Source organism: Cryptomeria japonica, chromosome 4 (genome assembly GCF_030272615.1).
Source record: "Cryptomeria japonica chromosome 4, Sugi_1.0, whole genome shotgun sequence".
NCBI classification, from domain to species: Eukaryota; Viridiplantae; Streptophyta; class Pinopsida; order Cupressales; family Cupressaceae; genus Cryptomeria; species Cryptomeria japonica.
In genome coordinates, this window is record NC_081408.1 from 767,619,472 (window position 1) to 767,691,560 (window position 72,089).

Below are 72,089 nucleotides of genomic sequence, written 5' to 3' on the forward strand. Positions count from 1 at the left end.
TTTGCATTCCATGCAACTAATGGTTTTTTTAGTAGGCAAAAAAATGCTACCAATTGAAAATGGCTCTGAGTCATCAAAAATGGAGAGAGGACATTGTAGAGGAGTCTCACACGACCCCATGGGTTCAAATGGATTGACCATATGTGTCCTGGATTGGAAGAAATAGTCCGTCAAAATTTGACAATTTTTTGGACTCGGGGCACTTGAGAGATCGCATCGGTACGGTATGACTCTCGACGTTCTAACGCTTTGGGATCTATGACAGGGGCATGCCTAGCGTAAACCTGTCCACCCAGATGTGCTCGTGATGTCGGTTTGTGCACACGACGAACCGAATCAATTCTATCAAATCTTGCAACTTTGCATTGCATGCAACTGACAGTTTTTGGAGGAGGCGAAAAAATGCTACCAATTGAAAATGGCTCTAAATCATAAAAAACTGAGAGAGGACATTGTAGAGGAGCCTCACGCGACCCCACGAGACCAAACGGATCGACCATATGTGTTCTGGATTTGAAGAAACAATATGTCAATTTTTGACATTTTTTTGGACTCAGGGCACTTGGGAGATCGCATTGGTACGGTATGACTCTCGACATTCCGGTGCTTTGGGATGCATGATAGGGGCATGCCTAGCGTAAACCTGCCCACTTGGATGTGCTCGTGATGTCGGTTTGTGCAAACGACGAACAAAATTTGACCATTGCAAATGTGAGGGTGCTCTCGCACCAAACACATTGTTGTTTATATTCATATTGTCGATTTTTGTTGTTTATATTCATATTGTTGATTACATATGCAAATATTCATTTAAATTTACAAAAGGGCAGTCACCAAATATAGAGAAGACAAAATAATGAACTGAATACAAGGAGTTTTGTAGGGTTAATTGAACATTTTAGAAATTTTATCAAATCATATTCCACGATTGCAATGTTTTATATCATATATTTTTGTTGTTTATATTCATATTGTTGATTACATATATAAATATTTATTTATAAAAGGACATTCCGTGGGTGATCCACCTCATGTGGACTATTATATTGTTTCTCCTACCTACCCACACCTATTTCCTACCTACCCTTGTTTCTTATTGAGCCACATGTCATGTTTGTGTGCTCACATATCCCTAGCCTTGCCTATATAAGCAGGCTTATCTACATTGTATGTAATTGAACAATTGATCATTTATCTATTGATGAGAATACAATTTATTCTTATCCTATATTTTGTCTCTCTATTGTACTTTTCATTGAGCTATTGATCTTAGAAAAATCTCACTTGGTATCAGAGCCATTGGGGCTTCATTGATTGGTTTTTGGAGACATCGTGGAAGGCTTCTATTTTCGGATCTGAGGGACTGCATTTTTTGGAGGCATCTTAGAGCATTTTCGACCTCACCATTGCATCCGGGAGGCCATTTCCATAAAAATCGAGTATAAATTCGACCTGTTTTGGCGAAAATCGATTTTTGGGTGTGAAGGAAATTTTCTGCTCAATTTGGGCAATACAGTACAGAATTTTTGGATTTTTTTTCAAAAAAAAAAATTCTGAAAATTATTTTCCAATTTGAAATTTTTTTTTAAAAAAATTAAAAAATAAAAATTTGGAAATTATTTTTGGGATCCGTACCTTCTGCCCAGTCAGCAGCGCACAGTCAATGCCACATCAGCAGTCCAATTGGCTGCCAAATCACCCTGCCACATCAGCAGCACCACGTCAGCAGTCCAGTTGGCTGCCAAATCACCTTGCCATGTCAGCAACCTAGTTGGCTGCCACATCACCTACCAAATTACTTGCACAGTCAGCACCACGTCAGTGCCCAATCAGCCGTGAAGTTTGGGCGATGGTCATACGGCTGTCAAATTTAACCACGCAGTCTGCTGACATCATCATTTTTTCAAAAATTTTGCAGGCCCCTCTCATTGAGCTTTTTTATTTTGTAGTTCAACTTCAAATGGCCATATCTTGCTCATTTTTGCTCCTTTTTTGGTGAATTTTTTTTTGAAATGGGCTAGAATTTTGTGTACTTTCATGTGGTGGAATTATTTTCTAATTTTGATGGATAGTTTTTTTAGAATTCTCAATTTTTGGTGACTGTACCTGTCTAATCCTCGTTTCTGCAACTTCTAGGTCTCCATTCGGGCTCATACGAACTCCTTTTCAGGTGCCTTTTTTTTTCTTAAAGTGCATTATTTTTCTCTACTCTCAAAATATGCTATCATTTTGCAGCGATTGTGGGTAGAAATTGTATTTTCATCATATGGTCTTATTTGGCCAATTTGGCATTTGTATTGCATAGTTCTATCTTTCTGATATTTTGCTTTGAAGTTCTCAGCCTATTGGGGCAGTTGTAAAACAAAATCAGAATTCCACCTTGCCATTGTTTGCAAGTGGCCTATTGTACACGCACTACATATAAAGTGTCAAAATCATCATTTTTTGGGGGGGTACTTTGATTGAGTGAATTTGGGGGGGTGTCTCTTATGCTTTTTTGCTCTTGTGTTCCTTCCTTTTTGCTGCTATGGGTTCTTCTAAGTTTCCTCTCTTAACTCCTCATAATTATGCTACTTGGAAAATTGATGCATGGAGTAAACTTATGGAAAAGGACTAACTCATTACATTGATGGAACTATTGTTTCTCCTGTTGATCCAATTGGTCACTTGGATTGGCTCACTAAAAATATCATGGCAATTGGTACCTTAAGAAAGTATGTATCAAAGGATCTCATTTTTCATATTGAGAAGTGCACTCTAATCAAGGATGCTTGGCAAAAGTTTCAAGACTTATATGGTCAAGTTGTTGAGATTAGGGGATATCAAATTGATAGTGATCTCACCATGTTGGATCCCAAGAAATTTGATACTATACAAGATTATGTCACTAAGGCAAATGAGTTGAGGGCACATCTCAAAGATTGTGGCATTGATAAGAAGGATACGTAATTGATATTCAACTTGATAGGCAAGCTTCCATGAGAATATGCAACATTTGTTTCTAGTTTCCAAACCCATAGGATGACAATGGGTTCAAGCTACACAATGCCTACATTTGATGCTTTCAATGAAATGTTGATGATGGAACAAACTAAGTTGATAAGCATGGGCATTCTTAAGGCTTCTAAGTCTAAAGCATTAGTGGTAAATCAAGGGAACAAAGGAAATCAAGGAAAGGACAACTCAAACAAGAAGAAATGGCAATCAAAGCCTAAGGACAAAGCACCATCTTCTCTACAACAAGGAGATTCATCCTCTTCCAAGAGGGATAACTCACCAAAGAGGGAGAGACCTACTTGTGCCTATTGTAAAAAGTTTGGTCATGAGGAGCGTCGTTGCCATTCTAAGAAGATTGATGAGCTCACACATATCATCAAAAAGCATAGCATTGATTTGCCTAATGTCTACAAGAAGGATGATTCATCAACTTCCACTTCCTCACATTCAAAAGGAAAAGGGCAAGCATTCATGGCTTCTACAAGTGGGAAGACTCACTCTTTTGGGACAAGAAAATGAAAAGTTCTATGTGCTACTATCAGTCATGATTCAGAGAGATGGCTTCTAGATTCAGGGGCTTCTCATCATATGGCATCTTCGCAGTCTATGTTCTCTACATTTGAACCTTGCACCTTACCGCAGATTTTGATGGGCAATCATACATACATGGATATGATTCGGAAAGGATCTATTGGCATTGGGGATAACTCCTTCAATGATATGTTGTGTGTACCCCACTTGACAAACAATCTCCTTTCTATCTATCAAATCACACATGGCGCAACTAAGAGAGTTGTGGAGTTCACACTTGAGTCAGTTTTCATTAGAGACTTGGAGACTATAGCTATCATTGTGACTAGGGTGGTTGATCATGCATCTCGGTTATACTCTTTTTCAGATTTTGTTGATGATGATGATTTCACATTTCATGATTCTACACATGATGATCACACTTCTTGTGATGGTTCAGTTTTTGAGGAGAACTTTGGACACTTGAACATGGGGATTCTCACATGTGACCCCATTCTCGAGCCTTGTATTTCAACTCCTCATATTGATATCACATCACCTATTGCACCTGATGATGTAGATAGTGCGACAGTTTTGCCTTCATGTGATTCAGTGCAACAGGATATTCATTGTCTTCCAGCTTCATATTCATGGGATGGTTACTTAACAGACATTGCAGGTTTGTTTATTGAATCCTACATTGCAGATTTGGGAGACATCATTGATGACATTCATCTTCTCTTTGATGAAGGTGATCCTTCTTCGATTGTTGCGATAGAACACTATGACCCTCTTGTTCATTCTCTACATGATCATTCTTTCGAGGTTGACATGATTGTGGATACTTATGTACAACAGTTGGAGGTCTCTTTATTTTTTGAGGAGACATGTGAGTCTTTGGGACATGTTCTACATTCATCTCCACTAGATCTTGGAGTGCCTTTTTTAGCAGTGTGGCGCAGTTCACCACCTTTGGAGGGGGTATCTTTCAGCATCGACATGGGGACACTTGAACAGTTTTCAGAGATTCCTTTCATCATGAGTTTTCTTCATACATCTTCCCTTCATGATTGGGGAGACTTCATGGATACACCTTTGGTTTTGTTTCTTCCTAAGGGGAGGAATGTTGTTCATCGTTCATGGAGCAGTTTCTTCATGCATCGAGCTTCTATCATTGGTGCAAAATCCACATTAAGGGGGGGCTTCCTAGCTTCTCTTCTTCTCTCATATGGGGGGGATTTTTTCCTCACATAGGGTTTTTTCCTTCACATACTTCTATGAGAGTTCTTTGTATCTAGTTTTTCATCTCTCTTTTGGGGGAGGGTTTTTTCCCATTGGGTTTTTCTCTCTCTTCCCCGCCTTGTGAGAGATTTCATTGCATTGGTTTTCATGCATTTGCATTTGTACATGGGTACCTAACATGGCCTCGTAGCTGGGACCCATCTTGCATTGCTTAGTTGCATTGTAGACTTAAGTGCATTCCCCTAAGTTGCACTTAAGGGGGGTGTTGGTGTAAATAATTATTCGTCATGGATATTATTACACTTTACTTAAGTTTACTTAGGAAATGTATTTCATAGTAGTTTGGGTATGAGACACTTGGGTGTTTGTGCCACATTGGGATAGTGTGTGTAGGAGAAATTCCACCTTTTATGGTGTTGATCTTGTTGTTACACTCCACATTCAATGGGTGATCCACCTCATGTGGACTATTATATTGTTTCTCCTACCTACCCACACCTATTTCCTACCTACCCTTGTTTCTTATTGAGCCACATGTCATGTTTGTGTGCTCACATATCCCTAGCCTTGCCTATATAAGCAGGCTCATCTACATTGTATGTAATTGAACGATTGATCATTTATCTATTGATGAGAATACAGTTTATTCTTATCCTATATTTTGTCTCTCTATTGTACTTTTCATTGAGCTCTTGATCTTGGAAAAATCTCACAATATTTATATATATAAAAAAAGGCATGTCTGTCAAGTCAATACAAGTATTACAAAAATGTGGCATATGCCCTATCCAAATCGATATACAATAAAAATGTAGAATATATCTACATGTATTTGTCATTCTATGACCAAAACTAACACTATATGATCCTAAACTTGTGGTGGATCATCAAAATCAATCCTCTTCGATGCAGTACACGACTCTGTAGATGGCTGCAAAATCACAATTCTAAAGCCAAGTTAGAATTCTTTTGTAGAAAATAGTTCACAATTAACAACATAACTATGCATTTAAATTTAATTCCTTTGCAATTGAAATGTAGATTACCTCATCGGCTAATCTAGGAGCTAATGTCTTTGCTCTCCTCTCCTTGTCACTCTTAGGAGTTTTCTTGAAGATATACTTAAATGGATCCACGTTATGGTCACAAAAAGACTATTCGAGAAAAATTCGAAGTTAGTACATCACGTAAAAACCATGAGTTAGTTCGGTCACAAAAAGACCCTACTAAATATATCATTTTTCAGTATGGAGAATGTCTTATGAATGAAGGAAAAGTTTTAAATCTCATTAAAAATATATCATTTTTAACATTATCTGACAACTGGCTCATCTAGTATTTTACAATTTCATGTTCTCTCTCATCTTTTGTACTAATATAAAGAACATAAATAAAGTTTTTAGGCTTAGAAGGTTAAATGGGCTTTCGAAAGGGAAATGCCTAAACTAGCTCAGATTAATCAAAACCCATTACATTTTAAAGCTTCACTTAGCTTACAAGTATGTTGAGTAAACAGGATTTACAATGTAGTTGAATATTTTCTATCTATCTCGATATAATTTTCTGTTGTTTTACCCTTTCCTTGCTTGTTTAAAATATAAATGAGTTATATTTGTAACAGTTTCTCTCTTTTTATTTCCCTAAAAATTACAGGTCTGTGCTCAAGACTAGACCATTATCTCAAAGTGAGTCTTGTCTTGAATATTTCTTCAAATCTCTAATATTTATAGACAGTGCAAAAGTCTTGGTTTAATTTGAATATATACTACTTTGCAGATATGAGGACCGAGAGAAAATAAACTCGATCGAACTAGCTATTTGTCCAATTTCACTTCAATTCTCAATGCACAAAAACCCAATCCAACTATTACTATTGCATTTTTGTGTGTAGAGATCAATTATCAAGATGGTTCAAGAAAAATCTTGGTCTATTTTAAGAATTTGTCATGTAGAGATCAACTATCAGTCTCTAATATCTAATCATTGAAGGGAAAGATAGTTTTATATATTAGAAACTGAAATTGTAATGTATATATTTTTAGTGTTCTAGAGTGGTTTTACAAAGTATTTGCAATGTATATGAAATGATGAACAATTTCAAATTGCATCAACTCATTAAGTTATACTGCTTAAAAAAGACATTGTAAAGTTAATTGTTAGATTGGAGCCAAGTTACCTATCAAGTAAATTGTTAGATTGGAGACAATTAGATGGAAAGTCATTCTTCCATAGGCTTTGTACACGTGAAAGAATGCCACAAATCTATTAATATACAATTTTTTGTACAATTAAGGTTGTTCTTTCAAGAACATAAATCTTGAATAAGGAATGCATACATAAAATTTATACAAGTAAATGGTGATATTGAAGCCAAATTACCTATCAAGTAAATTATTAGATTGGAAGAAATTACATAGAAAGTCATTCTTCCATACACGCTGTACATTTTGCTCAAATGTCATAAATTAATTATTATACAAAAAATTTAAGATTAAGGTTGTTCTTTCATAAATATCTATTGAATGAGGAATGCATGCATAAAATAGTAGAGTGAATATGAGAAAATGTTATTATGTGGAAATAAACTAAAGAACAAACATGATTTTTTAGAATCTATTTTTGATTGTTTGAAGAATTTGCATTTGATAAATTTGTCAAATGTACCTCAACAACATATGAATTTTGTTATATTTTTGTAAATAACACATCATTATAAAATGCAATGAAGAAAGTTGAATTATACTACTTTAATAGACAAAAAAAAATCTACCCATTTTTTAAATGATTAAACAACTCTTACATATTTTTAAATATAATATTATATCTTTCATGTCTTAATATCTAATATTCAATAATATCTATTAACAAAAGAATGTCATAACCAATTAAAAGTATCATTAAATACATTCAAAATATGTAATTGATGAAAGAAAAGAATAGTGAATAACTCACACAAAATTTGGTTTAGATTGACCATACTAACACCTCAAGTTTTCTTGCATTCACTTTACCAAAACCCATATCTAAAATGTCATTGACGTAAAATTTATAAACACAAAACAAAGTTTGCTTAGGAAAGAAAGCAACGTATTCAAAATCGGTTCAGATGGTAAACGAAATATAGCTTTAAAAATTTAGGAATGAACTTAAATAGGGTAAAAGGGATGGCCTCATCCACAATATTAAACTATTTACTATTTACATTTTGCTTGCCTTTTTTTTTCATAATTTAGCTATTTCATTACATTTGGAAGTAAGTCGTCTGAACATATTATGTATGTGGAAATAAAAATCTTTAAATATTGATTAAATATTAAAAATATAAATAATATTAAAAAAATTAAAATATTATTATATTTTTAATAATTTATAGTATTATATTAATTATATTTATAATCTTATATATATATATATGAAGGGGTAAAAACTTTATTAAGAATTAGAAAAGAGTATTACAATCACAACTAGGGGATCCAGCCCCAAAAACTCAAGAATCAAAACTATAAATCCAAGAACAAAACCAACTATCTTCCAGATTCCTATCCTCCTCAAGGAGTTGATCCAAATCCTGACATAACTCAGGGACATCTGCATCCAATCCTCAATCTTCCAGCCATCATCATGCTCGGAAGCCAATTTGGCCAAACAGTCAGCTACTCGATTCCACTCCCTCAGAATATGAACAAATGAAACCTCCTCCATTCAGCAACTAACCTGAAGAACTCGTTGAACAACCAAGGCTAACTGCCAATTAATATCAGACCTTATCTCAATCAACAAGTTAATCAAGATCTAAGAATTAGCCCTCACAAATAACCCTTCGCCATCCCAAGGCACAAGCCCTCTCTACATCATAAAGAATTGCCAAACCCTCCATGAGATTAACAATCTTCTCCCCCTCATGAACTGAGAAAATATATATCATCGAACCCTCTACATCCCCAGCAACCCCACCAATCCTAGCAGGTCTAGGGTTGCCTCTAGAAGAACCATCAGTGTTGATTCTCAAAACACCAACTGGAGGAGGTAGTCACCGACCCATCCTCAGCACTCTCCTGTACCCAATCTTGTATCTCTTGAAACCTCCATAAAATGACTAAATCCCTTGTAGACCAAGTCTTTCCATCAACTTTGCATCCCCTTTCCCCAAGGGGAAAACTAGTTCACTCTTAGGTGCAACTGTCTCTTGTATCATACCTAACATGCACATCCACACTTGCTGACCTATCAAATTCACACAATGAAATATCCTAGGATTTCACTCCAACCAAATTTTCCATAGAAGAAAAGTAGGTCCAACATACCAGACATCCTACAAAAAGGAGGTCATCGAGGGGGGCCTTCCCATACTATCCCAGAACTCCACCAAAGAGGAAGCATGAACAAAAGGTTGTCTCCAAACTTCCCACCACCAATGCCAAAGTTGCATAACAAAGGAGCACCTGATGGACAAGTGCAAGGAATCTTCCTCGTCTTTCATACATAGAACACAAATAGAAGGCCCTTGAAAACCATGTTTACGTATATTATCCCAAGTCAAGCACCTATTCCAAGCCAAAGTCTAGATAGAAATTACATTTTGGCCACGAGATCTTATTCCACACCCTCTTCCACCAATTAACCTCTGCCCTAGCTAGCTTTTGAGCCAATAACCCCTGATAACCAGAAGCAACAAAGTAGATCCTCTTATAATTATGGGTCCACGCCTGAATGTCTTCTTCCAGGAGAGAACTACAACACCTACTACACAGAATCTTGTGAAGCTCAACACTCTCCTCTTGCATTCCCATATCTAGCCACTTAGTGAGATCCTTCCAACAAGCCCTCACCAACTAGTCATAAAAGGAGAAGGACTTGAATTCACTCACCCTATCCCAACCAACTATAAGAAATCTTTAGCACAAAGGAATCAAGTGAGGAAACTGTAAGGTAAGAGGAGGGAAACCATCCCAAGAATCTGAACAAAAAAGGGCTTCAGTACCCCACCTACAGATCCAAAATAAACCATCCTTGATGAGGTTTTCACCCTTCTACAAAGTATTCTAAATCACTGAACCTTTCTCCACAAGAGGGTATCTAGGAATATCATAACGAGGAGCTCCAAGAAAATATTTAAGAGCAATTATTATAGCCCACAAATGATCTTGCTCCACACACCATCTCCAAAAAAGCTTAGCAGACACAACTTCTCTGAACAATGTTGATTGGCTGAGCCCCAACCCTCCATATTGCTTTGGACTGCACACATCTTCCCACATGACCAAGATCCACTTGGAGGACCCCAAGCATCCTCCCCATAAAAACTCTCTCTCCAAAGAATCCAACTCCTTAAGGAACCCCACAAGAGCCACCTAAAGCATACACCTATAAGTAGGGAGATTCTTTGCAACCGACTTTAGAAGATGAACTTGCCCAACAAAAGACAGCCATCTATGTGTCCAATGAGTGACTTTCATCCAAAACTTGTCAATAATACCCTACCAAGAACCCTTGGGAAGATGACCAATAGATATTCAAATACCCAAATAAGTAAAAGGAAGGGTCCCAACCTGACACCTCAAGATGTTAGCAATTCTTCTCTAGATGGGTACTAGAGTATTGAAGAAAAAAATGGAGGATTTATCCTCATTAATCAATTGTCCTGAAGCCACAAGATATATGTCCACCAAATACCTTAAAGAGTAGCCTCCCTAGCAGTAGCCATGCCCATAAAGGCAGTATCATCAACAAACTACAAATGAGATTGCAAAAGCAAATCTCCACCCCAGCACCTAAATGATGCCTAACTCAACATTTCTTTTCAACAAATGTCCAAGCCCCTCAGCAAGAAGTAGAAATAAGTATGGGTAGAGAGGATCCCCTTGGTGTATACCCCTAGAAGCCCCAAAAAAGATCATAGTGGTCTCCATTTATCAACACTAAGAAGGACACTAAAGTAAAACAACTCATGACCCATTGGATCCACTCCTCACAAAACCGAAAAGCAACCAAGATCTTATGCAGGAAGGACCATTTAACTCTGTCATAAGCTTTATCCATATCCAACTTTATGAACATCATCTTCTTGTGGGAGCTAGCCATGGAATGAATAGTTTCTGTAGCAATAACAACTCCATCTAGAATTTTTTGACCCTCAACAAATCCACTATGTTCCTTCAAGATTAGCCCCTTAAGCCACTTCTTCAACCTCTCAGCCATTAATTTCGAAATAATTTCATATTTCACATTGCAAAGGGAAATAGGTCGAAACTGAGTTAGCCTATTCGCCCCTTCACACTTGGGAATGAGAGAAATGAAAGTGGAATTAAAAGCTCTTAACATCTATTTTCTCTTCTCAGACTCCTAGACAACCGCCAAAAGATCCAACTTTATAATTTCCCAGAATTCTTGAAAAAAACTCTATCAAGAAACCATCAAACCAAGAGCTTTCCCTCTCTTAATCTGAAACACAATCTCCTCCACCTCATCAAGAGAAATCTCTCTCATTAGATACTCAATTCTAATTAAGTTCTGATTAAGTTCTGATTAATTTTTTATAATTTCCTAGAATTCTTGAAAAAAACTCTATCAAGAAACCATCAAACCAAGAGCTTTCCCTCTCTTAATCTGAAACACAATCCCCTCCAGCTCATCAAGAGAAATCTCTCTCATTAGATACTCAATTCTAATTTAATTCTAATTAATTTCTGATTATTTTTTTTGTGTGTGCATGTAGGTACATCTTGTAACTGCTTTTAACGATGGAGATCTAATTTATCTAGATCGCTTTTGAAACTACGAAGATCTAATTTATCTAGATCGCTTTTGAAACTACAAAGATCTAATTTATCTAGATCACTTTTGAAACTACTTTTAATACATCTTAGATTGGATCAAACTTATATAATACTTTAGATTTCAGAATATTGGGTTCTTTAATATATAGATTTAAGACACGCATACATGTTCTAATGTACATGCATGATGCCTTTGGATCACATAATATGACCCCTTGGGACACCTTGTGATCCTATGGGGTCATACATGTACATGGTCCTAGAAAGGGTTGAATGCATGAGTTAGAGTGCATGCACATGTGTGATAGGCCTTTAGGACCACATTATGTCCTAAGGGGTCATATGTGATCCTAAGGGGTCACGCATGTGTTCTAACAGATGCATGACCCCTTAGGACCATATATGAGCCCTTTTAACATCCTATACTTAGTGTATACAATATACCCCAACTACTAAGATGTTAAAAGGGCTCATATGTGGTCCTAAGGGGTCACACATGTTCTCTAACACATGTGTGACCCTTAGGACAACATATGACCCCTTAGAACACAATGTGGTCCTAGTAAAGGCATGTCACACACATGCACATGTTCTAACTCATGGTATAATATGGACATGGCTTAAAATGGGATGCAGGCCTAATTCGGACATGTGGCAAGAAAGGGGGTCAAACTAAATTATAGAACACATGTGGCTTAAAAGGGGAATGAATTTGAAAACAGGAGATGGCTTAAGGGGATATGCGCATGTGTTCTAGAATGTACATGTGTGACCCCTTAGGACCACATATGACCCAGGCTTAGAACACAATGTGGTCCTAAAGGCCCATCACACACATGCATGCATTCTCACTCATGGTATAATATGAACATGGCTTAAAAGGGGATGCAAGCCTAATTGGGACATGTGGAAAGAAAGGGGATCAAACTAAATTGTACGACATGTGGCTTAAAAGGGGAATGAATTTGAAAGTACATGTGTGACCCCTTAGGACCACATATGACCCCTTAGGGTAACTATGTGATCCTATGGGGTTATACACATATACATGGTCCTATAAGGGGTTGAACGCATGAGTTAGTTGACGTGTGCATGTGTGACAACCCTTTAGGACAACATTGTGTTCTAAGGGACCATCAATTATACCCCAACTACTAGGATGTTAAAAGGGCTCATATGTGGTCCTAAGGGGTCACGCATGTGTTCTAACACATGCGTGACCCCTTAGGATCACATATATGACCCCTTAGAACACAATGTGGTCCTAAAGGCCCATCACACATGCACGCATTCTAACTCATGTGTTCAACCCCTTAGAACCATGTACATGTATGACCCCATAGGATCGTGCATAGTGTCCTAAGGGGTCATGTATGTGGTCCTAAGGGGTCACACATGTACATTAGAATGTGCATGTGTGACCCCTTAGGACCACATACATGACCCCTTTGGACACTATTCTTGATCGTATGGGGTCATATATGGTCGTAAGGGGTTGAACACGTGTACGTGACCCTTTAGGGCCACATATTCAATGACCCCTTGGGATACTAGGATGTTAAAAGGGGCCATACGTGGTGGACTAAGGGGTCACGCATGTGTTAAAACACATGAGTGACCCCTTACGACCAAATATGATCCCTTAGGACGTGATGTGATCCTATGTGGTCATAGGGGGGTATGTTGTATACACTAGATGTTAAAAGGGGCCATATGTGGCCATAAGGGGTCATGACCCATTAGGACATGATGTGATCCTATGGGATCATATGTGGTCCTAAGCGGTTGTGCATCTGTTAGAACACATGCATGACCCCTTATGACTACATATGACCCCTTACAATCCATTGTGCTCCTATATGGTCATATATTAGGTCATATGGGTCAAATGGTCATGTATGTCATCCTATAAGTTTTGGTTTTTCAACATTTTCATTTTATTTTGAAAAAAGGTTTTAGTTTTACTTTTTCTACATTTTAGTTAAATTTCTATGTTTTGGTTTTTGCTTTGGTAAATTTTAACAATGTTTTAGTTTTGTTTTTGTTGTAATTTTTTGGTTTTGGTTTTCATTTTGATTTTGTATTAAATATTTTGGTTTTGATTTTTTGGGGGGTTTTGGTTTCGTTTCAAGGTTTTCAACATTTTTATTAAATTTATTCATCAACCATGAAAAAATAATTTTATAAAAAAAATAGTATTATTAAAACCTAGATTAACATTTTTAAAAAATCCCAATCTAATCAATTCATAAAAAAAAATCATTATCAATAATTAAAAAAATAAATTTCAAACTAAATTTAACTAATTTTGAAACTAATAAATAAATTTTTAAACTAAAAACATACTTTTCTAATGAAAAAATAATTAATATTAAACTAAAAATCAATTTTTTTAAACAAAAAATATAATTTTTAAACTAAAAATCTATTTTTTAAAACTAAAAATTTATTTTAAATATGAATTATTGAAAAAAAGGGGTGTTGAGCATACCTGGAAGACTTGCAAGAGGCTTGTTGGCACCTTCTAGGGAGGGCTCCACTCCTTCAATCAGGATCCCGTATGGCAATAATAACCCCACTACGTGTTTAAAAAAAATTATATATTTGAAACGGGATATCGTGTTGAAATGAAACGGGATCCCATTTCATTTCAACACGGATCCATGTTTCATTTCAACATGGGATCTCATTTGGGGTTCTAGGCTCAGGATCCCGTTTGGTTTTCAGCGCGGGATCCCATGCGTAGGCGGGATCCCAATTCGTCTCCTATTGACTCTGGTTGATTTCCACTTTTTACTAAGTCTAAAACTTCCATATTAAGTGGCCACAACTTCTTTCACTTACCCTAAGTAAAGATTCCAATAGAGTGAATGGCATGTGAATTGGAGTTCCCTAGGTCAAGTTATGAAAAGATTAGTGAACAATGGTAGATTAGGTTTTAGAGAAACATACCTATAAATAGTTAAATTTTCACCATTTTCTTGTCTTATTCACTTTTTCAATATCAAGTGTAGAGGGGTCCACATGAGTCAAGATGCCAAGTAGACAAGCACTTCAACCCACAAGGATGGAGGCCCTAAGGTGGGCTCTTGAGGAGGGTGGCCAAACACATGAGGTAGGACATCCAACTCTGATTTGTATTGAATTTTATTTTTTTTATTTTTTTTGCATGTAGTCCTAGTTTGACCTATGGCCCCCTGTAAAGCAGAAAATCGCAATCGAACCCTAGTTGCTCTCCCCTCTTCCAACTCCGAGGAGAGAGAAGGGAGATCGCTAGGGTTTATGGTTTTCACTTAGGGGAGACTTTACATTCAAAAGAGGGGTTGAAACCCACAAGATCCAATCCCACACAATGCAAGATTGGATGCTAAATGAGTTTCAAGGGTTAAGACAGCAAGGTTACCCTCTTTTGTAAAGAATGTGCATAGAATGATTAAGCTAGGAATGCATAGAAAGTGAGAAAGATTCGCTTATAAACTGAGATAGGGATATAGGATGAAGCTGCGGACCTGGAATTAGTAGTAAAATATCGATACGGCGTTGTCCTGCAAATTTGAGCAAAAGTTGACGGGACGATGGCACCCGGCGTGCACACGGTCCTCTGAAAAATCCGCGAAACGAAGGGGGATCTGTTCGTCTCTGCACAAGGATTCCAGATCTTCAATTTCAGCCGTGTACCTGCAACCTACACACAGAAAAGTGAAGACGATTGGGGGGTTAGGGATTAGGGGTTTGCCTTTAGGTCAAACCCCGGTTTTGGAATTAACCAAGAAATGAGAAATGTTGTAAATGTAAATGTCTATAATGTAAAACAAGTACTAATACCTTGTTGTAAGGATGTTTGTATCCTTATGTGCGAAGGTATAGATGTTGTTGTTTGTTGTATTGTTGTATGTTGTATGTAGCATGTAGTAAGTGATCTCCTCTTCAATGGTTGAATCCTTGTCTTGAATGCAACACTTAGCCTTGAATGGAGACTTAGAATGAATGCTTGAATGCTTGAATGCTTGAGTGTTTGAGTATCGTTTCCACGCTTTTTCCATCATATCGAATGAAAGAGAAAAATGTAGTTTATATACTTGCCAATTAGGGTTAAAAGACTGATTTTCCCGACCTTAGGCCGACCAGGAAAGTTTATTTTCCAAATTGCAAACAAAAAGACCCAAAGTCCCATAGGAGACCGGGCCCAAAATAGGGCCAGGGACCAGGGCACTGGGCGCCATGGTCCTGGGGGACCAGGGCACTGGGCGCTCTGGTCCCACCTCCCGGGACAGCAGGGTGCAAAGGAGGTTCAGGCCAGGGTGCTTGAAAAATGCAGTTTTTAGTGTCGTGGACAAGTTTCAGGGTCTCCATTCAGGTTGCGTGTTGCGTCGCCATCGTGAAGACTGAAATGCAGTTGAAATTGCAAGTGTCGCAATTTTAGGACGCTACATTTAGCCCCCACTTTAGCGGGAGTATGTATGCTCATACTTCCAGTAAAGTACAAGGAAACAACATTGAAAGACTTTCACCACGTCAAGGAGGCAAGACACACCAAGCCCCCAGTGGACTAGGGATCTTACGACTTCGATTGACAAAGTAAAAGGGAAGATCACGAGGGAGAACCATGACTGTCAGTAGTAAGGTTCCCTCACTATGAGTCATGCAAGAAAAATACCAAAAATTTTCAAGGCAAAGCTAAGTTCACCAAGAAATTTTCAAGTATCCTAAAGGGATAGACAGGGTGTATGCCCCCCTACGTTAAAGCAATCGCACATGCCTCAACGGGGGTGATTGTTTTAACGTAGTGATACACATAAGAAATGAGAAAGGAAAGGAGCACGTTATCACAAAGATTTAGCCCCCAAGTGTGAGATAAACCCAAGGATAATAGACACAAAACACAAAGCACGAGGTGACTTCTCTTTCCTCGGGGTCAGTATGCTGTATGATAGTTCATGTATATATCATATGTATGTATGCATAATTGTTCTTCATTCCCCAATCAAGGAAGGTCACCTTAGAAGAAGGGAACACATGTGTCTTTTGAGTCAACATGAGAGAGACCAAAAGAGATCTCAATGCTTTGCATCGTCCTCAAGTAGACAACACTAAGGACAACAAATAGAAGAATGAGAATAACATATAGAAGAAGTAACAAAAGAGAGGAGGAGAATCTGCTATGCTAATGTAACTAGTCTAGCACGTCATCTACCCCCCGATCTTGCTGATCAATGTTTCGGGAAGGCAGGGAACACGCTAGAGGAGGAACATCCAACACAGCAGATGGAGCTATCACAAGATCCAAACAAGGGTTATGTTCATGTTCCAAGCCACGTTGTTCTTGTCTAGGAGCTAGGATAAGTGCTTTAGAAAATTCGTTAGATAAATGGTTATCAATATCAACAAGTTCATATTCACTATCAGAAGCAAGAGGAGTAACATTTTCATCATGAATAACATTTTCATCTATAGCATCATCAAGATTTATAAAAATAGGATCTTTAACTCGCACAGGATCAAGATCATCATGCATCTTATGTTTAGGAGATTTAGGCTCAATTTCCGGCTGAGGAGAAAATGGAATAATGCTTGTTGAAGGTGTTTTTGGAGATTGCAAAGTTTGAGAAGCAGTTGCTTGAGCTCTAAGACGACGCTTTCGTCGGCGTTCACGTGCAGAATGATTTCGTCTAGTCTTAGTAGGAAGTGGAGAAGATTGAGGAGGAGGAATGTTCTCATCCTTATTACTTGGGTGTTTAGGTTGTGGTCTCTTAGGTTGGATAATAGGAGAAGAAGAAGGTCTCTTCTCTCTATAAAAGGAAGGAGGAGGAACTGCTCCATATAAAGGAGGAATTTTTGGTTTAGGAAGAAGACCAAGTCCATCATGACAAGGGGGTATAGGTCTACTTTTAGAAGGTTTATTCGGCATAGACATAGTCACATCCATAGGGATGGGTTGGGAATCTTCTTGAGGAAAGAAATTAGTTTTATCTTTCAAAGGAAGAACTTCCTTCTCAAGAATGATAGGAATATCAAGTTTGGGTGTTCTAGGTTCACTTAAAGATAGGATCATATCTGTTTTCCACTTTTGATAAGATTTGAAAAGATGATCACTTCGCGGAGGAAGAGATTGGAATTGTTTAGGCCAAAAGTAATCAATAGGAACGCTAGAAGTTCTTTCAGCTGGTTTAAAGAAACTATGATTGACAGTAACGACTTCACCATTATGGGGAAATTTCAAACACTTATGTATAGGAGAAGCAATAGCTTTCATGGAAGAGAGCCAAGGATAGCCAAGCTTCACACGAAATTGTTCAGATGAAGGGATAATAGAAAAGTTCACATCAAGAGATTTGTTACGGACCTCAATAGGTAATGTAATAGAACCAATTGCAGGAGAAGAAAATGCATCAAATAATTTCACAATCACATCTGTTTTGTCATAGATCACTTGATTCAATTGCAAAGTAAAAAGAAATTCTTCAGTAATAACATTAACCATGCACGAAGGATCAATAAGCACTCCACGGCAAGGTGTATTCTTGACTTTTGCAACTATGTATAAAGGACCATCAGGTGCCCTGATAGTTTCACTAGAATCAAATGTGATGGAAGGTTCTTTAGGGTTTTCTTGCTGCTCTACAAAGTTAATCACATTCGGAGTCATAGACACAAGACCATCATATGAGAGAGAGGAACCATTGGCCTCAATCGTATTAGAGGTATGAGAAGGTAATGGATCAGTAAAAATCTGAAGATTTTGGTTAGGAGGAGCTACAGATGTGTTGCCTTTATTATTCACTCCAGAAACAGAGATGGTATCATTATCAATCAAATCTTGAATTTTACCCTTTAAAGAAAAACATTTTTTAGTATCATGCCCAGGCTGACGATGAAAGTGACAAAAAGATTTGTTATCAAAATAAGGTGAAGTAATCTTTGCAGGATCAATTTGCCTTATAGGAGGAAGAGTAAGCACATTTTGTTCCAATAACTTATTCATAATACTATGCAATGATTCATTCAAAGGAGTATACTTTCTTTCTTTCTTGAAAAACTTAGAAATAGGAGGCACACCTGATGCTGCATTCACATTGTTATTGATGATGTTTTCATTGAATTTGATGGAATCTCTGTTCGGTTTAAACTTTCCAAATGGTTGTTGACTGCTATCACTCTTATCACTCGGAGCCATAGGATGTGATTGTTCCATTTGACTCACAGTCAGTTGATAATTGTGAAGAGTTGCACACAACTGTTGGAAAGAAGTAAACTCAGAAAACAGAAGTTTGTCTCGAATATCTTTTTGTAAATTAGAAATAAAGATTCTTTGAATATCATTGTCAGGCACTAGAAAAGAAATTTGAGCATACAAATGTTTATATCTACCAATGAAATCAGTCACTTTTTCTTTAACACCTTGTTTACAATGCATTAAATCAATCAAAGTAACTTTAGGACTTATATTGTTTTGAAATTGTTGAATGAAAGCATTTGCAATTTGTTCAAAAGAAGTAATAGAATAAGAAGGCAACGAGCAATACCATTGTAGGGCTTTATCTCTTAATGTTCTAGTAAACAATTTTGCAAGCAACCTTTGGTCATAAGCAAAATCGATACATATTGTTTGAAAAGTCTTAACATGTGTTAGAGGATCTCCTTTACCATTATAAAGTTCTAAATGCGGGATTTCAACATGTTTAGGGGGAATAGCTCGAACAATGTCAAGAGAAAGTGGGCTCGCAACATCAAATGTGGGCATACTAAACTTAGATTGATTCATAGAGGCAATTTGTTGCTGTAAAGAAGAGACAGTTTGTGCAAGATTGTTAATGGTCGCTTCAGTCGAAGAGTTCATATTAGATGTGTTAGATTGAGATGGAGGTGTTATGTTATTGAAAGAAGGTAGAGAGTAAGGTGGTGGGACCCTATGATAGTTAGTCATAGGAGATGATTGGACAGGAGGAACACTACAAGGAGGAATGGAATGGTTAAACGAATTGCCCCCTTGCGTCATGTTCATTTGTGAATATGTAATAGGAACACTCATTGAAGGAATGAATGAAGAAGTCAGATTGAATGAAGGAATAGGGTTAATTGAAGAGGGAGGATTGCCCCCATGACTGGTGATCATAGGAGGAATGTCTTGTATAGAAGTAGCCATTATGTTTGATGTAAAGGTAGGTATGCTAGCAATAGAAGTTGTCAAAGGAGCAGAATGGTTAACTTGAGTGGGAGGTTGCGTATAACCTAAAGTTTCAGCGCAACTCTTCATAGGCATCACATTCGAATCCACAATGTGTGCAATACCACGCAAAATATCAATTCCATTCTTATCACTTTGAAGCATGCGTTTTAGACCCTCAATTAAAGGAAGAGCTTGACTATCAGGGTATTCTTGAGACATCCATTGTCGAAAATCGTCAAATTGATTATCCAATTTCGAATGTTGTTCTACAGAAACCTCATGGAGAGCTTCTTCATCATTAGGAGGATTAGAGGAATTACCCATGTCCTCGTTAAAAAGGCTATTCAAATTAGGTTCCATCTCCTCGGTAATTAAACCTCGGAAAGACTTAATTCTACGGCTTCGTCTAACGGGAATAGTGTAAGTAGGGCTTATTGTTGTAAAACTCATGCACTAGAAAGAGAGAGAAGATTTTGAATTTAGAGGTAGCAATTTTCAGTAAAATCAGCCAATCTTCTAGATTTAAGCTGTTAAATGCAATCACAACAGTCTCCCGAAATTTTAGAAAAAAATGTCCGGGACCGTGGCGCTCGGAGTGCACACGGTCCTTGCAACTTTTTTCAAAATTTGCAGGGATGAAAGTTATGATGATTTTAAAGCTAATCTGAAAAAATTGAGTGATTTTACGATCTGTAGATAGGCCAAATTAAAGTTGCAATCTCAAAATTGAACCCTACCAAGATTGTCGAAAAATGCAAAATTTGAATTTTGAAAAAGAGAGGGAAACTGAAATTTTGAATTTTATGATTTTAGAAGGAATACCAAAAGCAATGCAAGTTTTGAAATTTAAAAATTGATTCAATTTCACGCAAAATTCAATTTTGAAAGCTGAAATCAAAGTTGTTGTAATTAAGCACTTAATTTCAAAAGTCACAAATTGCAAGAATTTGAATAAAGCACTGAAATTTCGAATGAATGCAAACACACTTTTCAGATTTAGGACAGTAAGAACACAATTTTGACACAAAATTTCAATTTCAACGATTTTTGAATGATTAGAAGCCTTAAACCAAGCAATCACAAGACCAACTTTGACTGTAATTTTGAAAGTGTTAGAATTGATAAAATCAGCCAAAATTCCGGATTTTAGCAGGAAAATACAGTAAGATCTTGCTCCCGAAATTTCGGAAAAAATGTCGGGGACGATGGCGCTCGGAGTGCACACGGTCCTCGCAACTTTTTTCCAAATTTTCAGGGATGAAAGATATTGTGATTTTATTGCAGAATCCAAAGTTACAGCTAATTTGGAAATGTTTTGATCAGTGAAATTGTCAGACAAAGGTTGAATCAAGAGGGTTTCAAAAATTAGGGTTTTGACACTTAACCACTTAATTTTCAAAATTGAAGCACAAATATGAATTGATAATTTGTAATAGAAGGGAAGATCTGAAACAAGCATTAACAATTAAACATTTCACAAGCTCAATTACTAAAAAGAAAATTTTAGGGTTTTATGCAATTAACCTCTAAAATTTGCAAAAGATCAAGCATGGAAATGTAATCAAGGAATCCAATTTTCAAATCTAACCATGAATAATCAGAAAGGATGTTCACGTCAGGTTCACCAAAATGTAAAGCGGAAAATCGCAATCGAACCCTAGTTGCTCTCCCCTCTTCCAACTCCGAGGAGAGAGAAGGGAGATCGCTAGGGTTGATGGTTTTCACTTAGGGGAGACTTTACATTCAAAAGAGGGGTTGAAACCCACAAGATCCAATCCCACACAATGCAAGATTGGATGCTAAATGAGTTTCAAGGGTTAAGACAGCAAGGCTACCCTCTTTTGTAAAGAATGTGCATAGAATGATTAAGCTAGGAATGCATAGAAAGTGAGAAAGATTTGCTTATAAACTGAGATAGGGATATAGGATGAAGCTGCGGACCTAGAATTAGTAGTAAAATGTCGATACGGTGCTGTCCTGCAAATTTGAGCAAAAGTTGACGGGACGATGGCGCCCGGCGTGCACACGGTCCTCCGAAAAATCCGCGAAACGAAGGGGGATCTGTTCGTCTCTGTACAAGGATTCCAGATCTTCAATTTCAGCCGCGTACCTGCAACCTACACACAGAAAAGCGAAGACGATTAGGGGGTTAGGGATTAGGGGTTTGCCTTTAGGTCAAACCCCGGTTTTGGAATTAACCAAGAAATGAGAAATGATGTAAATGTAAATGTCTGTAATGTAAAACAAGTACTAATACCTTGTTGTAAGGATGTTTGTATCCTTATGTGCGAAGGTATAGATGTTGTTGTTTGTTGTATTGTTGTATGTTATATGTAGCATGTAGTAAGTGATCTCCTCTTCAATGGTTGAATCCTTGTCTTGAATGCAACACTTAGCCTTGAATGGAGACTTAGAATGAATGCTTGAATGCTTGAATGCTTGAGTGTTTGAGTATCGTTTCCACGATTTTTCCATCATATCGAATGAAAGAGAAAAATGTATTTTATATACTTGCCAATTAGGGTTAAAAGACTGATTTTCTCGACCTTAGGCCGACCAGGAAAGTTTACTTTCCAAATTGCAAACAAAAAGACCCGAAGTCCCATACGAGACCGGGCCCAAAATAGGGCCAGGGACCAGGGCGCTGGGCACCATGGTCCTGGGGGACCAGGGTGCCCTAAAGGACCAAGGCGCTGGGCGCTCTGGTCCCACCTCCCGGGACAGCAGGGTGCAAAGGAGGTTCAGGCCAGGGTGCTTGAAAAATGCAGTTTTTAGTGTCGTGGACAAGTTTCGGGGTCTCCATTCAGGTTGCGTGTTACGTCACCATCGTGAAGACCGAAATGCAGTCGAAATTGTAAGTGTCACAATTTTAGGACGCTACACCCCCCTAGGTTGGGCACCATGGTCCCACCCAAGCACCATGGACCCATCTAGATGTCATGGTCTCACCTAGGCACCATGGACCCATATGGGTGTAATTGACACATATATGTTTGTTAAGTAATCATTTATAGAAAATATGTCAAATGAAGGTATGCTAGAAGTAGAATCAACATCAATTAGGTGAACATTAACAAGAATGAGATTTAAAAGAAAATACATAACATTCACATTGAAAGATGGTCAATAGGATTCTTTGGTGGGATTAGAAGGATTATATCCAAGTCTAAATGATGACTCACATGTTTAGTTATCCAAAGGAACTTCGATTCTATGTCAACCATTGCCTCTATATCCACTCTTAGCCAAGATATGGAAATTGGGACCATAAAGAGATGCCATTTTTAAAAGATGGCAAATGAAGGTATGCTAGAAGCCTAATCAACATCAATTAGGTGAGGATTAAAAAGAAAGAGATTTAAAAGAAAATACATAACATTCACATTGAAAGATGGTCAATGGGATTCTTTGGTGGGATTAGAAGGATTATATCCAAGTCCAAATGATGATTTGCATGTGTAGTTATCCAAAAGAACTTCGATTCTATGTCAACCATTTCCTCTATATCCACTCTTAGCCAATATATGGAAACTAAGACCAAAAATAGATGCCACTTTTGAAAGAGATGGTGGAGCCTCATACATCTCAATGCCATAAGAAGAATAACTAGAAGAACTAGAAAATTTAGTTGAAGTAGAAGCAACAATTTGGAAGATGTTGAATTTTTTGTAGAGAAGGAATAGAAAACTTTAAAGGAGATTGAGATGCGAATTTAGTTTGAAAATAACTTTGTAAGTTCTTATCAGTTGCTTCCAAAGTATACATCTCATTTTCTTAAATGAATTTAAGATTTTAATAGTGTTGAAGGGATCACTTGCATAGAATGAATCTGAGGTCTCCCTAGAATACGGTTATATGTGAGGGTATTGAGGATGACATGGATAGGTGTAGGTAAAATAGGACCTATCTTAGCATGCAAGGTTATTGTACCTAGTCATTGTCTACAAATACTATCAAAGACACATATAGAATGAGAATTAGGTTGAATGAGAGAAGAATTGACATTGATATTTTGCTCCAAGTCAATGCTACACACATTAAGGCCAGATCCATTATCTACTAGAGTTAATCTTATAGAAATGTATAATATCCCCCTATGGATATTGATTCAAGTTGCTCTAAATTTGTTGCACAAGAACTTCGTGAAAAATCCGCAAGAATTTAATCTTCAAAACATCCAATATTATGTAGACAAATTTCAATTTTAGAACTATAATTGTAGTTTAGAACAAACTTTGAAAATCATATGAACATTGCCATTAAATCTTCAATAGAAAAGACAATAGAAATTTATCCAATCTCAACCACAAAATTTATAGTCATATTGGAATTATAGGCAATATGAACTTGAAGCACAAAGTGAGACACCTAAGTGATATCTCCAACTGACAATGGGATTTCATCCACTGCCTCCAAGCTTGAGGGTTTGTATCCTCAAACCTACTGAAAAGCCCAAGCTTCCCAAAATTTTCCAAGAGAGAACAATAACCAAGCATACCAAAATGATCCTATCAATGTACTTAAATACCACATCCTTGTGACTCTTCACATATCCTCTGCCTGTCTCTTGGAATTCCTCTTTAAAAATAAAGTGACTTTATTTTATAATTTGATGTTGACATAAAGTCACTTAAATCTTCTTTAATAAATAATTAAATTAAAAGTTGTCTTTAAAGTTATTATGTTTTGATAACTTAAAAATTAATTATTTAATTGATTTCCCAAACAAATCTGAAAAATGTTTCAACATTCTTGTGATGTATCTACATGATACAATTGAACTCAACATCCCTGTCCAATTCTACTAACCATTGAACAATCCACAAAGAGAAAACCAAACTGCGTATGTTTCTTGGATCCCATGGCCAAGTTTTAAATCTATTGTCCTCGTTATCTAGAGAAGTCAACTCATTCTTAATTTCTCCTCTGTAACCCAGCATAACAACCATCTAAAAGAAATAAACTAATAATCCCGCAAGCTGCGAATCCTCCCTCCAAAGAAGTGGACATCTCATACCATGACAAAATTTGATTCTCTGTATACCACTCCGTCAATCTCTTCCCATTTGTCATCCTAAACATATACAACTCATTAATTTTCGAGTTGAATGAGAAATTATATATACTCCTCACAATACAATCAAGCTAATAAGTACTCCCTTTTTTGTGTAGAGATTAATGCGCACATCTACTTGACGTATACCTATCATGCTTATGCTGCTCTACTCTATCAAAACTAAAGTCTAGAAGCCTATTATCATATGAGAACCAGTTTGCAAGACTACTGTAACAAAAGGCATCAGCACTATTAAAATTGATAATCTTTTTTTTAACAACCTTAAGAATTCATTTTTTGACATCTACTAGTAACAACTTGTCCATCCTCACTTCCCAAATATGAAAATGACTATATTGAGCACTCACCCTCATGCTATCAACTACCAACTTCACTAAAAAAACTATTGAAGGGAAATAATTCATAATTACAGTTTCATTCATAGCAATTATTTCTTGAAACAAGTGGCGATTCCTACCAAGATTACTTACATAGAGCATATCAATCTCCTTATGTTCATCAAAACCAATCAGCATACTATTGTTTGAACTTACATAGTCTTCATTATCTTTGTCTTGTTTGAGAATCTTCTCATGCTCGACTTCTTCTAACATTGCAAGATCATTAATCATTTTTGTCCCATGACATAAACCACTATGAAATCTGCCCCTAGAATCTGTTATAACAACTAATTCGATGTGGCATATTGGAGCATCATAGAAGAATTGGTCACCAAAATTCATGAATTTTTCTTCATACTGGTCCTTTTGTTCTTCAATAACATAAAGTGTCTTATTTGAATAGAGAATGGTGCAAACATTATGCTTACTTTCATTCTCACAAAGGGTATTGATTCCTTCAACAATTTGTATGATCTCCTTGGTCTTAGAATTAAATCCATCTTCCTTGTGAATGGCTGCAATAGAAGTCTGATTTCCAGCCTTATATAATGAGTAATGAGCCATGCTCGGCTGTAGACAAATCTCGTCCACCTCTCTTTCCTTGTCTTCTCAAACTTGATAGCAAGATCCATGTCCATTAGCAGTTGCAAGTAATCTGATTTCATCTTTTCAAAAGCTTCTTTGATTGTGCCCAACTAAGTGCCAGTGACTCCACTTGTGACTCCCTTGCGTCTCTCCTCAATTTGAGTTTTCCAAGTAAGATTTTTGTATTTGTGATATTCATCTTCCCTTGTTAATACTTGCATAACTCTCTCCTCTATGAACAATAATTTGTCCTTCAAATCTTGCAATGCTAAAGGGTTTTGTTCAATTTCATCTAAGGTACATGAGCTATCACCCATTAAATTTTCTAATTGGTTATCAATAGTAAAAACATTATCAAACTCAATTGCCTCACTAGATGATAACATGCACTCTTCATAAAGCTCTACTGGGACAACTTTGTGATCGTGAGTGGATTTATCAAAGATATTTTTATCTTCACCTACTATATCAATAATGGCTTGCAAATCACCAATAAAGAGTTTTGAATACCCCTCACCTATAGATATTGGCTCTTCCTCCATAATATCAGCCTTAGTTGGATGGAAATAATTATCCCTTTTACTTTCATCATACACAGTAATAGGTGTATTCAAATCTGTAATTTATTTTGCTCCTTGTGAGTCATGATTCCATTCTCATCTGCATCTTTGTCCTCATCAGGTCACTTGGTTGTGATAGGTCGTTCTCCTTATTAACTCCACAATTATGATATGATGTCCAGGCCTCCTGACATGTGAAACAAATCTGCTCTCTTCTCATTTAGTTCTTACTCTTTTTTGGAGATCCTAAAATCTAAAAACCCAATGAACTTAGCTCCTCTTTAGACAATACTTCCTTGAATTTCTCAATTTTTCTATTCAACCAAACTTCTAAAGAGATCGTAGGTTGCAGTTGAAACATGCAACTCTCTTCTCCATATGCCTAACAAATCAAACCACAACTTCTTACAAACTTCATCATTCTCATCTAGGATTATGGATAAGATGTCGAACATATCTGACTTAACCTTCTCTCGATGACGTTTCCTGGTTACAACAATGAAACAATGAAATATTTGAATAATCAACTTATAAGATTCGAGATCCAACATTAGGTTGAATGACCTCGTCCTTGCTATAATTTGTAAAATTTTAGCCCTTACCAAAAGTAGGGGCTTTGACATTATATAACCCATGTAGACTCTCCACAATCAGTTGTAGAACCTCTTTCATTGTATCATCATCATAAGGTACTCAAAGTGTTATAACCCTCATGATCCTAGATAAGAAAGAAGTAACCACCAACTTAATTTCATCATCCAAATGCCTTAACCACCTATGTTATTTCAAGGTAGTAATTATAGGAGACGGAGCTAATTGCAATGCATTCCAAGGTAACTGCTCAACAAGGATCAAACAGTTTTCCACCCTTTTAAGCATGTTCATGACATCATCCTTAGATTGAAATTGATCACTGAGCTGAGTACTTGCTTCATAGAGTGATCTTGCCAAATGTTTAATATCTTCAGTTATCATGGTTCGAACTGAAAAACAAAACTCTGAATCTTCTTCCAATAGGCTAACAAAACTTTATCCCAGATGAGTACTACAATAAATAACACACTAATGTCCAACTCTGTTTGCTACTAAATACTGCACCAATCTGTCTTACTTCAATTCACAGACATTTTAACAAATAGTTGGCATAACGGTGAATATGAAAGTTTTCTGCAACTATTTTGAATGTTGTTGTGATTTCGGCATCTGTAATAGGCTCTCCGTATTTGCTACAATTTTCCCCCCATTCAATCTTGAGAGATTTTGTCAAACAGTTGTCCTACAAAAACCCTTTCTTCTGATTTCTTCCTTCTAATGTTCTTTGGTTTTGTTGATACATGGTACATTTCGAGTGTTTGGAGACCTTACATCTTAACATGGAGTACAATCAATAATTAATCATTGTTTCAATTTAAAATGCACCAACTGGATATCTATGAACAATTTCTATTGCAACTATTCCAAAATTTTCACAAATAGTCAAGAAAACGTGAGTTCTGGACTTGATTTTTGGAAGATAATAACATGAAGTATAATGACCAAATCAAAGAACCTGGAGATACCCCTGTGACTTGTTCAAATTACAGTGGTGACACTAGTGCAGTTACCAACAGCGAACAGATTTGTCTATGATCTCAGCATTGAATGGATCCAGTTCGCTAGACTCAACCCAAAACGTCTTCACTGGTTAGTCAAACAATAATGATTAGAACCACGCCCAACAATAAATATTCGTGCCCAGCTACCTAAATTGCCAGTTATAGATTTTGCTTTCAGGTTGGTAACACTTGTAGAGGAATCGCTATTCTCAGGCTAATATCAAATTATAAAGCCTACACATTCACTCCAGAGTTCGTGTGATCATCTCAAACTCCCCTGCCTATAATAATCTCCCTACCTGGATGAATATAGTCGTCTCAAACTCCAGAGCCGTTAACAGTTTCACCAAAAGGAGGCAAACTCTTTGTAAAACAATTTTCACACATTCAGAGGAAAAACAACTCAGTTAATTCTTGTTTGCGCCACTAAGCACTCCATGTAACCATAACCTTCTTTTCATGTCCTGTAGATGTCCCATCTAGGTGCCCGGCAGCTCAATGGTCATGTCCAGGAATTTAAGTTGTTTGCCTATTCAGATTCCCACTAAATCCTGTACAAGAAGCTTGAAGAGATAACGCCTTTCATGAAGAGACGCTGTAGCCTATGTCCGATTCCTTCTATTCTCGTACTAGTTGAAGCGACCAAAAGACAACCAGCGATTCTGACAGCTTCCACAAATTCGCCAAAATGTGATAGACCTGGTTATCCAAACAACTCTTCTCCTAAATAATCAATTCACTCAAACACAAATGACAACGCACAACACCTGGTATATCTTAGTCGACGTTGTACCTTAACCCAAACGCTGACTGTGATCTTTGCTAGTGTTTGTGGCCCACAACCTGCCACAAACCACATGTCCCATGCCTCATTGATAATGCAACGTACGGTGCTTAAACTGGGCAATATTCATCCCATGAATTTCTGTCGCACTTCTCAAAACTGCAATCTCTGTGCATTCGCCGAAGGGTCACGCTACTGCAAAATCACCGAGTGCTTCAGTTTTTTCTTATTCATCACAGGCTAGCATGAAAACCAACTCTGGTACCACTATAATATTTCTTATGGATATTAATTTAGATTACTCTAAATTTATTTCACAAGAATTTCATGAACAATCTGCAAGAATTTAATCTCCAAAACATCCAATATTATGTAGACAAATTTCTATTTTAAAACTTTAATTGTAGTTTAGAACAAACTCTAAAAATCATATGAATGTTGCCATTAAATCTTCAGTAGAAGAAACAACAGAAATATTCAATCTTAGCCACGTAATTTACAATCAGATTGGAATTACGGACAATATGAATTTGAAGCACAAAGTGAGACACCTAAGTGATATATCCAACTGACAATGAGATTTCATCCACAGCCTCCAAGCTCGAGGGTTTACGTCCTCAAACCTGCTGAAAAGCCCAAGCTTCCCAGAATTTTCCAAGAGAGAACAATAACAAAGCATAAACCAAGTATACCAAAATGAGCCTCTTCGTGTACTTAAATAGCACATCCTTGTGACTCTTCTTCTCTTATCCTTTGCCTATCTCGTATAATTCTTCTTTAATAATAAAGTGACTTTATTTTATAATTTGATGTTGACATAAAGTCACTTAAATATGCTTTAATAAATAATTAAATTAAGTTGTCTTTAAAGTTATTATGTTTTGACAATTTAAAACTTAATTATTTAATTGATTTGGACTAATATCCAAAAAAGAGACATTACACAATACCATTGATAAGAAGAATAATCATGAGAAGATCATATTGATTTTGAATATCTACATGAAGCAACTCATGTTGAGAGAAGACAATATCAACTTTAGTTGCACGCATACATTCCAATAGAGAAGTCACATCATGTTGCCAAAGAATACCCAGTCATTTACTTTCCATGCCATGTTAGAAACAAAGAAATAGGTCCATCACGGTGCCAAAGAACAACCAGTCAATCATTTCCATGGCATCTTCATCACTGATTCTCCATTAAATATCATATCTTTTGTTGTTGTACTATCTTCAATATCAATTTATGATTTATGAGCTCTTGCCTGTCGTGGACTTCCTATGTCAGAAGCTTCATAGATAATATCACTTCCATCATTTAGTTTAACTGTGACCAACCATCACTCCAAAACATTAAGAACCCTCATCATTTTTCCATATTTTTATGAAAATGATATTGGCTGCATGTTGCTTGTAAAATTCAAATCAATGCTACTCGAATCATCTATACCATGTTCCATGCCTCCATAAATGAGAGAAGACCATCAGAATAGAACTAAAAGTACTAACATTTGACATTTTGCTTCCTCTAATAGAATTGTCTTCACTAACATTGCTATCAATAGAGAGATTATGCTTATACCAATATTAAAATTTTGCCCCCACCATATTGGTGTTCAACCTACAAATTCTATTTATTTATAATGCGGAGCTTTTGCAAATGTTGACACTTCTCAACCAATGCACCAAGAACTGTTGAAATGAAGCTACGGGTTGAACTTAATTTTCAAAGTTTTCTTGCACAATGGTTTGATAGTATGTGACCTCCAACATAGTTAAGCAATATAAATCAATGATATTTAATGGCTTGCATGAAGCCTTATCAAAATTTTAAGCAACTCTATTGATCGTCAATATATTGTTGCAGACTGCTACAAGTTTCCACACTTCACTGCAAATCTAAACATGGAGAGAAAATGCCATCTCAAGGCTTTGAAAAAATTTTCCAATAGAACTCACATAATTGCATCCAACACCCACAAAACTTTGCTGCAAATAAGAAAACAAAAGGCAATCTATTTAAAAATCTAAATACAACTTCCACTGCTCTATTGATCTTGTTTTTAACTCTTTTGCTAATTTCAGTAAGTGATTGGTATCCACATATGGATAATGTTGAAGTAGCTTAAGATTCATTATAAAACCACCAGCCAACAAGCGACTTCTTATGAAAAATGGCATATCACAACACTTCAACATTATGATAAGATGTCGCTTGTTGGCTGGTGGTTATACAATGAATCTTTAAGCTACAAGTCTTCATCATGTCTCTTAAGGAGTGTGGTCGAATTTGCAATTGTAGAATGTATGTCCACGACACTGTTATCCAATTGTTGACAAAAGTGATCTCGAAAGTCATTTAGCAAGTCAACAAAGAAAAAATATGTGTCAACTTCTATATTCACTACATTGGACTCATCCAGATCTATTTTGAATACATAGAACAATGGAGCTACAACTTCATTCATCTCTTGTGTTGAAAATGTTAGCTAGTTTGGATACCTGATTATCGAATTTTAATGTTGTCAAATGACAATTAAAATTCATGTGTATTATCTCAATTAAATTTTTTATTGTGTTGGACCCAAATGTAATGTGGGAAGCAATTAATTATGTTATTGGGTTGGACCCAAATGTAACATGGAAAGGCAATTCAATGACTATTGGGCTGGACCCAAATATCTAATGTGGGAAATGTATAATGACAATACAACATTATTTAATTGTCATGCAAGCCAACTTGAGGATGATTGGCACAAAAAGGGTGATATATAAACCACTTCAAAATGAAGTCATTTACAAACAATCATTTATCAAATTCTATCTGCTCTCCTAGCAACAATTCCCTCTCATGTGAACTTGTATAAGGCGATTGTGCAAAAACTCTTCAAGGTTGAATGTGGCAAAGTTGTCAAAGTTCTTCATAAGGCTCTTGAGCAAATCTGATCTGGAGATCTGCTCCTCCTCCTTATCATCTGCTATTAATAAAGGGTTGCATTCATCACTGATATCTTGAACAACAATCTGAGATAAGTCATTGCCTTGTAAACTGTCTATATTTGAGATAATACATATCACATTTAAAGGCTAGGTTTTTCACCTCTAAGAGGGAGGCTTTCCTAGGCTATTGGTGTCTTGTGTCTTGTGTTTTATTGTTGTTATTGTTTATTCACAAGCTGATTATAATCTAATTGGTTAAATTAACATTTGATTGCTTAAAATTAACACCTTGCACATATCTAATTCTCAGGTTAAGTTTTGCAAAAATGAGCAATATATCTTTCAATAATTCCTGATTTGAAATTGCCGAATTAGAATCTCTAAAAAAATGCACATCTGGATGTGTACGTTTCACATCATGTTTTGTATACTAGAAGAACTGATTACAGATATTGCTTTGGATGTGTACATTTCACATCATTCTTTGTATCCTGGAAGAACTGATTACAGATACTGCTTTTCCCAAGACTCAGTGGATGTTCTTCATGGGTGATTTAAAGTCTTCTAAGAATTCCACTTCCATCCTTCTTGTTACTTTTCAAGGATTAACAAGAAGCTCCTCCATGGCATGATTTTCTCAAATTTAAGCGCTGAAGATCAAACCCTAAGACCATCAAATACTTTGCATGCATGCTTCATAATACAAATAGCTCGAAATGTGATATAAAAACTAGACAAACAAATAAGAAAAGTCAATAAATTTTGCCTTTTTGAAAAAGATAGCTCCTCGCTAGCCCTCAAGCTTATTTTGGCTTGATTATAATTTGTTGATGATTTAAATAATATAACATTAATACAAAATTTATCTAGGGCTGATAAATCATATAACCCAAATACCAAAAACTTTTCCATATAAGTGAACTGAAACTGGAGGCCATAAACACTGCAAAGATTTAACATTAATCACACTGAAGCCTGTAATTTAGTCTCTCACCAATCTGGAAGAATTAAATCTTACAACCCCATATGGGAGTTGGGCCTTTGGCTATCCGACCAAAAAATAAATTCATTTTTAATCAAGAACCTCTCAGATTGCCACAAATCTAGAAGTTGTTGCATTTGGGCTCAAAATATCATCTGGGTTGCTCTAGAATCTTGATATCTGAAACATTTTCCTAGATCATTTTTGACCATTTGATAGTCATAAATACATTGAAACTTAAAAGAAACTAGACAACCATACTACTATATGTCTTGAAAAACTTTCTATCAAACGGTTTTGGAAGAAAATCAGCAGGTTGCAAGATTTCAATCTTCAATGTCGAGGTCTTGGATAAATGCAACAGGGATCAAACCTAGACTCTATCATCGGAAAGTGAATAGGCACTAAAACTTGCCAAATTAAAGATACCAACAAATCATTCCAAAACCTTGACATTTACACCTCTTAATTATGAGAGACTGGTTCTTGTGTATCATTATTCATGAATGATGACTCAATGATTTTGATTTATATCATAATTTGGCTTGAAATGAAAAAATTGATGAGATCAAGGGGCTCTATAATGAATGGTTCGTAAGACACAACACTTCTGAACACCTTGCAAACTAAGGTCGGGTCCCATGGAGGGGGGCTTGCTTAAAAATAGAGCTAAGGCTGATGAGAATTTTTAGAAAAATTTTAAATATGGTGGTCCCATGAATGTTGTTGTGCAAACCAGCTTAAAATTTGAACTACTAAATTCAAGGAAGTTTGAGCACAAAAAAGATAAAATTAATTAAATAAATGTCATTTTCCCTCTTCATTTGATTTTGGTGAGAAATGGAATGTGCAAATTATTGACAAGTGGCAAACAAAGTTCCTAAGCTGGTGGGGCAATTTCTAGCACCACCCTTTTTTTATCTGCTTCCTAAAAAGTAGGGGCTCCTTTTTTGGGGGGAAAGATTCTAAATAATCCTGTAGAGGAAAAAAAATTGCTCATGGGACCATTTTTTCCTTCAAAATAGAGCCTAAGCCCCTCCCATGGGACCCCAGCTTAAGTGGGCTTAATCTTGGAGAAAATGGAGTAGTACTGGAATGAGCAACCTTTCAAGAAGGCCCAATATTTCACCTCTGTGAGTATCACCTAGATGCAATGAGTGCTAAGCGTACCATTCATTCTCATGAGAGATGGCTTATTGTGAGGCACTACTCATGAAACATAAGTCAATGAGTTTGACTCATAAATTACACAATTGAATCATAATTAGCAATATCATAATTTGACTTTCTATGAAAAATATCTCCTACTTATCAACTTATGAGCTTCAGTGACTCTATATAATAAATGATTCAAAAGGCACAACACTTGTGAAGGTTTTGCAAATGGAGTGGCAAGCTAAATGGGTTTAACCTTAGAGGAAACTGTTGGCATATGTGCAGAGTTTGATGACATGATGATATTGTATATTCTCATTGATGTCAATATGTTGAAGTATGAACCGGTATATTGAAGTAAGCAAACTAGCAAGAGAACCGGTATGATGATGTGAACCGGTATATGTGAAAAAGTGAACCGGTATGTTGGTTCAAGTGAAGCGGTATGTTGAAGTGTGAACCGGTATGATGGTATGAACCGGTATATTCAAAGTTTTGTATCGGGGTTTGATTTGATATGACTACCGGCTGGTAGTCTCAGCTTCAGGATTTATGGTTGATGCATTTCAAGTCTGTGTGATTCAACTGACGATATTCTATGATCAGTTAGCATGAAAATGAAGATCAGATCATGTTGCCACGTTAGCCTTGTGCGCGTGAAGGATTTCCTTGAGGATCTTGCATGAAGAAGATTGATCCTATCTACCTCGAGAATGTGCAAAGTCTCAATAAACGGTGGAGAGCGCATGATGGGTTATTTGCTTCCAGAAGCGGCAAAGAACGAACGATGGAGAACGTCTTGAGATTTGTTCAAGATTGTTTTATTCTATGCAATGTGTTTGAATGATCAGGATTGAACCGACTATATTGATAACCTAAATGTTTAGGGTTTAGGGTTTATGCTACCGACCTATCCGTTTCCTATAAGGTCAATGATGATTTACATTGTGAAGTTGTTGGCAAATGTTATGTGTGTATCTAAGTGAAGAGATACTTGATTCTTTCCAGACTGGTGCAATGAGTTGAGATCTGCAGAGTGTGATTGCAGATGTGAAGGAACTAAAGTGGATATGTCTTGGCATTGAGTGTTGTTATTAGATCAGTGTATTACCTGTTGACTTCAAACCATTTCAGCGGTTGAAAAATCCCTTTAACGGGTGGCTTTAACAAGCTTTTTATAAATCCTTTAACAGGGTGACTCAAAATCATTGAGTTCTCAAAATCCTCTTCCAAGGTAACCTTTAACCGGGTGATCCCTAGCAGGATCGGTTCCTAGCAGAACCTATTGTAAAGTCCTTAACCGGACTAGACTCCTAACATAGTGGACTTCAGAAGAGTTCAAGAACAACTTGTGGGTATTCATCCCCACCGTGGTTTTTCCCAGTTTGGTTTCCATGTGAAAAATCAGTGTGTTATGTGTGATGTTTTTTCATGTGATGTCTTAGTGTTTTCTGTTAAGTGGTAAACCATGTTGATCCAGTAGTCATTATATTTCTGATGATGTATTACTTGTCTAAGCATATGGGTGAAGTGGAAATGAGATATTAGGTTGTGTGAAGATCTAAGTGTTACCAGTTTATGTGTTTCACAGTCTTATTGTGTTTTACCGGTAGTGCCTTGATTTAGATAGGTGATGTTGTTTACCAATTAGTGCAGTCTTTGCAGTCAAAGTGGTTTAAGGAAGTTTTTGTCTATACTGATTCAACCCCCCCCCCCACCCCTCAGTATTTGTTGAGTATATATGGGTAAGTGCACAAAGATGGTGGTCAAAAAGGGGGTATAAGTGGACACTTTTTTTCTGAAATCGGGTGAACCTGAACTTGGAGGCAAAATTTGAAAGTCATCCACTCAAGATATGAAGATAATCAAAGAACAAATATTGTAGTACTCTGAATCTGGTTTCCAAACTACTGAAATTTTTCAAAATTGGATAAGATTAAGGGGGTCAAATCCTTCGCGCACGAAAAATTGACCCTGATTTCATCTAAAAAACATAACATAGTGTCTCACGTGCGCATCAAAAAAGTCATAGTTAGATTTAGTATTTTGACAAATCCTTTGGCAGAAAGATATTTAAGAGTGAGCACTAGAAGATGTGTAGTTTTTGTAATTTTTTGTTGAGTATGTTTTTTTTAATGATTTTTCCGATCGAGCACATCCTTAAAATTAGGTACATGTTCGTGCGTGAAGCATAAGTTGCACTAAACAAATCGAAAATACAATTTTTTTAAAAAAAAATTGTAAATAATCAAGTGCACTACAATAATATATAAATTTTTTTAAATTAGGATAAGTATATCAAAAGTTATTCAAAAAATGGTGCACCTATGTCTGTGAGAACTATGGAGACACTGGTAAAATAAATTCAATAATAATATGGTATTGTTGTTCAAATTGAAAAAGAATTATATGGTTAGAAAGCTCAGAAGATGGGTAAAAATATGGTGGAAATTTTAGAAATACCCACTTGTTGAAGTGTAAACCTAATGATGACAAAGTCGATAAACCAAGTTGATAAAATGAAACACGTCAAAAATGGGAGAAATGGAGGGAAATCAAACTTCCAAACCATAGCTTTGTCATCCAGGCCTATTTCCAAGCCTAAACAGTCAAAAGCGCGTATGGGGTACTTATGGTTTAAAAAGTGCGTATGGGTTACTTATAGTGTAAGCGGCACTTACGCGCTTGTTTCCCTATAAACAGTGCGTACATGCTAACTTTACTATAAACGGCATGTACGCGCTATTGTATAATATGATATTCTATATATAACATGTGTATATACATATAATATATGTAATATATAATATGTGTATAATATGATATTGTATATATAATATGTTTATATACATATAATATATGTATATATATAATATGTGTAATATGATATTGTATATATAATATGTTTATATACATATAATATGTATATATATAATATATTAAACATATATATACACATGTAAGTGTATTGTCTCCCCCTCTCAAATGCATACAAGGTGCCTCTCTCTCTCTCTCTCTCTCTCTCTCTCTCTCTCTCTCTCTCTCTCCATACCCCATCCCTCTTTCTCTTCTTCTCTCCCTCCCTCCCTCCATACCCCACTACAACTGTGTCTGCACTTCTATAGAAGTAAGTGAATTTATTTCTTGTCTGCAACTTCCTCTTTGATTTTTATCATGTATGCTCTCTTAAGAAAATTGACTGATGGATTTGTGTGTGTATATTGAATAGGAGGAATAGGGTTTGAAATTGAACCACGGGTGTATTACTGTGACAAACAAGGAAACCTGTAGCAATATTCTTCTCAAATGTGTTTTTAATGAGCAGAGTAGATGTGGAAAATAATGTCAACAAAGCAACATGATGAGTCAAAGTACCTACAATATGTTTTTCAGAAGGAAACAACAGGTAGGAAGAGAAAGAGGGAGAGTAACACAAATGATGTCATGTAGAATGATAGTGGTGAGTATGCGAGAGTTCCCATGTTGTTACACAATGCCTGTCACCTAAAGAAATTAAAGTTTGTTGTATGCATGGCAGTGGTAGTATATGATGATCATCACTTGTTAAATAGCTTGGAACGATACATTCCCATGAAAGAAATCAAGTATGTAATTCTTATAGTCACAATCAAGATCGGTCTTATAACCTTGCAAATTGAATAGCATCATATGTTTTAGAACTTAGGCAGAGTTCTTAGGGTTAGGTCAAGCTCTTACACTTGTTTTTAGCGAAGCCTTGTTGTTTGTTCGCTTGGAGTCTCAATGATTGATGGATTTGTGTGTGTATATTGAATAAGAGGAATAGGGTTTGAAATTGAACCATGGGTGTATTACCGTGACAAACAAGGAAACCTGTAGCAATATTCTTCTCGAATGTGTTTTTAATGAGCAGATCAGATGTGGGAAATAGTGTCAACAAAGCAACATGATGAGTCAGAGTACCTGCAATATGTTTTTCAGAAGGAAACAATAGGTAGGAAGAGAAAGAGGGAGAGTAACACAGATGATGTCCTGTAGAATGATAGTGGTGGGTATGCAAGAGTTCCCATGTTGTTACACAACACCTGTCACCTAAAGAAATAAAAGTTTGTTGTATGCACGACAGTGGTAGTATATGAAGATCATCACTTGTCAAACAGCTTGGAATGATACATATAATCCAGTTTCAGAGCTTTATTTATTACAGGCTTCTATTTTGTACTTTGAATTGTTCAAACTATATAGGTTGCCAATATAGGAAATAAGGGACTATGGTGCACGGGCACTTAGCAATTTTTGTTGAGTTTGTTTCCAGGATTGTGGAATCATGTTTTTATTTTTGTAATAAGTCCAAGAGGCCATTGAGTGTGTGCTCAAATGATTGTAAGGGCCCTAAGAGTCTTTGTTTGGCCATTGTTGGCATATGAACTCTTAAGGGTGCCAGGTAGAGCACTTAATAGGATAAGTTTTTTTTGGTTAATGTAGGTTAGCTAATGTTGTTTTGAGTTTGTTAAGGTCATATGAGTCATTTGAAAGTAAACAATTTTGGGTTTGAGAAAATTTGCTCACCTATGCAACAAATTGCAAAATTTGCAAAAGTTGCAAAAGTTGCAAAAGGTGCAAAAGTTGCAAAAGTTGCAAAAGGTGCAAAACTTGTAAAAGTTGCTCACAACAACTTTGCAACATTTTCAGACACCAATGGTTAGTTGGTTGACACAATTAATAAAGGATATTTCCTGCACATATTATTAATGCAATTTTTTCTTTCCTTTAATTCTCAAAATATGAAAAACTAACTGTCATCTTTTTTGGGAAAACAAACATTCAATCCAACAATCGTCAGGTCACAAAGAAACTATCGGACTAATGGCTTAATGTTTCCAAACTGATAAGAAGTTTATAACTACCACCCATTGACACTAAGGTCATAACACAACCAAGGCCCAAATTACACATAAACTGCATTGACCATGAATACGTTGCATTCAATGTAAGAGGCACAATGCCTGTTTTGTTCAAGCAAACAAGAAGTAAACCAAAATCAAAGAACAAATGCTAAAAATAGAAGAGAGGGATGGAGATGCCCTTGCATCAGACTCCCTAGGAAGAAAGAAAATCATGAGCTACTACTCATGAAGTATTCCATAAAATGACCCAACTTAAGCATGTCAAACTCAATCAGCTAAGAGGCATCCTCAAGAGAATGATCTTTCCATTTGACCAAGTAGAAAAAGTATTCATGCTGGCAGGTTTTCTTTAACAGTTGTTTATCCAAAATACAATCTATACTTTACGAAGGGAAAGAATTTATTTGTAGTTCCTGAGGGACTAATTTGTTTGCATCTATCATACCTTCATTCACACTCCCTTTATAGGGATATAAATCTACTATATTGAAGATGGGAGAGATGCCCAAATCTGAAGACAAAGCTATCTCATAATCATTGGTAAAAATAATTCCTAGTATTCAACAAGGACCAACCTTCTTCATGTGAAGTTTATTGTACATCCCAGTAGGAAACCTCTCCTTTTGAACATGATCCAAGACAAGGTCTCCAACCTGAAAAATGAATTTCTCTCTATTTCTTGTCAATATGTTATTTATACCACTAATTTCTTATTTCAATGTTCATATTCATTGCTTCCTGTAGATCATGGATGGCTATAGAAAAATCTTCACCATTTGTAGTGTGTTTCTCCATCCCACCATGATCTCTAAGTTCAAACATATCCTATAGGTGCATTATATATAAAATATATAATGAACCAAACCTTGTACTTTTGTTTGGAGAATCACTATAAGTGAACTCTGTTTGTTCTAATACTAGATCCTAACTACCAGGTGTTTTCCCATCAAGACGCCTTAGCATATTACCAAGACTCTTGTTTACAACCCCAGTTTGACAATCCATTTGTGGATTCTAAGTAGAACTGAAACACAAATTAGTTTCCAACCTCTTCCAATGTGTCCTCCAAAAATGTCCCACAAACTTTGAATTGTGATCGAATACTATACTTGTTCTATCCAAAAACAAATGGTATGCACAACTTGTTATCCTTGAACAACAAGCCCTCCTATGGCATATAATCTATCTATGGTCCTCTATCTCTACTGATAGGACTAATGTAATCTTTGAATGCTTCCTTCAAATTGGCATCATCTTCCCACAACTCCTTCAATCTTTCAAAACCAACTATATTCGTTTGTATTTCTTGCAACAATAAATTCTTCCTTCTTAATGCATCATCAACCCTATTTATTTTCCCAATTTTATGGTTCAATACAAAGTTAAATTTTTTAAGATATTCTATCCATTTAGCATGCCTTTGATTTAACTTATGCTGAATATTTATGAATTGTAAAGCATGATTATCAGTATACACCACAAATCATATAGGAAACAAGTAATGTCTCCATTTCTTCAATGATTGTACCAAGGCATAAAAGTCAATATCACAAGATGAATACTTTGTCTTAGCCTCATTCAACTTTTCCCTAAGTAAGCCACTGGTTTCCATTCTTTACTGAGAACAACCCCAATAGCTAAACCACTAGAATCACACTCAACTTGAAACACTTTATCAAAATCAGGTAAAACAAGGATAGGCTTCTCAATAACCTTTTTTTTAAGAAATATAAAACTTTCTTTAGCACTTTTATTCCATCCAAATGGTCTTTTACTTCTCCTAATAGTTTCAATAATTGGAGCAACAACATGACTAAAATTCCTTATAAATTTATGATAAAAAATAGCAAGAACATGAAAAATCCTTACCTCCATTGCACTTCTTGGTGTAGGAAAATCAAGAATGGCCTAGACCTTTTCTTCACCAATTTTTAAGCCATCTTTGGATACCTTAAATCCCAAGTAGATTAGTTCAGTCTCCAAAAAACATACAATTCTTGATGTTGATCTGCAATTTCTCCTCATGCAATCTCCTTATTACCATCCTCAAATGCTCCGGTCTATGTTCCTCCTTTAATCTACTAAAAACCAAAATATGATCATCCAAATATACGATCACAAACTTCCCAAGGAAAAATTTCAATACCTTATTCAACAGTCTCATAAAAGTAGTAGGTGTATTAGAGAGTCCAAATGACATGACCAACCACTCGTAAAGACCATCATTAGTCTTAAATGTTGTCTTCCACTCATCTCCAGATCTGATCCTAATATAATGGTAACCACTTTTAAAATCCATTTTGGAAATTTACATAGAGCCACTCAAACAATCCATTGTATCCTCAATTTGAGGAATAAGAATTCTATATCTAATTTTTATCTTACTAATAGCCCTAAAATTTGTGCGCATTCACCACTCAGCTTCCTTTTTTGGTACTAAAATGGTAGGAACAACACAAGGGCTAAGACTTTCCCTTATCAAACCTTTCTGAAGTAGCTCTTCAACTTTCCTTCTAATCTCCTCATTCTCCTTAGGTGTTAACTTATATTGAGCCTTATTTGGAAGGATAGCCTCGGGAATCAGATCCATGTGATGACTTATGCTTCTAATAGGTGGCAATGCATCCAGCAACTCTATTGCAACAATGTCTTTGTACTTCTCCAAAATGGACCTTGTATTTCTTGAGGTAATTCTTCCAATCTTGTTGAAGTAAGGACAAGCTTGGGCTTAAGTACCAAAGCACGAGTAAACTCTTTTTCCTTCATGGCCTAAATGAATTCATTTCCACTCACCAACATAACTTTCCTACTACTACAACCACTACTGTCTCCTTCTTTCTCTTGGAGAGGCATTAAGATATGTTTAACTCCATCCTTCTCTATGGTATAAGTGTTCTCACTTCTTTCATGCACCGCTTTCCTATCAAATTACGATGATCTTCTGAGAAATACATGGCACACATCAATGGCCATTATATCACATAATACACTATATTTATAACCACCAATCTGAAAATGAACACAAGCCTACTGACTTATCGGCAATTGATGCCCTTTCTACAACCATGACACCTTTTACTAGCTATGCCCATATTGGTTGCTCTTGAAGCATTTCCCATTGAACTCTCTTCCTTTACCTTATGAACCTCATCTTCCATATGATCTTCCTTTATTTTGATATCGTCCTCTATCATTACTAGCTACTCTACTACAATGGTGGGTGTTACCAACAATAATATTTAAGTCGCGTCGCCTTAACTAGCAAGGAAAGGAAAGGGCGAAAAAGGCAAGTAACAAAAAACCAATTTTGGGATTACTCGTCATTAAGAGACAAGTCCTTCAAAATAATGGCATGAGCCTACATCAAGATTTCATGCAAGTGGATTCAAATTTTGAAATCATTAGCATACGCACCCATCCCCGCCAACTTGTTTGTCGCACAGTTGCCTTCCTGTCTCACATGGCAAAACCTGATGTCTCCTCATGAAGTAAGGAGAGAATTAGACTTGGCAATGAGATGGTTGGATTTCCAATCCAATTTTGTTGCCCCTTTGAGCATCATGATGGTGTTTCTAGAGTCACCTTCAACAATGATGTGTTTAAGTCCCTTATTCCTAGCTGTGATCAACCAATGGTAAATAGTTGTCACTTCAGCCATGCTTGAAGTTTGAATTCTATAATCTTCCACATAGTCAAGGATGAGGCTACCACATGAGTCTCAAATCACTCCACCCCCTCCCACTTGACCGGGTTGCCCCTAGATGACCCATCAAAATTCAGCTTCAACCAAACAATAGCGGGAAGGTCCATGATCTAATCCAAAAGTTAATGTACTAAACATACATAATTAAATTCTAATAAAATATTTATTTAATTAAAATTAAAATTAAAACTCCAAATCCCCTTAAAAACCTTTAATCAAAATTAATTATTTTTAATAAATAAAACTCAAAATATTACATCTAATTGCCGAGCATGATTAATACTAATGTAGTTTTTGAATAATGCCTTTTCATTGTCCACTTCATAAATCAATGTGCCAAACACTATTCGAGAAAAATTCGAAGTTAGTACATCACGTAAAAACCATGAGTTAGTTCGGTCACAAAAAGACCCTACTAAATATATCATTTTTCAGTATGGAGAATGTCTTATGAATGAAGGAAAAGTTTTAAATCTCATTAAAAATATATCATTTTTAACATTATCTGACAACTGGCTCATCTGGTATTTTACAATTTCATGTACTCTCTCATCTTTTGTACTAATATAAAGAGCATAAATAAAGTTTTTAGGCTTAGAAGGTTAAATGGGCTCTCGAAAGGGAAATGCCTAAACTAGCTCAGCTTAATCAAAACCCATTACATTTTAAAGCTTCACTTAGCTTACGAGTATGTTCAGTAAACAGGGTTTACAATGTAGTTGAATATTTTCTCTCTGTCTCGATATAATTTTCTGTTGTTTTACCCTTTCCTTGCTTGTTTAAAATATAAATGAGTTATATTTGTAACAGTTTCTCTCTTTTTATTTCCCTAAAAATTAGAGGTCTGCGCTCAAGACTAGACCATTATCTCAAAGTGAGTCTTGTCTTGAATATTTCTCTTAGCTTGAATATTTCTTCAAATCTCTAATATTTATAGACAGTGCAAAAGTCTTGGTTTAATTTGAATATATACTACTTTGCAGATATGAGGACCGAGAGAAAATCAACTCGATCGAACTGGCTATTTGTCCAATTTCACTTCAATTCTCAATGCACAAAAACCCAATCATATGAATTTTGTTATATTTTTGTAAATAACACATCATTATAAAATGCAATGAAGAAAGTTGAATTATACTACTTTAATAGACATAAAAAAAAATCTACCCATTTTTTAAATGATTAAACAACTCTTACATATTTTTAAATATAATATTATATCTTTCATGTCTTAATATCTAATATTCAATAATATCTATTAACAAAAGAATGTCATAACCAATTAAAAGTATCATTAAATACATTCAAAATATGTAATTGATGAAAGAAAAGAATAGTGAATAACTCACACAAAATTTGGTTTAGATTGACCATACTAACACCTCAAGTTTTCTTGCATTCACTTTACCAAAACCCATATCTAAAATGTCATTGACGTAAAATTTATAAACACAAAACAAAGTTTGCTTAGGAAAGAAAGCAACGTATTCAAAATCGGTTCAGATGGTAAATGAAATATAGCTTTAAAAATTTAGGAATGAACTTAAATAGGGTAAAAGGGATGGCCTCATCCACAATATTAAACTATTTACTATTTACATTTTGCTTGCCTTTTTTTTTCATAATTTAGCTATTTCATTACATTTAGAAGTCGTCTGAACATAATAATGTGGAAATAAAAATCTTTAAATATTGATTAAATATTAAAAAAATTAAAATATTATTATATTTTTAATAATTTATAGTATTATATTAATTATATTTATAATCTTATATATATATGAAGGGGTAAAAACTTTATTAAGAATTAGAAAAGAGTACTACAATCACAACTAGGGGACCCAGCCCCAAAAACTTAAGAATCAAAACTATAAATCCAAGAACAAAACCAACTATCTTCCAGATTCCTATCCTCCTCAAGGAGTTGATCCAAATCCTGACGTAACTCAAGGACATCTGCATCCAATCCTCAATCTTCCAGCCATCATCATGCTCGGAAGCCAATTTGGCCAAACAGTCAGCTACTTGATTCCACTCCCTCAGAATATGAACAAATGAAACCTCCTCCATTTAGCAACTAACCTGAAGAACTCGCTGAACAACCAAGGCTAACTGCCAATTAATATCAGACCTTATCTTAATCAACAAGTTAATCAAGATCTAAGAATTAGCCTCACAAATAACCCTTCGCCATCCCAAGGCACAAGCCCTCTCTACATCATAAAGAATTGCCAAACCCTCCATGAGATTAACAATCTTCTCCCCCTCATGAACTGAGAAAATATATATCATCAAACCCTCTACATCCCCAGCAGCCCCACCAATCCTAGCAGGTCTAGGGTTGCCTCTAGAAGAACCATCAGTGTTGATTCTCAAAACACCAGCTGGAGGAGGTAGTCACCGACCCATCCTCTGCACTCTCCTGTACCCAATCTTGTATCTCTTGAAACCTCCATAAAATGACTAAATCCCTTGTAGACCAAGTCTTTCCATCAACTGTGCATCCCCTTTCCCCAAGGGGAAAACCACTTCACTCTTAGGTGCAACCATCTCTTGTATCATACCTAACATGCACATCCACTCTTGCTGACCTATCAAATTCACACCATAAAATATCCTAGGATTTCGCTCCAACCAAATTTGCCATAGAAGAAAAGTAGGTCCAACATACCAGACATCCTACAAAAAGGAGGTCATCAAGGGGGGCCTTCCCATACTATCCCAGAACTCCACCAAAGAGGAAGCATGAACACAAGGTTGTCTCCAAACTTCCCACCACCAATGCCAAAGTTGCATAACAAAGGAGCACCTGATGGACAAGTGCAAGGAATCTTCCTCGTCTTTCCTACATAGAACACAAATAGAAGGCCCTTGAAAACCATGTTTACGTATATTATCCCAAGTCAAGCAACTATTCCAAGCCAAAGTCTAGACAGAAATTAGATTTTGACCACAAGATCTTATTCCACACCCTCTTCCACCAATTAACCTCTGCCCTAGCTAGCTTTTGAGCCAATAACCCCTGATAACCAGAAGCAACAAAGTAGATCCTCTTAGAATTATGGGTCCATGCCTGAATGTCTTCTTCCGGGAGAGAACTACAATGCCTACTACACAAAATCTTGTGAAGCTCAACACTCTCCTCTTGCATTCCCATATCTAGCCACTTAGCGAGATCCTTCCAACAAGCCCTCACCAAATAGTCATAAAAGGAGAAGGACTTGAATTCACTCACCCTATCCCAACCAGCTACAAGAAATCTTTAGCGCAAAGGAATCAAGTGAGGAAACTGTGAGGTAAGAGGAGGGAAACCATCCCAAGAATCTGACCAAAAAAGGGCTTCAGTACCCCACCTACAGATCCAAATAAACCATCCTTGATGAGGTTTTCACGCTTCTACAAAGTATTCCAAATCACCAAACCTTTCCCCACAAGAGGGTATCTAGGAATATCATAATGAGGAGCTCCAGGAAAATATTTATGAGCAATTATTCTAGCCCACAAATGATCTTGCTCCACACACCATCTCCAGAAAAGCTTAGCAAACACAACTTCTCTGAACAATGTTGATTGACTGAGCCCCAACCCTCCATATTGCTTTGGACTGCACACATCTTCCCACATTACCAAGATCCACTTGGAGGACCCCAATCATCCTCCCCATAAAAACTCTCTCTCCAAAGAATCCAACTCCTTAAGGAACCCCACCAGAGCCACCTAAAGCATACACCTATAAGTAGGGAGATTCTTCGCAATCGGCTTTAGAAGATGAACCCGCCCAGCAAAAGATAGCCATCTATGTGTCCAATGAGTGAATTTCATCCAGAACTTGTCAATAATACCCTGCCAAGAACCCTTGGGAAGACGACCAACAGATATTCAAATACCCAAATAAGTAAAAGGAATGGTCCCAACCTGAAACCTCAATATATTAGCAATTCTTCTCTAGATGGGTACTAGAGTATTGAAGAAAAAAATGGAGCATTTATCCTCATTAATCAATTGTCTTGAAGCCACAAGATATATGTCCACCAACTACCTTAAAGAAGTAGCCTCCCTAGCAGTAGCCATGCCCATCAAGGCAGTATCATCAACAAACTACAAATGAGACTGCAAAAGCAAATCTCCACCCCAGCACCTGAATGATGCCTAACTCAACATTTCTTTTCAACAAATGTCCAAGCCCCTCAACAAGAAGTAGAAATAAGTATGGGCAGAGAGGATCCCCTTAGCGTATACTCCTAGAAGCCCCAAAAAAGATCATAGTGGTCTCCATTTATCAACACTGAGAAGGACACTAAAGTAAAACAACTCATGACCCATTGGATCCACTCCTCACAAAACCAAAAAGCAACCAAGATCTTACGCAGGAAGGACCATTTAACTCTGTCATAAGCTTTATCCATATCCAACTTTATGAACATCATCTTCTTGTGGGAGCTAGCCATGGAATGAATAGTCTCTGTAGCAATAACAACTCCATCCAGAATTTTTTGACCCTCAACAAATCCACTATGTTCCTTTGAGATTAACCCCTTAAGCCACTTCTTCAACCTCTCAGCCATTAATTTTGAAATAATTTCATATGTCACATTGCAAAGGGAAATAGGTTGAAACCAAGTTAGCCTATTCGCCCTTTCACACTTGGGAATGAGAGCAATGAAAGTGGAATTAAAAGCTCTTAACATCTATTTTCTCTTCTCAAACTCCTGGACAACCGCCAAAAGATCCAACTTTATAATTTCCCAGAATTCTTGAAAAAAACTCTATCAAGAAACCATCAAACCAGGAGCTTTCCCTCTCTTAATCTGAAACACAATCCCCTCCAGCTCATCAAGAGAAATCTCTCTCATTAGATACTCAATTCTTATTAAGTTCTGATTAAGTTCTGATTAATTTTTTATAATTTCCCAAAATTCTTGAAAAAAACTCTATCAAGAAACCATCAAACCAAGAGCTTTCCCTCTCTTAATCTGAAACACAATCCCCTCTAGCTCATCAAGAGAAATCTCTCTCATTAGATACTCAATTCTAATTTAATTCTAATTAAGTTTTGATTTTTTTTTTTTTGTGTGCATGTAGGTACATCTTGTAACTGCTTTTAATGGTGGAGATCTAATTTATCTAGATCGCTTTTGAAACTACGGAGATCTAATTTATCTAGATTGCTTTTGAAACTATGAAGATCTAATTTATCTAGATCGCTTTTGAAACTGCTTTTAATACATCTTAGATTGGATCAAACTTATATAATACTTTAGATTTCAGAATATTGGGTTCTTTAATATATAGATTTAAGACATGCATACATGTTCTAATGTACATGCATGATGCCTTAGGATCACATAATATGACCCCTTGGGACACCTTGTGATCCTATGGGGTCATAAATGTACATGGTCCTAGAAGGGGTTGAATGCATGAGTTAGAGTGCATGCACATGTGTGACAGGCCTTTAGGACCACATTGTGTCCTAAGGGGTCACACATGTGTTCTAACACATGCATGACCCCTTAGGACCATATATGAGCCCTTTTAACATCCTATACTTAGTGTATACAATATACCCTAACTACTAAGATGTTAAAAGGGCTCATATGTGGTCCTAAGGGGTCACACATGTGTTCTAACACATGTGTGACCCCTTAGGACAACATATGACCCCTTAGAACACAATGTGGTCCTAGTAAAGGCACGTCACACACATGCACATGTTCTAACTCTTGGTATAATATGGACATGGCTTAAAATGGGATGCAGGCCTAATTCGGACATGTGGCAAGAAAGGGGGTCAAACTAAATTATAGGACACATGTGGCTTAAAAGGGGAATGAATTTGAAAATAGGAGATGGCTTAAGGGGATATGCGCATGTGTTCTAGAATGTACATGTGTGACCCCTTAGGACCACATATGATCCAGGCTTAGAACACAATGTGGTCCTAAAGGCCCATCACACACATGCATGTATTCTCACTCATGGTATAATATGGACATGGCTTAAAAGGGGATGCAAGCCTAATTGGGACATGTGGAAAGAAAGGGGATCAAACTAAATTGTAGGACATGTGGCTTAAAAGGGGAATGAATTTGAAAGTACATGTGTGACCCCTTAGGACCACATATGACCCCTTAGGGTAACTATGTGATCCTATGGGGTTATACACATATACATGGTCCTATAAGGGGTTGAACGCATGAGTTAGTTCACGTGTGCATGTGTGACAACCCTTTAGGACAACATTGTGTTCTAAGGGACCATCAATTATTCCCCAACTACTAGGATGGTAAAAGGGCTCATATGTGGTCCTAAGGGGTCACGCATGTGTTCTAACAAATGCGTGACCCCTTAGGATCACATATATGACCCCTTAGAACACAATGTGGTCCTAAAGGCCCATCATAGATGCACGCATTCTAACTCATGTGTTCAACCCCTTAGAACCATGTACATGTATGACCCCATAGGATCGTGCATAGTGTCCTAAGGGGTCATGTATGTGGTCCTAAGGGGTCACACATGTACTTTATAATGTGCATGTGAAACCCCTTAGGACCACATACATGACCCCTTTGGACACTATTCTTGATCGTATGGGGTCATATATGGTCGTAAGGGGTTGAACACGTGTTACAACACATATGTACATGACCCTTTAGGGCCACATATTCAATGAGCCCTTGGGATACTAGGATGTTAAAAGGGCCATATGTGGTGGACTAAGGGGTCACGCATGTGTTAAAACACGAGTGACCCCTTATGACCAAATATGATCCCTTAGGATATGATGTGATCCTATGTGGTCATAGGGGGTATGTTGTATACACTAGATGTTAAAAGGGGCCATATGTGGTCATAAGGGGTCACGTGCATACATGTTAAAAAGCACATGCATGACCCCTTAGGACCAAATATGACCCATTAGGACATGATGTAATCCTATGGGATCATATGTGGTCCTAAGCGGTCGTGCATTTGTTAGAACACATGTGTGACCCCTTATGACTACATATGACCCCTTACAATCCATTGTGCTCCTATATGGTCATATATTAGTTCATATGGGTCAAATGGTCATGTATGTCATCCTATAAGTTTTGGTTTTTCAACATTTTCATTTTATTTTGAAAAAAGGTTTTAGTTTTACTTTTTCTACATTTTAGTTAAATTTCTATGTTTTGGTTTTTGCTTTGGTAAATTTTAACAATGTTTTAGTTTCGTTTTTGTTGTAATTTTTTGGTTTTGGTTTTCATTTTGATTTTGTATTAAATATTTTGGTTTTGATTTTTTGGGGGGTTTTGGTTTCGTTTCAAGGTTTTCAACATTTTTATTAAATTTATTCATCAACCATGAAAAAATAATTTTATTAAAAAAATAGTATTATTAAAACCTAGATTAACATTTTTAAAAAATCCCAATCTAATCAATTCATAAAAACAAATCATTATCAATAATTTAAAAAATAAATTTCAAACTAAATTTAACTAATTTTGAAACTAATAAACAAATTTTTAAACTAAAAACATTCTTTTCTAATGAAAAAATAATTAATATTAAACTAAAAATCTATTTTTTTAACAAAAAAATTTAATTTTTAAACTAAAAATTTAATTTAAATATGAATTATTGAAAAAAAGGGGTGTTGAGCGTACCTGGAAGACTTGCAAGAGGCTTGCTGGCACCTTCTAGGGAGGGCTCCACTCCTTCAATCGGGATCCCATATGGCAAAAATAACCCCACTACGTGTTTAAAAAAAATTATATATTTGAAATGGGATATCGTGTTGAAATGAAACGGGATCCCATTTCATTTCAACATGGATCCATGTTTCATTTCAACATGGGATCTCGTTTGGGGTTCTAGGCTCAGGATCCCGTTTGGTTTTCAGCTTGGGATCCCATGCGTAGGCGAGATCCCAATTCGTCTCCTATTGACTCTGGTTGATTTCCACTTTTTACTAAGTCTAAAACTTCCATATTAAGTGGCCACAACTTCTTTCACTTACCCTAAATAAAGATTCCAATACAGTAAATGGCATGTGAATTAGAGTTCCCTAGGTCAAGTTATGAAAAGATTAGTGAACAATGGTAGATTAGGGTTTTAGAGAAACATACCTATAAATAGTTAAATGTCCACCATTTTCTTGTCTTATTCACTTTTTCAATATCAAGTGTAGAGGGGTCCACATGAGTCAAGATGCCAAGTAGACAAGCACTTCAACCCACAAGGATGGAGGCCCTAAGGCGGGCTCTTAAGGAGGGTGGCCAAACACATGAGGTACGACATCCAACTCTGATTTGTATTGAATTTTATTTTATTTATTTTTTTTGCATGTAGTCCTAGTTTGACCTATGGCCCCCCTAGGTTGGGCACCATGGTCCCACCTAGGCACCATGGACCCATCTAGATGTCATGGTCTCACCTAGGCACCATGGACCCATATGGGTGTAATTGACACATATATGTTTGTTAAGTAATCATTTATAGAAAATATGTCAAATGAAGGTATGCTAGAAGTAGAATCAACATCAATTAGGTGAACATTAACAAGAATGAGATTTAAAAGAAAATACATGACATTCACATTGAAAGATGGTCAATAGGATTCTTTGGTGGGATTAGAAGGATTATATCCAAGTCCAAATGATGACTCACATGTTTAGTTATCCAAAGGAACTTCGATTCTATGTCAACCATTGCCTCTATATCCACTCTTAGCCAAGATATGGAAATTGGGACCATAAAGAGATGCCATTTTTAAAAGATGGCAAATGAAGGTATGCTAGAAGCATAATCAACATCAATTAGGTGAGGATTAAAAAGAATGAGATTTAAAAGAAAATACATAACGTTCACATTGAAAGATGGTCAATGGGATTCTTTGGTAGGATTAGAAGGATTATATCCAAGTCCAAATGATGGTTTGCATGTGTAGTTATCCAAAAGAACTTCGATTCTATGTCAACCATTTCCTCTTTATCCACTCTTAGCCAATATATGGAAACCGAGACCATAAATAGATGCCACTTTTGAAAGAGATGGTGGAGCCTCATACATCTCAATGCCATAAGAAGAATAACTAGAAGAACTAGAAAATTTAGTTGAAGTAGAAGCAACAATTTGGAAGATGTTGAATTTTTTGTAGAGAAGGAATAGAAAACTTTAAAGGAGATTGAGATGCAAATTTAGTTTGAAAATAACTTTGTAAGTTCTTATCAGTTGCTTCCAAAGTATACATCTCATTTTCTTAAATGAATTTAAGATTTTAATAGAGTTGAAGGGATCACTTGCATAGAATGAATCTGAGGTCTCCCTAGAATACGGTTATATGTGAGGGTATTGAGGATGACATGGATAGGTGTAGGTAAAATAGGACCTATCTTAGCATGCAAGGTTATTGTACCTAGTCATTGTCTACAAATACTATCAAAGACACATATAGAATGAGAATTAGGTTGAATGAGAGAAGAATTGACATTGATATTTTGCTACAAGTCAATGCTACACACATTAAGGCCAGATCCATTATCTACTAGAGTTAATCTTATAGAGATGTATAATATCGCCCTATCGATATTGATTCAAGTTGCTCTAAATTTGTTGCACAAGAACTTCATGAAAAATCTGCAAGAATTTAATCTTCAAAACATCCAATGTTATGTAGACAAATTTCAATTTTAAAACTATAATTGTAGTTTAGAACAAGCTTTGAAAATCATATGAACATTGCCATTAAATCTTCAATAGAAAAAACAATAGAAATTTATCCAATCTCAACCACAAAATTTATAGTCATATTGGAATTATAGGCAATATGAACTTGAAGCACAAAATGAGACACCTATGTGATATCTCCAACTGACAATGGGATTTCATCCACTGCCTCCAAGCTTGAGGGTTTGCATCCTCAAACTTGCTGAAAAGCCCAAGCTTCCCAAAATTTTCCAAGAGAGAACAATAACCAAGCATATCAAAATGATCCTATCCATGTACTTAAATACCACATCCTTGTGACTCTTCACATATCCTCTGCCTGTCTCTTGGAATTCCTCTTTAAAAATAAAGTGACTTTATTTTATAATTTGATGTTGACATAAAGTCACTTAAATCTTCTTTAATAAATAATTAAATTAAAAGTTGTCTTTAAAGTTATTATGTTTTGATAACTTAAAAATTAATTATTTAATTGATTTCCTATCTCCTTAGAAATTGCTTGTCCTCAAGTAATACCAAGATCCCAAACAAATCTGAAAAATGTTTCAACATTCCTACGATGTATCTACATGATACAATTGAACTCAACATCCTTGCCCAATTCTACTAACTGTTGAACAATCCACAAAGAGAAAACCAAACTGCATATGTTTCTTGGATCCCATGGCCAAGTTTTAAATCTATTTTCCTCATTATCTAGAGAAGTCAACTCATTCTTAATTTCTCCTCTGTAACCCAGCATAACAACCATCTGAAAGAAATAAACTAATAATCCCACAAGCTGCAAATCCTCCCTCCAAAGAAGTGGACATCTCATACCATGACGGAATTTGATTCTCGGTATACCACTCTGTCAATCTCTTCCCATTTGGCATCCTAAACATATACAACTCATTAATTTTCGAGTTGAATGAGAAATTATATATACTCCTCACAATACAATCAAGCTAATAAGTACTCCCTTTTTTTTGTAGAGATTAATGCTCACATCTACTTGACATATACCTATCATGCTTACGTTGATCTACTCTATCAAAACTAAAGTCTAGAAGCTTATTATCATATGAGAACCAGTTTGCAAGCCTACTGTAACAAAAGGCATCAGCACTATTAAAATTGATAATCTTTTTTTTAACAACCTCAAGAATTCATTTTTTGACATCTACTAGTAACAACTTGTCCATCCTCACTTCCCAAATATGAAAATGACTATATTGAGCACTCACCCTCATGCTATCAACTCCCAACTTCACTAAAAAAACTATTGAAGGGAAATAATTCATAATTATAGCTTCATTCATAGCAATTATTTCGTGAAGCAAGTGGCGCTTCCTACCAAGATTACCTACATAGAGCATATCAATCTCCTTATGTTCATCAAAACCAATCAGCATACTATTGTTTGCACTTACATAGTCTTCATTATCTTTGTCTTGTTTGAGAATCTTCTCATGCCCGACTTCTTCTAACATTGGAAGATCATTAATCATTTTTGTCCCATGACATAAACCACTATGAAATCTGCCCCTAGAATCTGTTATAACAGCTAATTCGATGTGGCATATTGGAGCATCATAGAAGAATTGGTCACCAAAATTCATGAATTTTTCTTCATACTAGTCCTTTTGTTCTTCAATAACATAAAGTGCCTTATTTGAATAGAGAATGGTGCAAACATTATGCTTACTTTCATTCTCACAAAGGGTATTGATTCCTTCAACAATTTGTATGATCTCCTTGGTCTTAGAATTAAATCCATCTTCCTTGTGAATGGCTGCAATAGAAGTCTGATATCCAACCTTATATAATGAGTAATGAGCCATGCTCAACTGTAGACAAAGCTCGTCCACCTCTCTTTCCTTGTCTTCTCAAACTTGATAGCAAGATCCATGTCCATTAGCAGTTGCAAGTAATCCAATTTCATCTTTTCAAAAGCTTCTTTGATTGTGCCCAACTGAGTGCCAGTGACTCCACTTGCAACTCCCTTGTGTCTCTCCTCAATTTGAGTTTTCCAAGTAAGATTTTTGTATTTGTGAGATGCATCTTCCCTTGTTAATACTTGCATAACTCTCTCCTCTATGAACAATAATTTGTCCTTCAAATCTTGCAATGCTAAAGGGTTTTGTTCAATTTCATCTAAGGTACATGAGCTATCACCCATTAAATTTTCTAATTGGTTATCAATAGTAAAAACATTATCAAACTCAATTGCCTCACTAGATGATAACATGCACTCTTCATAAAGCTCTACTAGGACAACATTGTGATCGTGAGTGGATTTATCAAAGATATTTTTATCTTCACCTACTTTATCAATAATGGCTTGCAAATCACCAATGAAGAGTTTTGAATACCCCTCACCTATAGATATTGGCTCTTCCTCCACAATATCAGCCTTAGTTGGATGGAAATAATTATCCCTTTTACTTTCATCATGCACAATAATAGGTGTATTCAAATCTATAATTTTTTTTTGCTCCTTGTGAGTCATGATTCCATTCTCATCTGCATCTTTGTCCTCATTAGGTCACTTGGTTGTGATAGGTCGTTCTCCTTATTAACTCCACAATTATGATATGATGTCCAGGCCTCCTGACATGTGAAACAAATCTGCTATATTCTCATTTAGTTCTCACTCTTTTTTGGAGATCCTAAAATCTAAAAACCCAATGAACTTAGCTCCTCTTTAGACAATACTTCCTTGAATTTCTCAATTTTCTATTCAACCAAACTTCTAAAGAGATCGTAGGTTGCAGTTGAAACATGCAACTCTCTTCTCCATATGCCTAACAAATCAAACCACAACTTCTTACAAACTTCATCATTCTCATCTAGGATTATGGATAAGATGTCGAACATATCTAACTTAACCTTGTCTCGATGACGTTTCCTGGTTACAACAATGAAACAATGAAACATTTGAAGAATCAACTTATAAGATTGAAGATCCAACATTAGGTTGAATGACCTCGTCCTTGCTATAATTTCTAAAATTTTAGCCCTTACCAAAAGTAGGGGCTTTGACATTATATAAACCATGTAGACTCTCCACAGTCAGTTGTAGAACCTCTTTCATTGTATCATCATCATAAGGTACTCAAAGTGTTATAACCCTCATGATCCTAGATAAGAAAGAAGTAACCACCAACTTAATTTCATCATCCAAATGCCTTAACCACCTATGTTATTTCAAGGTAGTCATTATAGGAGACGGAGCTAATTGCAATGCATCCCAAGGTAACTGCTCAACAAGGATCAAACAGTTTTCCACCCTTTTAAGCATGTTCATGACATCATCCTTAGATTGAAATTGATCACTGAGCTAAGTACTTGCTTCATAGAGTGATCTTGCCAAATGTTTAATATCTTCAGTTATCATGGTTCGAACTGAAAATCAAAACTCTGAATCTTCTTCCAATAGGCTAACAAAACTTTATCCCAGATGAGTACTACAATAAATAACACACTAATGTCCAACTCTGTTTGCTACTAAATACTGCACCAATCTGTCTTACTTCAATTCACAGACATTTTAACAAATAGTTGGCATAACGGTGAATATGAAAGTTTTCTGCAACTATTTTGAATGTTGTTGTGATTTCGGCATCTGTAATAGGCTCTCCGTATTTGCTACAATTTTCCCCCCATTCAATCGTGAGAGATTTTGTCAAACAGTTGTCCTACAAAAACCCTTTCTTCTGATTTCTTCCTTCTAATGTTCTTTGGTTTTGTTGATACATGGTACATTTCGAGTGTTTGGAGACCTTACATCTTAACATGGAGTACAATCAATAATTAATCATTGTTTCAATTTAAAATGCACCAACTGGATATCTATGAACAATTTCTATTGCAACTATTCCAAAATTTTCACAAATAGTCAAGAAAACGTGAGTTCCGGACTTGATTTTTGGAAGATAATAACATGAAGTATAATGACCAAATCAAAGAACCTGGAGATACCCCTGTGACTTGTTCAAATTACAGTGGTGACACTAGTGCAGTTACCAACAGCGAACAGATTTGTCTATGATCTCAGCATTGAATGGATCCAGTTCGCTAGACTCAACCCAAAACGTCTTCACTGGTTGGTCAAACAATAATGATTAGAACCACGCCCAACAATAAATATTCGTGCCCAGCTACCTAAATTGCCAGTTATAGATTTTGCTTTCAGATTGGTAACACTTGTAGAGGAATCGCTATTCTCAGGCTAATATCAAATTATAAAGCCTACACATTCACTCCAGAGTTCGTGTGATCATCTCAAACTCCCCTACCTATAATAATCTCCCTACCTGGATGAATATAGTCGTCTCAAGCTCCAGAGCCGTTAACAGTTTCACCAAAAGGAGGCAAACTCTTTGTAAAACAATTTTCACACATTCAGAGGAAAAACAACTCAGTTAATTCTTGTTTGCGCCACTAAGCACTCCATGTAACCATAACCTTCTTTTCATGTCCTGTAGATGTCCCATCTAGGTGCCCGGCAGCTCAATGGTCATGTCCAGGAATTTAAGTTGTTTGCCTATTCAGATTCCCACTAAATCCTGTACAAGAAGCTTGAAGAGATAACGCCTTTCATGAAGAGACGCTGTAGCCTATGTCCGATTCCTTCTATTCTTGTACTAGTTGAAGCGACCAAAAGACAACCAGCGATTCTGACAGCTTCCACAAATTCACCAAAATGTGATAGACCTGGTTATCCAAACAACTCTTCTCCTAAATAATCAATTCACTCAAACACAAATGACAACGCACAACACCTGGTATATCTTAGTCGACGTTGTACCTTAACCCAAACGCTGACTGTGATCTTTGCTAGTGTTTGTGGCCCACAACCTGCCACAAAACACATGTCCCATGCCTCATTGATAATGCAACATACGGTGCTTAAACTAGGCAATATTCATCCCATGAATTTCTGTCGCACTTCTCAAAACTACAATCTCTGTGCATTCGCCGAAGGGTCACGCTACTGCAACTGTCTATGGCAACAACTGTGAATGTCTTGTTGTATAGTCAACATGAGAAGTCGAACTATTGTATGGTGAGGAAACAATAGACATCCTTTTCTAGTTCGAACTCCCTTCAATAACAACCTCAACGCTAAATATTGTTGGTATTTGCCAATCCTAAGAACTGTGATTTCCTCCTAGCTGTGAATATGCAGTACCAACTGAAAATATTAATGTTTACATGAAATTATTTTAGCTCCTAGCTACAATTTCCGCAATTCTCTTCATATACTTCTCACCACAACCTTTGATTGAAACCAATGCAATCCTTTGGTTTGTCTGCTTAAATAAAGATAGAGCCAAAAGTAACACACCCAATGGTTGCCGATAATACTCGGGATTACAACAAAATTCCCATGGTGCCGATAGAAATTCTGAACCGATGCCAGAAGAAATATTCAGAATATAATAAATCGGGTTTCAATGATATATGTGGACTTAAATTTCCACCCCAAACATTCGACACTCGTCCCAAATATTCAATTAATCTTCATCATTAAGAACCCTCATCATTTTTCCATATTTTTGTGAAAATGATATTGGCTACATGTTGCTTGTAAAATTCAAATCAATGCTACTCGAATCATCTGTACCATGTTCCATGCCTCCATAAATGAGAGAAGACCATTAGAACGGAACTAAAAGTACCAACATTTGACATTTTGCTTCCTCTAATAGAATTGTCTTCACTACCATTGCTATCAATAGAGAGATTATGCTTATACCAATATTAAAATTTTGCCCCCACCATATTGGTGTTCAGCGTGCAAATTCTATTTCTTTATAATGCGGAGCTTTTGCAAATGTTGACACTTCTCAAGCAATGCACCAAGAACTGTTGAAATGAAGCTACGTGTTGAACTTAATTTTCAAAGTTTTCTTGCACAATGGTTTGATAGTATGTGACCTCCAACATAGTTAAGCAATATAAATCACTGATATTTAATGGCTTGCATGAAGCCTTATCAAAATTTTAAGCAACTTTATTGATCGTCAATATATTGTTGTAGACTGCTACAAGTTTCCACACTTCACTGCAAATCTAAACATGGAGGGAAAAGGCCATCTCAAGGCTTTGAACAAATTTTCTAATAGAACTCATATAATTGCATCCAACACCCACAAAACTTTGCTGCAAATAAGAAAACAAGAGGCAATCTATTTAAAAATCTGAATACAACTTCCACTGCTCTATTGATCTTCTTTTTAACTCTTCTGCTAATTTCAATAAGTGATTGGTATCCACGTATGGATAATGTTGAAGTAGCTTAAGATTCATTATAAAACCACCAGCCAACAAGCGACTTCTTATGAAAAATGGCATAGCACAACACTTCAACATTATGATAAGACGTCGCTTGTTGGCTAGTGGTTATATAATGAATCTTTAAGCTACAAGTCTTCATCATGTCTCTTAAGGAGTGTGGTCAAATTTGCAATTGTAGAATGTATGTCCACGACACTATTATCCAATTGTTGACAAAAGTGATCTCGAAAGTCATTTAGCAACTCAACAAAGAAAAATTATGTGTCAAATTCTATATTCACTACATTGGACTCATTCGGATCTATTTTGATTACATAGAACAATGGAGCTACAACTTCATTCATCTCTTGTGTTGAAAATGTTAGCTAGTTCGGATACCTGATTATCAAATTTTAATGTTGTCAATTGACAATTAAAATTCATGTGTATTATCTTAATTAAATTTTTTATTGTGTTGGACCCAAATGTAACATGGGAAGCAATTAATTATGTTATTGGGTTGGACCCAAATGTAACATGGAAAGGCAATTCAATGACTATTGAGCTGGACCCAAATATCTAACGTGGGAAATGTATAATGACAATATAAGTGAACTCAAACTGGAGGCCATAAACACTGCAAAGATTTAACATTAATCACATTGAAGCCTATAATTTAGTCTCTCGCCAATTTGGAAGAATTAAATCTTACAACCCCATATGGGAGTTGGGCCTTTGGCTATCCGACCAAAAAACAAATTCATTTTTAATCAAGAACCTCTCAAACTGCCACAAAACTAGAAGTTGTTGCATTTGGGCTCAAAACATCATATGGGTTGCTCTAGAATCTTGATATCTGAAACATTTTCCCAGATCATTTTTGACCATTTGATAGTCGTAAGGACAACCATACTACAAAGAAACTGGACAACCATACTACTATATCTCCTGAAAAACTTTCTATCAAATAGTTTTGGAAGAAAATCAGTAGGTTGCAAGATTTCAATCTTCAATGTCGAGGTCTCAGATAAATGCAACAGGGATCAAACCTAGACTCTATCATCGGAAAGTGAATAGGCACTAAAACTTTCCAAATTAAAGATGCCAACAAATCATTCCAAAACCTTGACATTTACACCTCTTAATTATGAGAGATCGGTTCTTGTGTATCATTATTCATGAATGATGACTCAATGATTTTGATTTATATCATAATTTGGCTTGAAATGAAAAAATTGATGAGCTCAAGGGGCTCTATAATGAATGGTTCATAAGACACAACACTTCTGAACACCTTGCAAACTAAGGTTGGGTCCCATGGAGGGGGGCTTGCTTAAAAATAGAGCTAAGGCTGCTGAGAATTTTTAGAAAATTTTTAAATATGGCGGTCCCATGAATGTTGTTGTGCAAACCAGCTTAAAATTTGAACTACTAAATTTAAGGAAGTTTGAGCACAAAAAAGATAAAATTAATTAAATAAATGTCATTTTCCCTCTTCATTTGATTTTGGTGAGAAATGGAATGTGCAAATTATTGACAAGTGGCAAACAAAGTTCCTAAGCTAGTGGGGCAATTTCTAGCACCACCCTTTTTTTATTTGCTTCCTAAAAAGTAGGGGCTCCTTTTTTGGGGGGAAAGATTCTAAATAATCTTGTAGAGGAAAAAAAAATTGCTCATGGGACCATTTCTTCCTTCAAAATAGAGCCTAAACCCCTCCCATGGGACCCCAGCTTAAGTAGGCTTAATCTTGGAGAAAACGGAGTAGTACTGGAATGAGCAACCTTTCAAGAAGGCCCAATATTTCACCTCTGTGAGTATCACCTAGATGCAATGAGTGCTAAGCATACCATTCATTCTCATGAGAGATGGCTTATTGTGAGGCACAACTCATGAAACATAAGTCAATGAGTTTGACTCATAAATTACACAATTGAATCATAATTAGCAATATCATAATTTGACTTTCTATGAAAAATATCTCCTACTTATCAACTTATGAGCTTCAGTGACTCTATATAATAAATGATTCAAAAGGCACAACACTTGTGAAGGTTTTGCAAATGGGGTGGCAAGCTAAATGGGTTTAACCTTAGAGGAAACTGTTGGCATATGTGCAGAGTTTGATGACATGATGATATTGTATATTCTCATTGATGTCAATATGTTGAAGTATGAACCGGTATACTGAAGTAAGAAAACTAGCAAGAGAACCGGTATGATGATGTGAACCGGTATATGTGAAAAAGTGAACCAGTATGTTGGTTCAAGTGAAGCGGTATGTTGAAGTGTGAACCAGTATGATGGTATGAACCGGTATATGCAAAGTTTTGTATCGGGGTTTCATTTGATATGACTACCAGTTGGTAGTCTCAGCTTCAGGATTTCTGGTTGATGCATTTCAAGTCTGTGTAATTCGACCGACGATATTCTATGATGAGTTAGCATTAAAATGAAGATCAGATCATGTTGCCACATCAACCTTATGCACGTGAAGGATTTCCTTGAGGATCTTGCATGAAGAAGATTGATCCTATCTACCTCGAGAATGTGCGAAGTCTCAGTAAATGGTGGAGAGTGCATGATGGGTTATTTGCTTCCAGAAGTGGCAAAGAACGAACGATGGAGAACGTCTTGAGATTTGTTCAAGATTGTTTTATTGTATGCAATGTGTTTGAACGATCAAGATTGAACCGACTATATTGATAACCTAAATGTTTAGGGTTTAGGGTTTATGCTACCGACCTATCTATTTCCTATAAGGTCGATGATGATTTACATTGTGAAGTTGTTGGCAAATGTTATGTGTGTATCTAAGTGAAGAGATACTTGATTCTTGTTAGACCGGTGCAGTGAGTTGAGATTTGCAGAGTGTGATTACAGATGTGAAGGAACTAAAGTGGATATGTCTTGGCATTGAGTGTTGTTATCAAATCAGTGTATTACCTGTTGACTTCAAACCATTTCAGCGGTTCAAAAATCCCTTTACCGGGTGGCTTTAACAAGCTTTTTATAAATCCTTTAACAGGGTGACTCAAAATCATTGAGTTCTCAAAATCCTCTGACAAGGTAACCTTTAACCGGGTATGTATTTAGCCATCCCTTAACCGGGTGATCCCTTGCAGGATCGGTTCCTAGCAGAACCTATTGTAAAGTCCTTAACCAGACTAGGCTCCTAACATAGTGGACTTCAGAAGAGTTCAAGAACAACTTGTGGGTATTCATCCCCACCGTGGTTTTTCCCAGTTGGGTTTCCATGTGAAAAATCAGTGTGTTATGTGTGATGTTTTTTCATGTGATGTCTTAGTGTTTTGTGTTAAGTGGTAAAGCATGTTGATCCAGTAGTCATTATATTTCTAATGTTGTATTACTTGTCTAAGTATATGGGTGAAGTGGAAATGAGATATTAGGTTGTGTGAAGATCTAAGTGTTACCGGTTTATGTGTTTCACAGTCTTACTGTGTTTTACTGGTAGTGCCTTGATTTAGATCGGTGATGTTGTTTACCAGTTAGTGTAGTCTTTGCAGTCAAAGTGGTTTAAGGAAGTTTTTGTCTATACTGATTCACACCCCTCCCCCCCACTCGTATTTTTTGAGTATATACGGGTAAGTGCACAAAGTTGGTGGTCAAAAAGGAGGTATAAATGGACACTTTTTTTCTGAAATCGGGTGAACCTGAACTTGGAGGCAAAATTTGAAAATCATCCACTCAAGATATGAAGATAATCAAAGAACAAATATTGTAGTACTCTGAATCTGGTTTCCAAACTACTAAAAATTTTGAAAATTGGATAAGATTAAGGGGGTCAAATCCTTCGCGCACGAAAAACTGACCCTGATTTTTTCTGAAAAACATAACATAGTGTCTGATGTGCGCATCAAAAAAGTCATAGTTAGATTTAGTATTTTGACAAATCCTTTGGCAGAAAGATATTTAAGAGTGAGCACTAGAAGATGTGTATTTTTTGTAATTTTTTGTTGAGTATGTGTTTTTTATGATTTTTCCAATCGAGCACATCCTAAAAATTAGGTAAATGTTCATGTGCGAAGCATAAGTTACACCAAACAATTCGAAAATACAATTTAAAAAAAAAAAAAAAAAATTGTAAATAATCAAGTGCACTACAATAATATTAAGTATATCAAAATTTATTCAAAAAATGGTGCACCTATGTCTGTGAGAACTATGGAGACACTGATAAAAGAAATTCAATAATAATATGTTATTGTTGTTCAAATTGAAAAAAAATTATATGGTTAGAAAGCTCAGAAGATGGGTAAAAATATGGTGGCAATTTTGGAAATGCCCACTTGTTCAAGTGTAAACCTGATGATGACAAAGTCGATAAACCAAGTTGACAAAATAAAACACATAAAAAATGAGAGAAATGGAGGGAAATCAAACTTCCAAACTGTAGCTTTGTCATCTAGGCCTATTTCCAAGCCTAAACAGTCAAAAGCGCATATGGGTACTTATGGTTTAAAAAGCGCGTATGGGGTACTTATAGTGTAAGCAACACATACGTGCTTGTTTCCCTATAAACAGCGCGTACACGCTAACTTTACTATAAATAGTGTGTACGTGCTACTGTATAATATGATATTCTATATATAACATGTGTATATACATATAATATATGTAATATATAATATGTGTATAATATGATATTGTATATATAATATGTTTATATACATATAATATATGTATATATATATAATATGTGTAATATGATATTGTATATATAATATGTTTATATACATATAATATATGTATATATATAATATATTAATCATATATATACACATGTAAGTGTATTGTCTCCCCCTCTCAAATGCATACAAGGTGCCTCTCTCTCTCTCTCTCTCTCTCTCTCCATACCCCATCCCTCTTTCTCTTCTTCTCTCCCTCCCTCCCTCCATACCCCATTGCAACTGTGTCTGCACTTCTATAGAAGTAAATGAATTTATTTCTTGTATGCAACTTCCTCTTTGATTTTTATCATGTATGCTCTCTTAATAAAATTGACTGATGGATTTGTGTGTGTATATTGAATAGGAGGAATAGGGTTTGAAATTGAACCACGGGTGTATTACCATGACAAACAAGGAAACCTGTAGCAATATTCTTCTCGAATGTGTTTTTAATGAGCAGAGTAGATGTGGAAAATAGTGTCAACAAAGCAACATGATGAGTCAAAGTACCTGCAATATGTTTTTCAGAAGGAAACAACAGGTAGGAAGAGAAAGAGGGAGAGTAACACAAATGATGTCATGTAGAATGATAGTGGTGAGTATGCGAGAGTTCCCATGTTGTTACACAATGCCTGTCACCTAAAGAAATTAAAGTTTGTTGTATGCATGGCAGTGGTAGTATATGATGATCATCACTTGTTAAACAGCTTGGAACGGTACATTCCCATGAAAGAAATCAAGTATGTAATTCCTATAGTCACAATCGAGATCAGTCTTATAACCCTCTCCCCCCTCTCCCTCTCTCTCTCTCCCTCTTTTCTCTCTCTCTCCCTCTCCCTCCTTCCCTCTCTCCCTCTCCCTTCCTCCATACCCCTTCTTTTCTCCCACCCCCCCTCTTCTCTCTTTCTCTCCCTCCCTCTCCCTCTCTCCCTCTCTCCACCTTCCCTCCCCCCTCTTCTCTCCCTCTCTCCCTCCCTCTACCTCTCTCCTCTCCCTCCCTCTCCCTCTCCCTCCCCCGCTCTCTCTCTCTCTCTCCCTCTCCTCTCCCTCCCTCCCCCTACTCTCCCTCTCCCTTCCTCCATACCCCTTCTTCTCTCCCACCCTCCCCCCTCTTCTCTCTCTCTCTCTCTCTCTCTCTCTCTCTCTCTCTCTCTCTCTCCTCTCTCTCTCTCTCTCTCTCTCTCTCTCTCTCTCTCTCTCTCTCTCCCCCTACTCTCCCTCTCCCTTCCTCCATACCCCTTCTTCTCTCCCACCCCACCTCTTCTCTCCCTCTCTCCCCTCTACCCTCTCCTCTCCCTCTCTCCCCTCTCCCCTCTCCTCTCCCTGCCTCTCCCTCCCCCCTCTCTCCCTCTCCCTCTCTCATCTCCTCTCCCTCCCTCCCCCCTACTCTCCCTCTCCCCTTCCTCCATACCCCTTCTTCTCTCCCACCCCCCTCTTCTCTCTCTATCTCCCTCCCTCTACCTCTCTCCCTCTCTCTCCCTTCCCTCCCCCCTCTTCTCTCCATCTCTCCCTCCCTCTACCTCTCCCTTTCCCCCCCCCCCTCTCTCTCTCTCTCTCTCTCTCTCTCTCTCTCCTCTCTCTCTCTCTCTCTCTCCCTCCCTCCCCCTACTCTCCCTCTCCCTTCCTCCATACCCCTTCTTCTCTCCCACCCCCCATCTTCTCTCCCTCTCTCACTCCCTCTACCTCTCTCCCTCTCTCCCTCCCTCTACCTATATCCCTCTCTCATCTTCGCTCCCCCCCTCTTTCTCTCTCTCCCTCTCCCTCCTTCCCTCTCTCTCTCCCTCTCCCTCTCCCTCTCCCATCTTCCTTCCTCCATACCCCTTCTTCTCTCCCACCGTCCTCCCTCCTCTCTCTCCCTCCCCCCTACTCTCCCCCCCCCCTCTCTCTCTCTCTCTCTCTCTCCCTCTCTCTCTCCTCTCCTCCTCTCTCCTCTCTCTCTCTCTCTCTCTCTCTCTCTCTCATCTCTCTCTCTCTCTCTCTCCCCTTTTCATTCACATCTTTTCTACTACCAATAGTGCGTATAAGGTACTAAAACTATTAGTTCACTGCCCTACCATTACTTTTTTAAGGAAAAGGAGCACGTACACGGTACTTATTACTCATAAGCACGTACGGGGTACTATTCCCATTATTCATTACCTCACGATAACATTTTTTAGGCTTAGTAGCGCGTACGCGCTACTTGTCAATCCAGAATGGGAAAAAAGAATATCGTTGGGCTTGTCAACATTTTATGGTCTAATAGTAGGTACATAATACATACACATAGAGCTCGATGGTTAGATGAGAAATTCAAGTTATGTAAGGACACATTTCCTCTTGACACCATTGTCTCTATCGTTGATTTCGCTGAAAATTATACACTACAACCTCAAAATGAAATGCAATCCATGTATTATCACTCTACACAAGTTTCTATTTTTGTACACATAGCATTCATGCATGTAGATGATAGCACAGAGGAGGATAGAAAGGTTGTAAGAGAGTATCACTTCTACATAAGTGATGATTGTACTAATTCATCGGAGTTTGTACAAGGATTCTTTAAAGTTTTCTATGATAGTTTAAGGTAAAGGAACATACGATACAACTAACACTTAATATGGTCAGAAAATTGCACCGCACAATTCAAGAATGCAAGGACATTTTATTGGTTGACAAGGATGCATGTGACAAGCGGTGTACAACATTTTTTGAATTTCACTGAGGCTGGACATGGTAAGGCAGAGCATGTGTGAAAAGAGCCCTAGCTAGGGAAGAATTGAAGTACGAAGGTGGTGCTAAGTTGATAGATACAGAAACAATTGTGTGATGGTGTAAGCCTACGATGGGTCCAGGTAATCCAGGTGCGTCATTGGTTCGTAGATATTTTTGGTTGATCACTAAATCTAACATTGAAAACAATCTAGATTGTTGCACAGTTGCAGGATCGAGTGACATGCACTCATTTATGAGTTCAAAATCAAGTTCACTGGTAATTTATACGAGACAGATGGTATGTTTTTTCTCTTCATGCATGTATTGTTTGTGGGAAGAATGTGAATCACAAGAGTGGGTTGACAAATGGTCTTGTAGACAGTTGGTTCCCATTGATTCATATCAAATTCCCAAAGCACTACAATTGAGCCAGATGGAAACATCAGTGGATTTTGACCATGTATCCGACCTAGTGGATTCAGGTGATTTTTTCAGTTAATTTTTTTGCAAGTATTCTTTTTGGTTCATTTTGTTGTACATCATACTTTATTTTGGGTATTAATTAACACTTTATAAAATGTAGGTCATGTGTATGCAGTTGTTGCAGAAGAGAACAATGAAGAAGGAACAAATTACTATTTGTGTCGTTGTGTTGAGCCTAAAAGAAAATTGACAACCACAATCATTGATAGAGAGGGTATTGAGTACCCAATAGGGTCTGTTGTCCTGACAGGAACATGGCTTCGAAGATACCCTATCAAGAATTCTGATGTTTGGTTGTTCGAGGACTTTGAAACACACAAACATATTCTTCATTTATCTAACCTTGTTGTTGCAACAAATATTCATTTGATGAAGTATTGCGGTAGACCTCATAACAAGATTTTATGGAAAGTTTGTGAATCTGACCACGAGGCAATACTTGACACAATAATAGTTAGAGCCAATCTTGAAGGCTCACTTGATTGATTCTATGGTTCAGAGTAGAATGATTTTGAGAATTTTGTATAAATCATCGACGAATTGTTCTATATTCATTTTTTGTATATATAAATGCCCATGAGCTGATTTTTACATGTTTAGGGGCATAATTTTGTATGTTTAAATGGCAATGAGCTGATTTGTACATATGTACATGCCAAATTTTATACATTAAAATGGCGATGAGCTGAATCGCACATATTATAATGCCAAATTTTGTATAAAAGCCCATGAGATGATTTGTATATTAAAATGGCGATGAGTTGAATCGCACATATTGTAATGCCAAATTTTGTATAAAAGCCCATGAGATGACTTGTAAGACATTTTTTTGTATAATCAAATAGCCAAGAGCTGATTTGACCATATTTAGAGGCAACTTTTTTAATAATATGTGACTATTTTGTGTGTCAATGTTTTGTGACTATGTTTTGAGTATATGTGATGTGTCCCTTGTCAATCATGAGCATTCTTGATTCTTGTATAATCATGGAGAATTATTTGAGTCATTATCAGGTCATAGGGTTCATAGATTGAGACTAGATACAATTTGAGCAAAAATTGTCATTGTTGTCAAAAAAATTGTCAAAAAAGTTGTCAAGCAACTTCTACATTGCGTCGGTAGGGTATGACACTTGACGTTCCGGTGCTTTGGGATGCATGACAAGGGCATGCCTATCATAAATTTGCCCACCTGGACGTGCTCGTGACGTCGGTTTGTGCACATGACAAACCGAATCAATTATAGCCAATCTTGCAACTTTGCATTGCATGCAACTGAGGACTTTTGCAGCAGGCGAAAAAATGCTACCAGTTGAAAATGGCTTCGATTCGTCAAAAACAAAGAGAGGACATTATAGAGGAGCCTCATGTGACCCCACAAGTTTAAACGGATCGACCATATGTGTCCTAGATTGGAAGAAATAGTCCGTCAAATTTTGACAATTTTTTGGACTCGGGGCACTTGAGAGATCGCACCGGTACGGTATGACACTCGACGTTCCGATGCTTTGGGATGCACGACAAGGGCATGCCTAGCATAAAGCTGCCCACCCGAACGTGCTCACGATGTCATTTTATGCACATGATGAACCGAATCAATTCTAGCCAATCTTGCAACTTTGCATTTCATGCAACGAAAAGTTTTTGGAGCAGGCGAAAAAAATACTACCAATTGAAAATGGCTCCAAGTCATCAAAAACTGAGAGAGGACATTGTAGAGGAGCCTCACGTGACCCCACGGGATCAAATGGATTGACCATATGTGTCCTGGATTTGAAGAAACAGTCCGTCAAATTTTGACAATTTTTTGGACTCAGGGCACTTTAGAGATCGCACCGGTACGGTATGACTCTCGGCGTTCTAACATTTTGGGATGCACAACAGGGGCATACCTAGCATAAACCTGCCCACCCGAATGTGCTCGCGATGTCGGTTTGTGCACACGACGAACCGAATCAATTCTAGACAATCTTGCAACTTTGCATTCCATGCAACTAATGGTTTTTTTAGTAGGCAAAAAAATGCTACCAATTGAAAATGGCTCTGAGTCATCAAAAATGGAGAGAGGACATTGTAGAGGAGTCTCACACGACCCCATGGGTTCAAATGGATTGACCATATGTGTCCTGGATTGGAAGAAATAGTCCGTCAAAATTTGACAATTTTTTGGACTCGGGGCACTTGAGAGATCGCATCGGTACGGTATAACTCTCGACGTTCTAACGCTTTGGGATCTATGACAGGGGCATGCCTAGCGTAAACCTGTCCACCCAGATGTGCTCGTGATGTCGGTTTGTGCACACGACGAACCGAATCAATTCTATCAAATCTTGCAACTTTGCATTGCATGCAACTGACAGTTTTTGGAGGAGGCGAAAAAATGCTACCAATTGAAAATGGCTCTAAATCATAAAAAACTGAGAGAGGACATTGTAGAGGAGCCTCACGCGACCCCACGAGACCAAACGGATCGACCATATGTGTTCTGGATTTGAAGAAACAATATGTCAATTTTTGACATTTTTTTGGACTCAGGGCACTTGGGAGATCGCATTGGTACGGTATGACTCTCGACATTCCGGTGCTTTGGGATGCATGATAGGGGCATGCCTAGCGTAAACCTGCCCACTTGGATGCGCTCGTGATGTCGGTTTGTGCAAACGACGAACAAAATTTGACCATTGCAAATGTGAGGGTGCTCTCGCACCAAACACATTGTTGTTTATATTCATATTGTCGATTTTTGTTGTTTATATTCATATTGTTGATTACATATGCAAATATTCATTTAAATTTACAAAAGGGCAGTCACCAAATATAGAGAAGACAAAATAATGAACTGAATACAAGGAGTTTTGTAGGGTTAATTGAACATTTTAGAAATTTTATCAAATCATATTCCACGATTGCAATGTTTTATATCATATATTTTTGTTGTTTATATTCATATTGTTGATTACATATATAAATATTTATTTATAAAAGGACATTCCGTGGGTGATCCACCTCATGTGGACTATTATATTGTTTCTCCTACCTACCCACACCTATTTCCTACCTACCCTTGTTTCTTATTGAGCCACATGTCATGTTTGTGTGCTCACATATCCCTAGCCTTGCCTATATAAGCAGGCTTATCTACATTGTATGTAATTGAACAATTGATCATTTATCTATTGATGAGAATACAATTTATTCTTATCCTATATTTTGTCTCTCTATTGTACTTTTCATTGAGCTATTGATCTTAGAAAAATCTCACTTGGTATCAGAGCCATTGGGGCTTCATTGATTGGTTTCTGGAGACATCGTGGAAGGCTTCTATTTTCGGATCTGAGGGACTGCATTTTTTGGAGGCATCTTAGAGCATTTTCGACCTCACCATTGCATCCGGGAGGCCATTTCCATAAAAATCGAGTATAAATTCGACCTGTTTTGGCGAAAATCGATTTTTGGGTGTGAAGGAAATTTTCTGCTCAATTTGGGCAATACAGTACGGAATTTTTGGATTTTTTTTCAAAAAAAAAAATTCTGAAAATTATTTTCCAATTTGAAATTTTTTTTTAAAAAAATTAAAAAATAAAAATTTGGAAATTATTTTTGGGATCCGTACCTTCTGCCCAGTCAGCAGCGCACAGTCAATGCCACATCAGCAGTCCAATTGGCTGCCAAATCACCCTGCCACATCAGCAGCACCACGTCAGCAGTCCAGTTGGCTGCCAAATCACCTTGCCATGTCAGCAACCTAGTTGGCTACCACATCACCTACCAAATTACTTGCACAGTCAGCACCACGTCAGTGCCCAATCAGCCGTGAAGTTTGGGCGATGGTCATACGGCTGTCAAATTTAACCACGCAGTCTGCTGACATCATCATTTTTTCAAAAATTTTGCAGGCCCCTCTCATTGAGCTTTTTTATTTTGTAGTTCAACTTCAAATGGCCATATCTTGCTCATTTTTGCTCCTTTTTTGGTGAATTTTTTTTTGAAATGGGCTAGAATTTTGTGTACTTTCATGTGGTGGAATTATTTTCTAATTTTGATGGATAGTTTTTTTAGAATTCTCAATTTTTGGTGACTGTACCTGTCTAATCCTCGTTTCTGCAACTTCTAGGTCTCCATTCGGGCTCATACGAACTCCTTTTCAGGTGCCTTTTTTTTTCTTAAAGTGCATTATTTTTCTCTACTCTCAAAATATGCTATCATTTTGCAGCGATTGTGGGTAGAAATTGTATTTTCATCATATGGTCTTATTTGGCCAATTTGGCATTTGTATTGCATAGTTCTATCTTTCTGATATTTTGCTTTGAAGTTCTCAGCCTATTGGGGCAGTTGTAAAACAAAATCAGAATTCCACCTTGCCATTGTTTGCAAGTGGCCTATTGTACACGCACTACATATAAAGTGTCAAAATCATCATTTTTTGGGGGGGTACTTTGATTGAGTGAATTTGGGGGGGTGTCTCTTATGCTTTTTTGCTCTTGTGTTCCTTCCTTTTTGCTGCTATGGGTTCTTCTAAGTTTCCTCTCTTAACTCCTCATAATTATGCTACTTGGAAAATTGATGCATGGAGTAAACTTATGGAAAAGGACTAACTCATTACATTGATGGAACTATTGTTTCTCCTGTTGATCCAATTGGTCACTTGGATTGGCTCACTAAAAATATCATGGCAATTGGTACCTTAAGAAAGTATGTATCAAAGGATCTCATTTTTCATATTGAGAAGTGCACTCTAATCAAGGATGCTTGGCAAAAGTTTCAAGACTTATATGGTCAAGTTGTTGAGATTAGGGGATATCAAATTGATAGTGATCTCACCATGTTGGATCCCAAGAAATTTGATACTATACAAGATTATGTCACTAAGGCAAATGAGTTGAGGGCACATCTCAAAGATTGTGGCATTGATAAGAAGGATACGCAATTGATATTCAACTTGATAGGCAAGCTTCCATGAGAATATGCAACATTTGTTTCTAGTTTCCAAACCCATAGGATGACAATGGGTTCAAGCTACACAATGCCTACATTTGATGCTTTCAATGAAATGTTGATGATGGAACAAACTAAGTTGATAAGCATGGGCATTCTTAAGGCTTCTAAGTCTAAAGCATTAGTGGTAAATCAAGGGAACAAAGGAAATCAAGGAAAGGACAACTCAAACAAGAAGAAATGGCAATCAAAGCCTAAGGACAAAGCACCATCTTCTCTACAACAAGGAGATTCATCCTCTTCCAAGAGGGATAACTCACCAAAGAGGGAGAGACCTACTTGTGCCTATTGTAAAAAGTTTGGTCATGAGGAGCGTCGTTGCCATTCTAAGAAGATTGATGAGCTCACACATATCATCAAAAAGCATAGCATTGATTTGCCTAATGTCTACAAGAAGGATGATTCATCAACTTCCACTTCCTCACATTCAAAAGGAAAAGGGCAAGCATTCATGGCTTCTACAAGTGGGAAGACTCACTCTTTTGGGACAAGAAAATGAAAAGTTCTATGTGCTACTATCAGTCATGATTCAGAGAGATGGCTTCTAGATTCAGGGGCTTCTCATCATATGGCATCTTCGCAGTCTATGTTCTCTACATTTGAACCTTGCACCTTACCGCAGATTTTGATGGGCAATCATACATACATGGATATGATTCGGAAAGGATCTATTGGCATTGGGGATAACTCCTTCAATGATATGTTGTGTGTACCCCACTTGACAAACAATCTCCTTTCTATCTATCAAATCACACATGGCGCAACTAAGAGAGTTGTGGAGTTCACACTTGAGTCAGTTTTCATTAGAGACTTGGAGACTATAGCTATCATTGTGACTAGGGTGGTTGATCATGCATCTCGGTTATACTCTTTTTCAGATTTTGTTGATGATGATGATTTCACATT

The 72,089-nt window shown here is 36.7% G+C and overlaps 1 long non-coding RNA gene and 1 pseudogene across 1 annotated transcript; one reads left to right on the forward strand and one right to left on the reverse strand.

The window, feature by feature from the left end:
• The first annotated feature begins 6,400 nt into the window (after positions 1–6,400).
• Positions 6,401–6,813, forward strand: LOC131874804 (uncharacterized). The gene is made up of 2 exons (XR_009372165.1): positions 6,401–6,434; positions 6,526–6,813. It is a non-coding gene; the product is annotated as an uncharacterized LOC131874804 (long non-coding RNA).
• A 23,882-nt stretch (positions 6,814–30,695) lies between these two features.
• LOC131875384 (uncharacterized) lies at positions 30,696–53,546 on the reverse strand (annotated as a pseudogene).
• Positions 53,547–72,089: the final 18,543 nt, after the last annotated feature.